Source organism: Apium graveolens, chromosome 4, assembly GCF_009905375.1.
Source record: "Apium graveolens cultivar Ventura chromosome 4, ASM990537v1, whole genome shotgun sequence".
NCBI lineage: Eukaryota > Viridiplantae > Streptophyta > Magnoliopsida > Apiales > Apiaceae > Apium > Apium graveolens.
The window spans coordinates 314,788,551-314,860,639 of NC_133650.1; the positions used below are offsets into that span (position 1 = coordinate 314,788,551).

Consider the following 72,089-nt stretch of genomic DNA (forward strand, 5'->3'; position numbering starts at 1 on the left):
CTTCTTCCACTTTCTTTGGCTCAGTCTGAGAGAGAAAAGAATTGTAAAGACACTCATTTGAAGTACATGTTCTAGTTCTGACACCTGCATCAGGATTTCCAATTATCAAATCAGGTGTATGTGATTTTGTCCACTTCCTTGCAGATGGAAGGTTTTCTCTAGAACTGGATGCTCCCCCATGATCCATGCTATCTTCATTTTCATTTTCTGATGCTCCCCCTGAAACTATGCTCTCTGAGTTGGATTCTTCAGTATTTAGATTTTCAGTACTATCAGAACTTGGCTTATCAGAACTTGACGAATCAGAACTTGAAGAGCCAGATGCATGTTCGGATATTTCTTGAGATGTGGTAGGATCTTGAGTATGCTCCCCCTGCATAGGGGCATCTTCCTTTAACGTAGTCACCACAATTTTAATAACATCAGAGTTTAATCCATCAGAGTTTGCAGTATCAGGACTTAGACTGTCAGGATTTTCAGTATCAGAATATGAGTCTTCATTTTCAAATCTCAGCTGATCATGGTCAACGAAATCTTTAAGACCAGTGATCTTCTTGTCATCAAAAGAGACATTGATAGATTCCATGACCACTTTTGTTCTCAAATTATAGACTCTGAAGGCTTTTATGGAAAATGGATATCCAACAAAGATTCCTTCATCAGCTTTTAGATCAAACTTTGATAGCTGTTCAGGATGAGTCTTGAGAACAAAACACTTGCATCCAAATATATGAAAATATTTCAGATTTGGCTTCTTTTTCTTCACCATCTCATATGGTGTTTTTCCATGCTTGTTAATGAGTGTTGCATTTTGAGTAAAACAAGCAGTCTGCACAGCTTCAGCCCAGAAATAGGTTGGAAGCTTTGCTTCTTCAAGCATTGTACGTGCAGCTTCAATGAGAGTTCTATTCTTCCTTTCAACAACTCCATTTTGCTGTGGAGTTCCAGGAGAAGAAAATTCCTGCTTTATTCCATGGCTTTTGCAGAACTCTTCCATTATCAAATTCTTGAACTCAGTGCCATTATCACTCCTTAAAATTTTCACAGAATCTTTGACCATTTTATCCAGCTGTTTGACATGATCAATCAAGATAGATGCAGTTTCACTTTTTGTGTGCAAGAAATACACCCATGTGTATCTGGTGAACTCATCTACTATGACCAACGCATACTTCTTCTTTGCAATAGACATGACATTTACTGGACCAAATAGATCAACATGTATAAGATGATAAGGCTCAAGAATTGATGAATCAGTCTTGCTCTTGAATGAAGATTTTCTTTGTTTGGCTTTCTGACATGAATCACAAAGACCATCAGGAGCAAATACTGTGTTTGGCAATCCTCTCACAAGATCTTTCTTGACCAGTTCATTTATATTGTTGAAATTTAAATGAGAGAGTTTCTTATGCCAATTCCAGCTTTCTTCAATTGATGCTCTACTTAACAGACAGATTGCAGAGCCATCAGTACTTGTTGAAAGCTTAGCTTCATAAATGTTACCACGTCTGTATCCTTTCAGAACAACTTTGCCTTTAGATTTACTCACAACTTCACAGTGTTCTTCAAAGAAATCAACATGATAACCTCTGTCACAGATTTGACTTATACTCAGTAGGTTGTGTTTAAGTCCTGAGACCAGAGCTACTTGTTTAATTATGACATTTCCAAGATTGATATTGCCATATCCCAATGTTTTTCCAATGTTGCCATCTCCATAAGAAACACTTGGGCCAGCTTTCTCCACAAAGTCTGATAGCAGGGCCTTATTTCCAGTCATATGTCCTGAACATCCACTGTCCAGAACTAGAATATTTTTCCTGTTGCCCTGCAATCACAAAGACCACTAATTATTAGTTTTAAGGACCCAGACTTGCTTGGATCCTTTGGCCTTATTAAGTTTGTTAACATTTGCAGCGGATTTAGCATCAGAGTTTATGTTAACATTTTTCTTATCAGAATTTACATTATCAGACTTTGAATCAGAATTTACACTAGAAGGAACAATGGAAACTTTCTTCAAAGAAGGTTTTATTTGATAATAATCATAGTACAAACTATGATATTCCTTACAAGTATAAATGGAATGCCATAAACTATCACAATGAAAACAAGGATTTTGTGGTTTGTATCTAACAGACTGACTCTTAACTCCTGATTTTGAAGGTAAGGAGTTAATATTCTTATTCTTCCTGCAAAAAGAAGCCAGATGGTTAGAACTTCCACAGTTATGACATGTTTTCCTAGGAGCATCAGGAACAGGTTTATAATCATTGCTTTTATTCACACCTTCCTTTCCATTCCTATTTTTCCTAGGTGATTTTACCTTGTTTGCATTCTTGACATCTTTCAACTTATGCTTAAGCTGCTTCTTCGTCATTAAGCCTATGTTTACTTCAGCTGTCTTTTCCTGTTTTAGTTTGTCAGAAGTTGATTCCTCTTTAACTTCTGATTTCTCATTATCAGACTTTACAGTTACAAACTTAACAGGTTTTAACTTTGGCTTTTGCTTAACAACAGGCTTAATTTCTTCAGTTCCTTTATCATTCTTATTCTCTCCATAACCTAAGCCCTCTTTCAAATTTTCACTACTTAGCAAATTTTGAGTTGTTCTGCCAGAGTTAGTCCAAGTCCTGATTATCTCTCTTTCCTTTTCTAACTCAGTTTTTAGAGATTCATTCATTTTTAGCACTTCATCCCTAACATAAAAAGCATCATCTCTATCCTTCTGAGTTTGATGGAATATAACTAACTCTTTTTCTAAGAAATCATTTCTTTTCTTAAAAGCAAGATTTTCAGAAGTTAATCTTTCACATGTTAAGGTTTGATCTCTGTAACTAACAAACATGGTTTTAAGATATCTTCTCAACTCATTAATATCATCAGTATGAAAAGCATAAGTAGTCTGAGGTACCTTTGTTTCAGCAGCTTCAGAACTGCTCTCAGCACTTTCTTTATCAGCATTTGCCATCAATGCATAGTTCTCTTCACTTTCAGAGTCTGAAGTGTCTGTCCAGCTTTTCTGCTTTGTGACAAGAGCCTTGCCTCTGTCACCCTTTACCTTCTTGCAGTCAGGAGATATGTGGCCTTTCTCACCACAGTTATAGCATTTAACATTGGTGTAATCTCCTCTGTCAGACTTTCCTCCTCTGCCTTCAGATCTTCTGAAATTCTTCTTATCAGAACTTATGCTTTTTCTGGAAAACTTCTTTCCCTTCCTGAACTTCCTGTATGCAATCTTGGTGATTCCTTTCACCATAAGAGCACACAGCTTCATCATCTCCTCATCAGCATCAGTCTCAGGCAAGCTTTCAGAATCTGAGTCATCATCACTCTCAGAACTTGATGACTCAGTATCAGACTTTATGAAAAGAGCTTTACCCTTATCTTTCTTTGAGGAAGCTGCTTTGGGGAATTCTTCTTCAGCCTTAAGAGCAACTGTCCTTGACTTTCCTCCTTTCCTCTTGCTTCTTTGTTCCATCTCCAGCTCATGAGTCTTGAGCATTCCATAGATTTCATCAAGAGTTGTTTCATCAAGATTGCAGTTGTCTCTTATTGTCGTTGCCTTCAAATCCCAGCATTCAGGAAGAGCTAACAGGAACTTAAGGTTTGAATCTTCAAGATCATACTCTTTATCAACCAATGACAAATCATTCAAAAGTTTGACAAATCTATCATATAAATCATTCAATGACTCATCAGTCTTTGAGTCAAAGTGTTCATACTTTTGAGTGAGTATTGTCTTCCTGTTCTTCTTAATTGTGTCAGTTCCCTGACATCTTGTTTTCAGAGCATCCCATATCTCCTTAGCAGTCTTGCAGTTGATTACCCTGTTTGACATTACATTATCAATGGCACTATGCAGTAAGTGTCGTACCTTAGCATCCTTAGCAATTGATGCTATGTCCTCAGCAGTATAATCACTCTTCTCCTTTGGTACGGTCATTGCTGCTTCACCTGCAACTGCAACAGCGAGTTTGGTTGGTTTGTGAGGACCTTCCTTGATTCTATCCAGGTATTCTGGATCTGTTGCTTCCAGGAACATGGTCATCCTTACCTTCCATATGGATATTCAGATGGTCTCAGTATGGGGACTCTGATGGTCTCATACTGACTCTGAATTTGTGTCTTTGGTGGTTCCTCAGTTGTGGTAGGCTTAGTTGGTGTTTCTGTGTCCGACATGATTGTGTTTGGATCTTTAACTGTATGTAAGTTAACAGATAGGCTCTGATACCAATTGTTAGGTCACACACACACTGTAGAGGGGGTGAATACAGTGTATAGTACACTCAAATCGAACTTTAAGAACTTAAGTAACAGAAAACAAACTTTATTGAAACAATAAACTCTGTTATAGTATGGAACTGTTACCTCTCAGTGATGAACAAATATCACGAGAGCTGCTAGGGTTACAATGAATAATCTTTTCTAATAATGATAACACTTCTAGTGTAAACCCTATGTCTGTGTTTATATACTACACAGTTACAAGATAATCGCTAATTGATATGGAATATAATTCTGCTTCCTAAAATATATCAATCAGATATCTTTTCTTCCAAGTATTCCATTCTTCACGGAATTCCTTCTTCATGCATATCTCTTCTTATGTTTATCTCGATCTTCTTTCCTTTAATCAGCTACTGTCCTTATCTGATTGTCCTTCAGCACTTAAGTTCTGATATCTATCTTCTGATGATTATCTCCTGATAATATAAGTACTGATATCCTTAAGTCCTGACTTCCAGTATAAGTACTGATCAACAGTTAAGTACTGATTTATCATGTTCACGTAAGATCTGAAAGCTAAACATAAAACATATTAGCCATGACATTATCAAATATATCTAACATCCACATTTGCTTCCAGAAAGCTACATATATCATCTTCATTGTCTGTACAATTAGTATTATGTTAATGTACCTAAATAAAACAGTATACTGACTAAAGGTCAAATTCTTACCTAAATCTGCTACATTCTTCGTTGTAGAATCTGATGCTCTCTTCATCTGTAATTACATAATAAATTTATTCCAATAAATATAAATTATGAAATTTACTTAAAACCAAGATGGATGAGATACAGAGCAGAAATTTTACAAGAACACTACATGCATAAGATACAAAAATATTATATTACATGAATCGAAACAAAACATGTTCTTAAATTCTATGCAGCATTAATAGATTAATTTAAGATATATATACATAAAACTCTATGAATCAAGCAATATAACTGTATACCAACAAATGATTCATAGCTCCATTCCATATATATATATATATATATAAACTGTATGTAACCAATATAACTATAAAATTAAAATTGATTCATACATCCTTTGTAGACAACGAGTTGATTGTACAGAGAATGCTATTGCCTTCTCTGTGAAAGGAAGTTAGACTTCTTGCTTAATGGAAGTTGAGAATCCCAAATTAACAGCAGTTTGCGTTATTTGGGTTTTTTTAAGACAAGTATGTTGTATTTTTTTGGGTTTATAAAATCTCAAAGTCAGCTTTATTTTTGGGTTTTTTTGTTTGCTTTTATTTTTCTTCTCTCTTTCTCCTTATATTAAACGACACATTCTGTAAATTACATTAATATATTATATTTCTATATAAGGATGATTTTGTATTTTTTTTATTTAAAAAACAATTCATGCAAAATATTGAACTATATATAGACTTTACTTTATGTCTTTTCAAATTATCAATTAAATTATACTATAAGTCGGTTTTACTGCGCTAACTTTATTCACATTGTCTTCTCAAAACTTGAGAAAATAATATGTTACGACACAAGAAGTAGGATACTCTTTCCAGATTGGTTAAATCTTGAGAACTAAAAAATTAAAATTAAATGTCAGTAATTGATGATTAAATATAATGTATATTTTGAATTTCATACATTAACGAAATTTAAAAAAATTCAGTAAACTTAAAAGATAAAAGTTTTCTAACTACCTAGGGTAGTACAAAGACAATGAGCTATATCTTGGTTGTAGCACTTTTTGTTATTGATTATATGTCTAGATACAATAAAACAGCATGATGGATGTACTTAATGCTCTACAAACTATAACGAGTCTTCCGATACAGTTTTAGCAATAGGTGTAAGGAGAACTGCTTTTGGAGATATTGTCATGATAAATATTGATTTTATCTTTTTTTTCACAAATATTTAAAAAATATTTTTAATAATCTTAGATTAAATCAAAATATATGTTGAAAAAAATGTAATTCCCAGAGAAGATACAAATAATTAGTATCTTCAAGATGATTTTTTTACAAATAAATTTATATTACTATGTCATGTAATTAGTTGACAGTTCAGAAAAATAAGTTAAGATTTTTTGTTCTGTGAAATTTAAATTTGGAAATTGAATTATGATGACGCCAAGATTTAATATTATTTTATTTTATTTTTGTTACGAAAATATTGATAAATATTAATATTACGGGAATAAGTAATTTGTAGAATAAATATTGAAAGACAAATATTGTATGTAATTACTTTCTTCCATCTTTAGATTAATTTATTATATGATTATTTTTAGTTTATATTCTTCAATGATTTATACGATCTTTTATAAGCAAAATATGTTTTTGGGAATAAGTACATAAAATCAATGTATTTATATTTTATTCCTCGGGATAAATAAATATTATTGAACATAAAAGGAAGATGAAAAGATAACAATCTTTTTTCCAAAACAACTGCAGATCATCATTGTTAATTAAGTCCATACGCATTCCCTTTCTCTTAAACTCAAAAGTAACAGTTAACTACATTTTCCAGCAAAGCTTTCTCAAATGGCTGATCCAACTATTTTTAATGTTTCACTAGAGTTGTCATACTTATTTTTTCTCACCTCATTTTCAAGACAGAAAGCTTCAGTTTGTTCGTGAAGCTTTTGTTGGTATGGGAGCGTAAACAACCAAAGAAACATATCAAGTATGTCCTTGAAGCTCTTGACTGGGATAAGCTATATGACTTTCATCAGCATCAGATGGAAGTTACACGTGACCAGTTCTACGGCTTCGTTTCTTATTGTGTTAGACACGATGTTCATCAGGCAAGCTTTTTTAACTCATCTCTCAGACTGTTGCAGAGGAATAATGTTGATTTTAATCTTGAGGTTTTATCAGTACTATCTTCTAAATATTTTCCATCCAGATTTGCTTACATTTTCTTTAAGGCATTATTTAGACCAGCTGAATTAGATAGTACTGCTGCTAAAATGTATATGATAGTCACCAATACTGACATGAGAGGAAGATTGAAAGAGATTATTACCCTGCTCTCTGACATGCACGATAATATTGTTGGAAATGATGTTCTGCTACCAGCAAACAAATTATGTCCAAATGCAAGGAGTGTTAAACCGTTCCACCTGGAAGATGGACCTCCGTTTGAGATAGACTTGTGGAATTCACTTTGCACTGGAGCTGTCCAAGGAAACTATCAGGAAGAAGGCGACTTATGGCCAGAGGGTTTGAAGATGGCTCATATTTGGAACTCAAAATGTCACAAATGCACTCTTCAACTGATGCTTTTCAAGATTTTACTTTATGCTATTAATTATTAAATTTAAGTAATGTACTCCCTCTGTCCCATCCATTTATTTACAGTTACTATTTTGGGCCGTCCCATCCATTTCTTTACATTCCAAAAATAGTAAACTTTTAATAATATAAAACACTATTACACCCACTAACTTCCTCCACTCTCTCAAATCTATTATTAAATATTGATAGGTCCCACTACTTTAACCACTTTTCATCACTTTTCATTACTTTACCTACTTATATATATATATATATATATTGGTCTCCGTGCCCACCAGAAATGTAAAGATCCTGGTGGGACGGAGGGAGTATTTGTGTAAACTTCAATTGTTCTTATGTAACTGGAATTTAAATCCATGATTCTACATGCGCCATCTTCTATAACCTTATTTTGTTTACAAGATTCTTGATGTGTTGTGCATTCATAGCTTATAGTTGGTTTTGGAGTTAATACATCTTTCACAAATTTATCAAATAATGATAATGCTATCAATGTCTGCATTGTTTAAAATTATAGGTTACAAAGGTTGATTTGGTTCTTCCTGAAAGGTGTCTTAAAGGGTACTTAATTGACAGCTATCCTCAAAACTAACTTTAGAAGGTGCTTTCAATAAAGAAGCTCTCTTAATTTAGGTTGTAAAAGATGAAGAAACAAATTCAGATTTGTAGTCATTTTTAATGGAATTAGACCTATGCCATACCCTCTATCTAACACATTTTCAGATGAACCAAATATAAGAGTTTCATTTGGTTTTAATTTTTCCCAATAATGTTTTTCAGTCGCATGACTGTTTTAATTCGTTTTCGTGTCTTGCAGGTGAATGTGTTTGACTCATGAAGAGGTTTACTAACTAATTCTAATTAACTTGCCTCAATCGACATAGTGAAGCAATATAGTGTTGGTAAGAAAGTTACTTCCGAGTACAAGGCGTGGTTAGAACTTAAACCGATGGTGCACATGGTAAACTAACAGCAATCCTGTGTTGTTGTAACATGTTGCATAGATTTTGAAACCAGAGATCTGAACTATGAGCCGCGACATCAGTTATAATGTAAGTTTTTTTTGAACATTGCCATTATTTTGCTTGAATTCATTACTTTGATAATTATATATAGTTGTTTGAATTTACATATTTTATGATCATAATTTACAATCACATAAACAACTGCATGTTTGAAATTTTGATAAATAAAGTTTGTGCTAAACTAATTATTTACTTTGTATTGAAGAAAGTTATTTAATTCCTGAAAAAGAAATTCAATCATAATTACTAATTCTTAAACTATTAAAACATGTTTTGTTTTATTTCTAATAAAAACAGCTAATTGATAAACATTTATTAGTACTAATAATAGATATTATTCTATTAAGCTTTTAATAGAAAAGTTTCAATGTAACTGTATATGTATCTGAATTTACCTTAACTTTCATCATATGTAGCTTTCATCATATGTAGTTGAATTGCCCATGAACAATGTATTTTAGAATTGTTTTTCTAATGGAATATTAAACGTTGAATTGATTAGATCATGTGTGAAGAAAATACTATTATTTTTATAATTTTTTCAACATAATAATTATCTTTAGGGCACATAATTATGATGACTATTGCGATCTAAACTTTTCCAATAAATTTAGTTATTTTAAATCCCACAACTTTTTGGAATAAACAAATCTCCTCAACTCTTCTATCCTTTTTTTTAGATAACTAAAACTCTTCAACTATTTGGAGTAGACACATCTATTGAATTCTTTTCTTTATATACTACAAACAATCATTTAATAATATCTCATATAATCAAATTAAACCCATAAACAGTTAACTTTTGTTTTATACATTTAGGTAGAATGGAACATGTTGAGAGTGTATGGCAATTTCCTCCTAATGGTTGGGTGAAGATCAATGTCCATAGTGAGTATATCCAGAATGCTCCTGAAGGCGATAATAGAAATGGTATTGGTGTTGTTGTAAGAGATGCAGGAGGTCATCTTCTCAGACTTACTTATGGCACAATTCTAGGACTCACAAATTTGAATAGTACATTATGGGCTATTTTATTAGGTATGCGCCGCGCATTCCAGGATTCTTACGAACGGGTTATCATTGAAACCGACAATATACAAGCATATCGAGAATGCAAATATTACAAAGAAGAAGGGATTACACCACATTCCAGACAGACTTTTAGACTTATTCTTTCAAGGCTTAGTGATAAGAACATCCGTTATGAACTTAATTTGGTTCATCCTAATAGGAATGCAGTTGCACGTCGTTTGGCAACACTTGAAAGACAGGAATCTCATGACCTTCGAACATTTGATAGGCCTGTTGCCGATATACAGAATTTCCTAAACATGGATTTAGGTATTGGGCCAGAGCAAGCAAGATTTCAGGACTTTGAAGTTAATGATCCCGAACCACCAATTGATGGTCAGGTTGTGCAAGTTTAAAATTCTTTCAATGTATGTGAATGTGATATATGTCTATCATGTAAGGAAGACATATTTGTATATAGAATAAACTGCATTTTTAATTATTGTTCAATGTATATATATGTTTTTAAACATCTACAGTAAACACAACATGACAGTAATCCAACATAAACAATCAATCATATTTGTAATTATTGCATAAAAACGTTTATTACTATCCTCCAAGTAGAGGAAGTAGAATACATCATCACAGCATATCGACTACAACATAATTTATATATTTCGAGCATAATCATCTAATAATATGCGAAGCTTTCCACTTTCTTCACTCAACATATCAGCACGAGCATTCAAAGTATTAAGATGTTCTTTCCATCCATCACCAAACTTTTTAAATGCACTTACCATTTCTTCTGTGTTCTGTTTGAATTTGTTCTCATGACCATGTAGAGATGTGGACGTATCACCTACGAATCTGCGTGAATCCACTGTATAAGAATGTGAAATTTCAGTACTACTTTGTGATGACTCTCCACGTTTTTTCCTTGATCCATTTTTCAGAGTACTCTCTATTTCGCTGTGAAAGATCGAAACTGAGTCCATTAAATTTGTAACATAAAGCAATATAAATCATAAAAACAGATAAACATTTGAATATTACTTGAATTGTTCTTCAAGGCCAATAGAACGAGCAAACAATTCAGATTGCCTATTTTCCATTGTAGCATACATCTCTGAGTAGAAAATCTATGTTTCTTCCATGTCATTATTGAATTCTGCGCACGCTATAGCCAAATTTTGCAACTCTTGCTCCGTGACATTCTTTATGCCTGACCATATCTTCCTCTTCTCACTTCTTGAAGTCATTTTGTAATCTGTAATATACATCTAAATTTTAAAAACACCCAAAGGTATATATACATATGAGTATTGCTGGTAGTTTTTGGCAGTTATTTTCTGATAAATTTTACAGTTACCATGATCTGTAGCAATCGAATGGTAGTTAACAATTTGAATTTTTTTTTCCTGTTTTCAACCGTCATGCTACTCTTAATTTTTGATGTGTCCTTAAGGAATGTGCTGATTAGGTCCTCATTTTGAGAAGATACTTTTAAAAAGGTTTACAAAAAACCATTTTACATGTGTTGGTGCATAATGTGCATATTCACATACTCATTCTTTTCCTCATGTTTGGAGATCATCACTTCTACTACAAGAGGAAGAGAATCAGGATCATTACATTGTTTTGGATTAATCATGCATCAGCCTATGAGTGCAACGTTCTGATATCCCTGAAGTCTATCCGCACTTAAGTTCTGATATAAGTTCTGACGCCTTAAGTTCTGATAACTTCCTGTCTTCAGTAAGTTTTGATTTCCAGTTAAGTTCTGATTTGTGATGTCATGTCTAATCTGATTTTTTTAGTTTCAGAACTTATTATCAGAATATCAGAACTTAACTGGAAATCAGAACTTACTGAAGACAGGAAGTTATCAGAACTTAAGGAGTCAGAACTAATATCAGAACTTAAGTGCGGATACACTTCAGGGATGAAAAATGGTTGTTTTACAGGAGATGATCTGGAATAAACTAAAGAAGATATGCTTTGAGAGTTGGACAGCTAAATGACTTATATCCATTAAACAAAAGAAGATGTTTATCTTGCTTACTCATGCATCAGCCTATGAATGCGGCTAAGTGTATGCATCAAAGTTTTTCAGAGTTAGGAATGTAATTAACATGTGAATATGCATCCTATTATATACATCCTATATAAAATTGATCCAACCATAATATAATAGTTATATTATACTCTTATATATTATTATTTACCGCTCCATGACATTTAGAGTTCAAGAGACTTCCAGCCAATAATTTAGAAAACTGGAGATTCATTCCAACTTGCGCATCATGTGGATTGTTGTTTTCCATCAACTGCATATTCTGTATTCCAGCATTGTCCTGTACAGGGTTATCATATCCTTCCACCTCCATCTCAGTTGACAAATCCATAATTTCAACATTTTGTTCTAAGTACGGATATAAGACAATGTTAATTTCAAGATCACTGCTTATGTAAAAGGACCCTGCAAAGTAAATAAGGAAACAAAACATATGGCATACTAATTCCAGGAGGTGAATCTGTAACATTATCTTCAAAAAGAAAAAAATTGGTACTAGGCTTTCTCCTCCGATTACTTTCTGCTGTGGAACATGTAATTTTCGTTCCTTCACATATAAAAATCCTTCCACAAAACTCACTATTCCCACCGAAACTGAATAATATCATATCATTCTCCACCAGACCAAAATACTTAATCAGTTGTTTTAGCCCATAAAGTATTCTTAATTTAGCATCGTATCTCACATCCCACAGAATCCCATTAATTATAATATGTTCAACACCAAGGAGATGCTTTTCAGTCTCCTGGCCTAAAAACCTTGGGATTGTCTGTTACAATGTTAAAACATAAAATAATTATTGATCATTTACTAAAAACATACAAGAATATGGGTAAAAAATAATAGGTTACTCACAATATATCCAAGCTTCAAAGGAGCCTAAAAAAAATCTTATAAAATGATCTTCTTCCATTTCTATCCCCTATTCGTTAATTATCAAATTTAAATTTATTACTAAATATATTTGAATCTTCCAGATATTAAAAGACTGATCTTTCAAATAAAGTGTTGCACCCTCATAGCAAAATTAAAAGAATTGTGAGATACCTTCTTTTTTCTCAGCTTCCACTTCTTTCTCATTAAAAATAAAAAGTAGAACAATCTCTGGTAGCTCATGAGCCATATTCATAGCTATTACATCACCTGCACAGATATCCAACTCCTTCAGAACTCTAGACCATCCTTTCCCAAACCAACACTTTTCTCCAACCCAATGGATGAGTACATCCCATAATCTGCAACCATGTTTCAAACAGATCTTGGACATTCCCTTCCATCGCTTATACAAATTTTTCAAATGAGTAGGCAGTTCCTGTTCAATTGAGCACATTGAATATTAGATTTAAGATAAGTAAACCAAATGTTTATACATATGAGGTAAATAATAAATTTATAGATAGAGAGAGTTGTTAACATATTATCCAAGTCTTCCATACTTGAGTATTGTCTGATCACCATCAGGGATTGTTCACAATCAAGTCTTACTGCATTGTAGTGAATACAAGCAAGGTACCTCTTAGTAACATCATGATTACGACAATATATAAACTCATCCATAATCCAATTGTTATAGTTCTCTTTATTGAAGAAAAACATTTGCTCAACTGATGGATGTGTAATCGAAACAGCCATATGGTTGAAACACTGGATAGTAAAGTTGCCATACCCATAATAATCAAAAACAACAACAAAATACATCTTTAAATCATAAAATCTCATAAATTCTTGAAGGCCGCAGATTTTTTTTCGATACTTATTACATTCCGCATTCCAAACAATTGTCTTGCACTTTAGGTGTAATTGGGAATGAAGTTTACTCCTGAATTTATCAATAAAACTAGACGGAACTCTCTGCAATTTTCGATAGATAATGCAGTGAGGTACAATATAAATTCAACTTCTTAATAACGTTCAAATACAATCAGTTAAAAACTTACAAATGCTCCATCCTCATCTTTCTCCACATTTGCAGAAACAAAACTGCCTAACGGTTTTCGTCCTCTACCTACATTTAACATTTATCAATCATGTATACCTAAGTTTTTAAATAAGCATCCAACAAGCAATTAAAAACATTGTTTGACATATTTACCCATATCCTAGTCAACATTCCATGAGTCGTGATTTCTCTTAAGTTCCTGAACATTGAAATTTAAAACTCAATCCAAAACAGTTCATGAAGAAATTTTCAAAAATTCGTGAATAATCTACTTTGAGAAATCTTATCAATCTGCTATACGGAAGTATATGCATCCAGCGGTGAACTAATTATATCAATTTGAATTCAAATCATTGTCTATATGACTCCGAACTAAAACATGCAATCAACATCAATACGAACCCCCGACGATACTCTATCTCGCACGCGAACTACTGACGGACACAATACATACTAAACTCGGCTAAGTAAAGTTCAGTATATGTTACTCTTATACATACAAATGGAGAATTACATATACAAATCTCATTAAACAAACTATTAGCCATGAACTTTACAACCAATTGATAAATAACTAAAACATGGATAGATGGGGATACTAACCTCCATAAATTGTTCATAATCTTCTGATTGAGAGAGTTGGTTTCCATGATTTGAAGTAGTAGCCATCGATTCTCCCTCGGCAGAGCTCTCTGTTCTATGTTTTGTTTGTAGTTAACTAGATTTTACCTAAATCCAACACTTTATGAACGATATGTTGGGTATGAATTACCTAATCTTTAAAATTTTAAATTCTTTTAAATTAAATATTACAATATACATACTATTGAAATTGTGTAAAGATTATTAAATTATATTTTACGTTTTATCATTAAAATCATATCAGAACAAAATATATTTTAATTTTTATCCTTATATACTTATAAATTAATAATTATCACATTTTATAAATTTATAATTATCACGTTCTATGTTTTGTTTGCCGTTAACAGTATTGTGCCTAAATTCAACACTTTGTTAAAGATATGTTGGGTATGAATTACCTAATCTTAAAATATAAATTTAAATTCTTTTAAATAAAATATTACAATATACATGCTATTGAAACTTTGTAAAGATTATTAAATTAAATCTTACATTTTATCATTAAAATAATATAAGAACAAATTATATTTTAATTTGAATCTTTATATGAGTATAAATTAATAATTATCACATTTTATAAATTAATCAACACAAATTTAAAAACACATGTTGAGATTATTTTATTTTATTATTAATTAAATAAATTATTCTTAAATCATTTCCTTAATAAAATTGTAATATACCTTAAAATTAATCTATATCATATGAAAAACGTGAAACATGCGCTGATTTTATTACAAACAAAAATTAAAATTAGTTAATTATTTTTTAAAATAAAAAATATGCAACACGACATATATTTTTCTAACATACGTGAAAAAGTATATCCGCGTACATTTTTTTCATTAACTGAAAAATTACGTAAATATTTCTCTCTATATTATTTAATATTTTTTAAAAAATTAAATATATTTAGAACGCGTAGCGCGGACAAAAATCCCTAGTTTATAAAAAATATGTTGTCTAACCCTAATCAACCCCTAAATTCGATTTATTTTAAAAAAATGATTAATAATTGGTAAGAAATGTAACTAGTTGGTAGGAAACGTAATGAGTCATTTTCTACCGCTTCTTGGTAGGAAAAATTATGTGGCATATGAACCAATCACAAGCCAACACATTAGTCTAGTAATGAGTAGACAAGCTCATTTCCTATTGCATCGAAGTCGTAGTAAATGAGTCCTATAAGACCCATTTGCTACCAACGTCCGTAGAAAATGAGATGCACAAAACCTACTGTGGTAGCGCGGTAGGAAATATTTTACTTAAAATGGCGTCGTTTTGTGAGTAACAAACTTGCTGAAAAAATGATTCATAATGGCCCTTAAGTCAATAAATTAAAAATAGTTCTAGGTCATTTTCTGTTAAATTTAAAAATATTGTATATTTGATTCTTGCAAAAGTTAAATATGCAATATTTTATTTTTAAGATGTATTTTTACAATTTAAAATATTTATTAAAATATTAATTTATTTGAACGCTTTCGTGTCATGTATCAAGAATAAAACTAAAAGAAAATATTAAATTTATCGATGTAATTTTATATTTGTATATTTTTATTTTGGTATACCGGAAAGGTAAATACAAATACAAAAATTTCGATTTTATTATTGTGTGGTGTAGCTCCAAATAAACTTCAAAATAGATTTGGGATTGGATTTGTTATTTGGGCTTCGGCCGAAAATAAAAACTAAATTCAAATAAAATTGGGATCGGTTATTTGGGTTTGGGGCCTTATAAAATGACTATGGAGATTGCGGTTGGGTATTAGGGATCCGATTCAGATTGCAGGTTGCGCCTTATTACAATTACAGGTTTGTAGATCTACGTTTATTTGATCTTTCTATTATTGTTAACTTTCTTCTGTTCCATGATACATTTTAATTGTTGTATGATTATGATTCCGATCGTTTCAGCTGTATCATATTAATTGGGGGAAGTTTTGTTTTTTTAATCTAGTTGTGCAATTAAATATTTATCACTCGTGTGTTCACATTAACAAGCGTTTGTATCTCACCAAAGTTAGGTGAGTACGTAATTAGGACCATCGAGCATGTTGTTTTTTTAGTTGTGAAATTGTTGACATGTTTTATTATCAGGTCTGACAAGTCTGGCAATCACGATTTGTTTTCCTTTGAAATTTGATTAAGTATTCGGTTAACTAACAACTAGTTAATTTAATTTCAGGCAATTTAGATAATGGATCCTTATGTGAACAGTGACCGTTTACAAAGGTTGCTGAGGACAACACCTTATTACTCGAGGGTATCACGAAGTTGTATGTACAGAAGCAAGCAGGAATGCCCTAGAGGTGTTGACTGCGGTCTTCATGGAAACCCTTGTAAAGCCCGAGAAAATTTACTCAACATCATCAAAAAGAAAGAAGATCATGTTTATTACAAGTATGTCAATCTATCTAACATCCTCTGTTATGCTAGTTCGGAACTAATTAACTAACATTCATTATTTTTTACGTATATTAATGATTTATGCAATATGTAATTATTGAAATTTTTATTTATATGGGGCCTTTTGTTTTATGAATTAGGAACTTGCATTGGCCGGTACTTATGAAGTCACCCTCATTAGGGCCTCCACATGATGACAGCATTAGAACCATCTATGTGAGTGGGATTGATCAAAGAATTAATGAGCAGGACCTAAGAGTTAACTTCTTTGCACATGGTGAAATTGAGAGTTTAAAATTGGTGATTGCGCGAAAGTTTGCTTTGGTAACGTACAAGACCAGAGAAGGTGCAGTAAAGGCAGGTGAAGAGCTCTCGAAAAACCTGGGCATAAAAGGTCTGCTGCTAGAGCTGATGCGGTATAGGCCTCCAGCACCAAAGCCTGAATGTGTGGCATCTGATGAAGCAATGCAGCAAGCAGTGGGCGGCCGGAGTGGATTACTGCCGGTACCTGTTATATTGCAACAGAAATATCATGTTCCGCAGCCATCAGGCTTTAAAGACCTAGCCCCCCTGGAACTGCAGCCTCCGCAGCAAAGGGATTATTATCCTTCTCTGGATCCTCAAAGAACGGGAGCAATTATTTCGTCCCCGGAATCTTCTTGTGGATCAAATGACAACTAGAGTGGTTGATTAGGGGGTTGGCTATGCACCCACCTGGGTCGCAACAGTAGAGTAACATGTGTGATGCAGTTAGAATTATTGTCAAAAACTGATTAAGTTCATTGTTTTCTTAACTTAATTTGGACTTACATATCAGTTCTATTAGATTTTGTAGATAGTATTTTGATTTAATCTATCATATAATCTGCGACAACATCTGTTTGTTGCTCCAAAACTAGATGATCAGGAACTTGGTTCAGCGTATTTGCTAAAAACTTATGGAGTTACTTATTGATCAAAATTATGTGGCCATTTGGTCCAGTAGTGACTTGAGAAACCTGAAAATCGGTGATTTAATTGATGATCTGTGTGAGAATAAAAAAGGGAATCGAATGTAAAACCGCAAAGTATTGGCAAGTATTTGGCATTGTTCCTCATGCATTAACAGTGATTTCTGTAAGAATTTAGTCATTTAGATGTCGAATATATAGATGTTGAGCAAAAAAGTATAGCATCGAAATATCAACCAATTTCGCGTAACGTAGACATGATAGTAGTTAACAAAACTCAACAAGATTCTGCAAAATCTTAATCTAGATATGATAAGCAAGCAATTAAGAGATTAAAGGAATCTGCAAAATCTTTTCGAGCCTCTACTGCTGACCAGTTTTTGTTTCCAGAAGATTATTTGATGCTGTTTATAAAGAACTCATGATGTATCAATTGCTCGGATGTTGGCCTCATGTCTGGGTCTTGATGCAGGCAATCCTTTAAGAAACTTTGAAAATCTGCATTGGCAAATAAACCATGTTCCCACACAGCTGTTGCGCCTATGATCAATGTATTCAATTCATCTCGATTTTGCACCCAGAGTTTTCCCAAGGCCAACTCCAATGCGGTGATGCCCACCTGCCAAATATCTGAAGCACTCGTATGCAGATTATTTTCATAATACACCTCAGGAGCAGCAGCCCATGTACACGTATAATTTGAAGGTAAAAAATTTGGTTCAGCTTTCAATGCCTCCAAATCCTCGTAAACAGTTGCTCCAAATCCCAGCTTATTATCAAAAGGATGGTTTGTTTGCATGTATATGTGACCTAGGTCCACTTGGCCATGAACCAATTTGTTCTGATGAATCGAAACCAAAGCGTCTACGGTAATATATAGAGCGTAAGCCAACACTGGGAGAGTAGCTCCCTGGAGGTACATACCACGTAAAGAAGGACCTACGTATTCAAACACAAGCCACATTCGGCCTCTATCATTAACCTCTTCCTTTAAAGCTACTAGGTGGGGATTTCTTATTCGACGTTGTTTTTTATTTTGTATCACAAAATTGTAGTAGTGTACTGGTTCAAGATTGACATGCCTATAAGCCACAGTAAGAACCTCAGAGCACCCGACTTGATGAAACTTACCCCTGTATATGTTGGTTCCTTCTGCTGAGCCAATGATTGTTTCCGTTTGATACATATCAAGCTGGTTTGCTCCATAAATATAAACAGGATCTTCATCTCCTTTGAAGTTAGCAGGGGTTGAACAAGAGGCTTGAGAAGTGTGTATTGACTCATCGGATTCATAGGAGCTCATCTTCCTGTCTTTCGAGAGTTGTTCAAGGTCATGTGTCCTCCTAACCTGCAGCAGGTATATATAGATTACTCTCAGCTTTGGTTTAAAAATAAATTTGGTTTGGGATTGTATTTGTTTACTCCTTTGCACTTGCTCAATTTCGATTCCAGTTACCATAATAATGTAGGCATTATGTTGTTCACAATCTTATAATTAAGGGAGCACTAGAATGTTTATTAATTCAAATCAGATTTTATTTGTTTTATACGTAGTATTTTAATGGATGATTATATGTAGTATTTTAATGGATGACATAAAAAAATATATTAAAATATAAAATATTTGAGATGAATGTACATGATGAATATTATGGTTTGCTTAGGTAAGTTACAACTTGCAAGACCAGAGAAGGTGCAGCAAAGGCAGGTAAAGAGCTCTCAAACTAGCTGTTTTAAAAGGCGTGAGGCTAAAGCTGATATGACATAGGCCTCCGGCACTAAAACCCTTAATGCGAGGCCTCTGATGAAGCAATGCAGCAAGCAGTGGGACGGAACGGATTGCTGCCAAGGCCTGTTATATTGCAACAGTAAGATATTATCCTTGACTGGATTCTCAAAGAATGGTTTTAGTGAAGCACCATGGTTTGACACGAAAAAGCGTTATCTGGATTGGTGGTAGTACCCAGTCCAGCTGATTTATTCAAGTCTTGGTGCTTGAGCCCTGTCCCAGATCAGATTAAGGCTCAAACCTTTTATAACCAGTTTGGTTGAGAGTTCTTGAACTGCCTTTCCTGCAACGTTTTTAGTCATATACGTAACAAAAGCACAAGCTCGCGAGTGAACCATTTTTATTGTCTCAATTTCACCTTGAACACTGAAGTTGTCTCTTAGATCCAGCTCATCTATTCTTTTATCAAACCACGTAGAGGGTTCTGATGCTCTCATCATCTGGAGGCAATTTAGATTATGGATCCTCCCGTTAAAAAGATTATGGATCCTTATGTGAACAGTGACCGACACCGTTTACTAAGGTTGCTGAGGACTACTTTGCAACTACTTGAGCTACTACTTTTGTTCCTGCACTAGATCGAGGCTTGGAAAAATTATTAGTAATAGGTCTGTTCCTTGCTGGAAAACCAATGATATGATAGCACCTCTCCCTGGTGTGATTAGTTCCATGACATGTTAAATATATGATCTTATTGGAGTCTTCCTCTAACACCTTAAGGTTTTAGATGAGCTGGTTACTCAACATAGTATCAGAGCTTAGGCTGGCGGGAGAACTAAAGTTCGATTCCCGGGCAATTAATACCCCAAAGATGGGCGCCGGTATTCCACTCTTCGACCCATAAATGGGCTTTCGAGTGAGGGGGAGTGTTAAATATATGATCTTATTGGGGCCTTCCTCTAACACCTTAAGGTTTTAAATGAGCTGGTTAGTCAACATGACAATGTGTGCATTCAAGATTACCTTTCTTTGACTGAAATCTGTTTCCTTTGTTGTCAGCATAAATGACATTTCTTAAATTCAGGCTTAGAAAACCTAGAGTTCTGATTTCCTGACAGATTTCGAGTCACGAGGGCAGCTGACTCAGGAACTGCATTATTAAGGTGAGAGTAATTTCTCTGTCTCTCATGTTACTGGAGCAGACTTAACACTTGAATGAGTTTGGATAGGACTCATCATGAGAAGCTGACCTCTTATATCAGTGAAATTGTCACACTGCACTTGTTGTCCCAAAAGAGAAACTAAGGTATTCTACACCAGGATTTGCATTGCAACATGCTCACTGCTCATTTCTTCAATAAGTTTCTCAATAAAGCCTGTATTGCTGAAGAGCCTGAAAGTTACTTAATTGCCGAAGGAGACATTATGGAGCCATACTGAAGGTGATCCCAATGTGGTCGACATGAATTTCAACATCTGTAACTCTAAGTCAGGGTAGTTTACAGCTAGTCCTAGCATTGTCCATGGATCGACACATATTAGTTTAGCCTAATATTCACACATGGTGCTGTTCTCTGAAGCTTCCAAATTGTATTATTTGAGCACAACTTTCCGAAGGCTTTCTCCCTTGCTTCATCGAAGACTATGGATTCAGGTTTTGGTGTTTGAGGTCTGGCCAACATCAGCTTCAGCTTCTGCCCTTTTAAAACAAGCATGTTTGACAGCACTTCAGCTGCTTCTTCTGCACCTTCTCTGCTCGTGCACAAAACAAAAGCACATTCTCGTGATGGAATCATTTTTATAGTCTCGATTGACCATGTGCAGAGAACTTATCCCTTGTATACTGCTCATCAATTCTTTTATCCAACATCCTATCATCATTTGGAGGTTCTGATGAGGGCATTTCACCTGCTTGTTCAATAGCTTTGTTGCTACCGGCCCTATAATCATTTAATCAGATTACATACTATACGACTCACTAAATATCCGATCAGTTTCAGGATTACTTTCTTTTATAAAAGAAACAGCACCAATAAATCTTTGAAATGAGAGAGAAAAAACACAAAACACACATATCAGCCTCCAGCATTGAGAAAATTATACTTCAACTGTGAGCCAAATGGTAATGTAAGTCACACAAATAGCCAAAAAACCAAAGTCTAGACTTTAATAACAAAAATTAAAGCAATTTTTATATATTCCACACAGTTAATTAATTCGAATCAAACAATTTCCCAGAGCATTGAAAGTAAGTATCTAGCAAGGCTAAATTAAAATTAACAGTAAGACATGCTATGATTGAAATCAAAATTATATATTCACAGCGTGTATAGAATTAAACTATTTATGCTAAATTTAACTAAATTACATAGCTTATGCTAAAAACTCTCCAACAAACTGGTTCTGAAAGGTTTGAGGCTGAAGTTAATGTAATTACATAGACTAATCTTCTAGTAGCTCATAGTGGATTATCTAACACCGCAGGCTGCTAACATAATTCATCAGAAACTATAGAAAGATTGAAGGTTTCCTCAACTCCTGTTACTAGTAGAGTCGGAGTGAATAAGATAGGACGGAGAGAAGAGTCCGAGTGAATAATACAGGAGGATGAGATGACTGTTTGGTTTGCAGTATATATACAGTTAAACCTAGATGAACTAATAATCGATTGATGAAATAATAAACTCATCCTAACATAATGAACACAGGGTATTTTTACTCCCGGTAAAGTAATAAACTCCCTAAAATAATATTTTTTCTTAGTTCCGACCCTGTGAAGTTTAACTGTAGTAGGCAAAGTCACTAAGCCATAGAATATACTATAATGAAGGAAAAATTAGGCTTAACACACAATTAACTATTTATATGAACATTTTGGATTATCAGATGTTTATAAATACACACGTTTTCAATGAAATAAATTTACGAAAGAAAGTTAAAAACAAAAAATAAGTAATTTCTATCTAAATCGTTCATGTTGTCAATTAAAACAATTTCAGAGGAGGAGGCAACTGTTACACAAGCCCTCTGGAAGTGATAACCCATTTTATAAGATCACGGCTACGTTCATCTTTTGCCTCCAGAAGAGCCCGGATTGGATCGCTCTGAACCGGTGTAGGACAACTGCAAAATATTCCGAGAAGCAAAATCTTAATTTGTTCAGGGACAAAACATGACAGGACTATATGTAAAATTTCATAGATCCATCATAAAAGTTAGCAAAAAATCTCGAAATAGATGGTACAAAAGAAAATGTAAATGTTTATGTAAAATCGGTTTTTCTTAGGGGTGTTCATGGGTTCGTCAACCCGATCAAACCGACCCAACCCAACCCTCTTTTAGGCCGATTAAACCGTTTTAAAAAAACCCGATCCATGGTTGGGTTAAAAAAATTTCAAACCGCATTAAATGGGTTGGGTACGGGTTCAAGTTTTTTTCGGCCAACCCAACCCAACCCGATTTAACTTAAGTCTCGTTCGATAATTTAAATATAATTTATATTTTATATGCAATTGTACATTATACAATATAATTATTTTCATTTATAGTTACATTTAGTGTATGTGTATATGATTTATGACATGATATACATTACTAAAATTTCAATTTAATCAGATTTAAAGAATAATGCTATAATCGTAAGTTCTACTATTCGAAATTATCAATTATATATGGTATTGAAACTTTTTTTTTATATAATCATTCAATCCGTTCAAACCAACCCAACCCGACCCAAACCGATGTACGACAGTAGGGTTGGGTTACGATTTTATATTTTACGGTTTGGGTCGAAAATTTTCAAACCGATTTAATTGGGTTGGGTCGTATAAACGCCTCCAACCCGACCCATGAACACCCCTAGTTTTTCTGCACATAGACTTTTTACTCATAAATAATGATCCTCCTTCTAGGACAACAATTCCAACAATTAAAATGGACCAAATTCGGAAAAGACACAAATTAGAATGACCCTCTAATATTACGGAGCACTGCCTGTCAACAAAGTGTCGTTGGAGTGATTGAGCTATTGTACTCCTTGTCAGCAGTTCGATCACTGGCGCGTGCTTGTGTAATTAATTAGCAAAAAAAATAATTACTTGGAGCACTTACCCGGGGCGCAGATTTAGAGTCCCGGGCTGTTCCTGGGCTCTGGTAGTCTTTTTAGATAGAAGCAGGAAGTATAGGCGCTTTGAGACTCCGCAAGCAGTCCACAGACCAAACAAGTCCTTCCACTTCAATCTGAAGTTGTTAGGAGGTAGTTTCCAAGATTCATCAGCGAAACACAAGTTTTTCCAAACCATATCCTCACTCGATATCAACAGGTGCCATTCATGATTGGTGCATGCCAGTTTCCCTAAATCAGTACCCGAAAGATAAATTATAATCTTTAATTTTAGATCAACTGGGAGTAGTTTCATGTAGCATGCTTCGAATTTTTGGTGCTTCTGCATCTTTTAAAGACTGAATACAACCGCTAAACTACTAAATTCTTAAACTATCAGTACTTATACTACTAAACTATGATCACATGTTATCCTATTATTTTTTTATATAAATTTTATAATTATTATATATTTATATAAATATTTTAAAATTATAATATGACAGGATAAATAAAAAAAATATTAACGGACCTGTACATTGCACGGTATTTAAGCTAATATATATAAGTTCCCTTGTGTATGTACTATTTGGGCGATCTTAAATGGTCTTATATTTTTTTTTTAATTAAAAATTGTACATGTTAGAGTAATTTTTACATGATTAAATGAACAATTTATCACATTTATTCTTATTTTAGTTTTAACAGTATATACATTATTCATAATAAAATAATATTAATTTAAAATTTTCATTTTTCATGTATCAGTTTAAGTAATTTTAAATGGAAAATTATTAAAAGAATCATGCTCATCATTAATATAACGGTTTGGGTGTAAGAGACCCGAACCAAACTATTCCCTCTGTTTTTTTTAATTTGTCATTTTAACTGTTATACATATTTCAATGTATTTTGACCAGTTAGTTAAAAATATAATTTTTAATTTTTTTTATAAATTAAAATATAAGTTGTCTACTTTTATTTACAAAAATAAAATTTTTATAAAGGATAATTATAAGTAACCGATCAAAACACATTTAAATGCGTGCAAAAGTCCAATGACAAATAAAAATAAATAAATGGTGAGATTTTGATACCTTAGCAGTGAGTGCAATATTAACACTTTGAATTTTGGACCGTTATCACCGAATTATAGTAATCATCATAGTTTACGCAGTGGGTTAAAAGTTTCTAAAATATGGTATCGAATATTGTTATTGTATCTGTATTGTAAATATCCCAAATTGTTTTAAAAATTATGTACTTTTCATAGGTATACAAATGTTACTTAACCTTATAAAATACTCTATATACTAGTTCAGAGAGGAATCTCCCATTGGAATTGTGATTTGGTTGGAGAGGAATCTCCCATTTATTCTTTAAGCAACCTCGAATTTGTTGATCTCCATATATAATTTCAATTCTCCCTGCGTCCACTAGATTCCACTACCACTACAAAAATTACAGTCACCATAAAATTATTTTTGTTTTTTATGCATTATATCTTCCATTATTCTATTGTGTGTGTATAGGCACATGATAAACGCGTAAAATTATAATTTTAAGCTAATTTGATTGCTGGAATTAGTGTGAATGTAAGAGGGTTCATCATTATTATAAAAAAGAAATCAAGATGTATTAAAATTATTTTGTGCTTGTGCGCTTATCATGTGTTCATGTGCACATAATAGAAAGCCTGTTTTATCTTTACATAAACTGAACTTTAGGTGAAGTTCATTTTCATGTGCAGTGTCTTTTAATTGGTTTCATAGTTTCTGACAAGAGTACAAGTCCACCGGAAGTAAAACAGGTGGTTACAAACGTCTGTAAGAAATATACTCACATGCAAGCCATATTTCAATAATGTTTCCCACTGTAGTCTTTTCAGATTCTAGTTGGGTAAATTATTTAAATTTACTACTGAAAGTAACGACATTCAATTTGTGGCTGGCTGGTTTTGTGCAGCTCTGCAATCAGACGTTCCGGCTTATTTGGCGGGAAGTGTATATTACAAATAAATTCTGTTGCTGCAGCTGCAGCTGCAGCTACCAAAAAAGTGCCTATTAATTTGTCTCATAATTTGTAAGTAATAATTAAACTGATCGTATGCATATACCGAATAACGGATAGGATTTTAATGCTCTCCTGAATGTGGAATTAATTTTTCCTGTTGAGATACGACACTGACACTTGCATTACTTTGTACTCCAGAAAGCAATGGCGCGCGAGAAATACGAGAACTGGAATTGCAAACTTGATTAATGTCATCAACGAGATCTGTATAACTAATCTGATAGTTTAAGTGAAAGCTACTAGGAAAATGTAGGGCTTGTTTAAATTTGTGAGTTAATGCATCAAGCGTTCGAGCTACCGGTGTAAAGATATACTCCCTCCGTCCCATTCATCTTCGTCCCATTCATCGGGGAAATAAACTAAAATGTCATTTCTGGGTGTTAAATGTCCCAAAATATTACTTTCGAGAATAATGATCCGGAATATTACTTCATAACGGCACTTCGTCTACTGTTTTGTATTTTTTTTCAAAAATGTAAAACAGTACATAGTGTACCGTTTCAATACTTTATTTTAATTTTTTTTTATAATGTGCAAAACGTTAGTTGAAGTAGTTTTTTGGCTCAAAACGGTATATCATATAATGTTTTGTACCAAAACATTACTTTATCTACCGTTTTGCGCATAAAAAATAAATTCAAAGTGCCAGAACGCTACACAAAGTATTGTTTTAGGTCTTTTGCATAAACGTTACACGATGTACCGTTTTGAAATGACATTTAGGATCATTATTTTCAGAAGTGATATTTTGGACCATTTTTAACCACAAATTGACATTTAGGGCCACCAACCTATTCATTGTGGCCACATTTCCTATTCTGTCTATTCCAAAACTATTGTCCACTTTGATTTGATAAGGTAACTTAAGTCTTAATTATATTAATGTTTTTCAAAAATAATATAACTTTTTGGTAACTATCAGTTTGTTTGATATGATTAAATAAAACGTGAAAATCTAATTGGTGACAAAATAAGCGGGACGGACGGAGTGTAAGTTTCTCTCTTATCAGATTTTCGTGTTTGTTATAGTTCATCATCAATGGTTTATCATTTAACACTTCCTAAATTATCGTAGAGTAGTTGCAAATATAAACCGATTTTAATGATTTCATGATTTGGAACGAAAAGCATTAGAGATGAGCCACAAACTTGCAAACAATGAACATCTTGAACATTAGCATCTAAGATAAGAAAAATACATCAGAACTATAGCCGTGTGCTACGTACCAATTTATTGAAAGATATGACAAGGTTGTGACTTAAAACAGACGAATGGTTCATTCAATAGAAGCAAGATCATGCACTTCTTTTAACTACCCTGACCTTTAAACCATATTTCATTTCGAGAATGACAGAAGCACTTGGGACTACCGGATGATTTTCGACCACCTGAATGGAGTAGGCATGTATGATGGTTGTTGCAATGATTTTTATCTGCGTGAGCGTCATATCCTTACCTATACAAAGTCTTGGCCCGGCATTAAAAGCAATAAACTTGTATGAAGGTTCGTGATTAAGGCCTCCGTGTTTAGTTATCCATCTCTCAGGCTTGAACTCCAGGCAATCTTTTCCCCATATGCTCTCCATTCTACCCATGGCATAATAGGACAACACGATTTTAGAGTCTTTCTCCACCCCATGGCCACTTGGAAGAATGTCTGCTTGTGCTGGAGACTTGTGATTGAAAGGAACTGAAGGGTAGAGTCTTAAAGCCTCGCAGAAAGCTGCATGCAGATAAACCAGTTTCTGCAACTCTTCCTTTTTGTTAAACAACATCCAACTTTTAACTTCGTTTGATTGCAAATTTGTATTGATCTCTTCTAAAATCTTGGATTCTACTGAAGGATTCTTTGAAAGAAGCCAAAAAAACCAAGAAAGGGCTACACTAGTTGAATCTTTCCCACCAACTATTAAACTAAGCAAAGTGTCCCTCAAAAATTTATCAGGATCTCCCGGCATTTCCCTGTCCGCAAATTCCATGAAAGCTGTTGAAAGTTTTAGTTTATCTTCCTCATCTGCTGCAGACGTATGCTCAAAATTTTTCAGTACGCCATGTTCGCGCTTCATAGCTATGCATTTATACATGAATTCATCAATAACCTCCCAAGCTTTGCTTAGCTTCTTTTCTTTACCAAATCCGATCCACCTTTGCAGCTTCCAAATGCTTTCAGGAAGTACGTATCGATAAAACACCGCCTCTTGAAAATCCACGAGAGCCTGATGGAAAGGAACATAAGGCAATTCAAGAGAAAGGCTTTCAGGGTCATGGTCTAAAAGCAGGGAACAAATGTTATCAAAATTAAGTCTCTGAAACATATCATTCAGATCCACCTCAATCTCATGTTCAGCCGCATGATCAAGCAGTGGGACTAACCCTTTCTCCATTTTTCTCCTCACATTCTTTTGTGTTGTGTGATAAAACTGTGCATGATTGAAGAGTGACATGGTAGTACTGCGATGAACTTCCCAAAGATTACCATCGACACTAAAGATCCCATCTCCAAGTACATCAAAAATCTTGGGAAACTCAGCGCCTTTGGGATAATTTGCGAAATTCTTGCTCAAGATATAGTTGATATTAGCAGGATCACAAGTAACAAGCAAATTCATGTTGGCTAGACTAGGCCCGATGAAGTTGAAAGTGTGGTGGCTTTTTCGCAGAAGGCACGTAGCAAAGTCGTGTATTCTATGAGCATTCATAAGCACGGAAGGCGTCATTCCCACCAGGGGCCAGTTGGTTAGCAAAGAAGTGTTGCGTCTGCACATACAATAGTAGAGACAGATAAACAAGGACAGAGGGAGAAGCACAAGCGCGATAGCTGTATTGATAGCCATTTTAGAATTTGTGTTTTTGGTGTATCTTGTTTGTGAACTTGAGCTATTGGCAGCAATTATATAAAGCAATGGGATTGGATCACTAGCATCTATTTACATTTTCTAATTACGAATGCAGTGCATGCATCTTGAATTAATTAATTATCGGCCTAATTTACCGGCACCTATATATAGCATAATGCTTGCCAAAACAATCTCTCACAAACTACGATAACAATTGGCTGGGACGGACGGAGTATTACTTAGTGTGTTGTCAAAAAAAAATGATACCTTACTGCATTATTCCAGGTTTTTTAACACATGCACTAGTCTGTCTAAAGTTTATCAGCTAAACAGCTAAACCTAGAAAGCTAAATCGCTAAACCTAGTATAATATAGTACCAGTCTGTCTACTGGAAGCTCGCATTGAAGTCATCTGGGCGTAGAAAAATTGGTCTCCATGCAAATACCTACTACATTCATGGATCATGCCTTGTTCTTCCCGAATTAATTTTCTGTATTATGGTAAGGCCGGCCACATTTATTTTCTAGATTAATCCCTATCGGCTGAATTCCTGGGAACTTCTGGTATAATTTTTAGTTACTCAACCTCGAATTCGTTGATCTCCTTACACAATTTCAGTGCTTCCACCAGATAACACTACTAAGATTACACTCACAAATTCGAATAAAGTTATACTTTTTCTCCAGAAATAGGTCTGAGCAGTGCATTATATTTTAAGCAAAATCATTTATTCTCCCCCATTTCAACCTCCTTGTAAAATCTTGTCCATCGAGAAAATAATATTATATGAAAATAATCTTAGGATAATCTTGGCCATGTATATGGATTCTAACAACTAATAACAACGGATTTCCTAGCTAGGCTCTTTAATGAAATTAGTTTAATTAAGTGGGTCTGGGATCCATGCTTTAGGTATAGTTCGGTTTCATGTGTAGTGTTTATATAGTTTAGTGCATGGTTAGATCATTTTGGTGCTTTTTATATTAACTAAATCTCGTACTAGGCGACCACTCATTTTATTTAAATGGATTAAATTCTTTTGATTCCTCCCATGCATGGATTTAAGGTTAAATATATGTGTACTCCTAAAATCATTAATTGATACCTATTTTTTTGGTTAAAAGTTACTATATGTAGATCAATTATATCGAAATAAAATATTACAATATTGTAATATTACAATATTACAATATGTAGATCAATTTTCCAGTCTCTTTAGATTTACCAGCTTCCTTGGACTGTTGAATCCTAACTTCTATCTCCCCCTTAGTCTTGTTGGCAGGAGTATTGGATTGGGAATTTCTGGCCTCACAGCTTCAGGAAGAGCAGGCAAAGGAACATTCAGGGTACCCATGATAGCTCCCAAATGAACTGAATTATGCGTTTGAAGATGTTTATGGGAGTCTACCAGGGTCCTGATGTCATTCTGTTGACTTGGCACTAGAGAGGTACACTAGTACAGAATGGATTTTCTGTGTTTGAACCTAAGCTGTCAGTAAATCATTAGAGGCTTGTAGAGTTGAAACTTGTTGTTGTAGAGATTGAAGTTGGAGATTTGATGATGTTGATAATGGTGGTTGAGAACTTGAAGAGATTGAAGTGTTAATGTAGCTTGCACAACTTCCTTGATTCCTTCCATCAAAAGAGCAGATGGCTCATCTTTAGCCTGATGGAGCTGATCCAGTTTGACCCTGATGTCATTGTTACTTGTGATTTGCTTCTGGACAACTTCATGCAGAGCTATCAATGACTCCCTGAGATTTTTAATGCTCTTGTCTACAGATGATAAATCAAACTCGGCCATTCGATCAGTAAATCTAGAGAATTTTTGCTTGATTTTCATCTGAGAATGAATGATCTCATCTAGCTTGTCCTTGACCAGTTTCCTTATAATTCTATCTTGATGATCAGTCAATTGCAGTTTTAGAGCTTTACCAAAGTGATGAAAAGCTTTAAGTTGAACTTTGTAGACCTCAGTGACCGCATCATAGACTTCTTGTGGAGTTGGAGATTTGGCATTACTCCCAAGACTGGTCAAGTACTCCTCCCTGAACCTTGTTAACACTACATCCATTTCTAAACTAAAGTCTTTGTCCATCCAGGCATCATAATTGCCATTTTTTTCAGCTTCATATATAATTTTGGCATGCTGTTCTTGAACCTCTATCTGATAGGAAAGCATGATAGCTTGGTAATCTTGGTTAGACATAGACCTGGAAATTCGTTCGTGTCGTATACTTTCATGTCATATATTTTCGTGTTTCGTATACTTGAACGTTAAACACAAAACCAACATGTTTAGCTGTTGTAAAATTTGAGCAAGTCCATATAATTGATCAACTAAAAGATCATTGATGGTTGTTGGTTGAGCTTCTGCCTCCTACAACCATTGTGAGATCAAATGAGGTTGTGATTGAGAAGGGTTAGAGGTGGATGGTTGGTCTGTTAGGTTTGAAGTGGAGGGTTGGGTCTCACTTAAACCACCTGTGACAGATGTCACAGTTTGACTCACAGGTTGAACTGTGGTTATGACAGTTTGTTGTTCTCCACTTATGGTGGGAACCTCCATTGGAATTGGAGGGGAGTTGACTAGGTTAGTGTCATGTACCTTAGCCTCAAACCCTTGTACTTCTTTCAAAGCACTGTCACTTGAATGTGATGTACTTGCTTCCCTCATAGTAGGATCATTGGCAATTAAACTCCTAGCTTTAATTGTGAGTGCAATTTCAACTAGGTTTTTTAGGAGAGTTGTTCCTGCAAGAGGAACCTCCAATTGAATTGGAGAGGAATTAGATAGCTCTCCATCAGGAGTACTACCCTCAAACCTTACAACCTGTGAAGGTTGATTTGTACATGAAGGTGCATTTGGAACCACCACAGGGTCTTCAGTAAAAACTGGTAAAACCCCTGTGTTTGTGTTGGTGTCATCAAGATCTATACCAGCATGTAGCCTCTCACCAACTAAATTTGGGTCCTGGGTGGTGAGCACAATTTCTTAAACTATGTCACATGATGTTGGCAACACTTGAGGATTAGATTCAAGTGTTTGATTAAATGAAGAAGAAATTTTAGAAATTAGATTTTGAATTTCAGAGTTGAGTGTTGGTATCTCCTCCTGAGTAGAAGAGAGAGCTTCAAAAGATGTGCTCTCTTTGCGTGTGTCATCCTTATTTCTTCTTTTATACACTTAAATTTGTTCAATGTTAGTGCAAACTCTGTACATGGTGCATTTGGGTGGATGCTTTGTTCAATAGAGACACCATGTTGAGATGATGCCTCTAGAGTCTGTTTAATTCCCTATTTTACAACTGTATCCTGTTGGAAGGGTGCAGAGGTGGCTTGAGTGGTCAGCTCGGTTTGTTTTTCCTTCTTTGGTTTTCTGACCAGGTGAGACTCAAGTTCTATATTATCCTCACCACTCTCACTAACTACTTTCAAGGGTGTCCGCCTTCTCTTCTTTTTACTCAATTTAGCCTTTTGAGAGGATGATGGGGTTGATTTCCTAGCTTCTAGTGGTACAGAAGGAAGGGTCTCAGCTTGGGAAGGCCCTTGTTGGTGTTCCTGTGTTTGTACTTCCACAGGGACAGGAGCCATTGCTGCATTAGATTCAATATTAGATCTCATGTCAGGAATAGGGTAAGGGTAAGTCTTGAATCTCTCCAACATAAATGGAGTGATTCTAAGACTTACAGGTACCTTATTTTTAGTAGTAAGTGAACCAAATAGAACTTTGGACACTTGCTTACAATTTTCTATTTGTGTTATGTCTATACTATTCAGCATATGAATGTCATGCACTTTATAATTTAAAGCAGACATTATGAATCTAGGAAGAAAAATTTCCTTACCTCTTGATGCCAAGGGCATTATGAGCCTAGTGCTCAACTCCTCCATGATGAGATGACCTACATTTATGTGTCTGTTGTGGGCTATTGAGAATACCAGCTTCTAGACAACACTTAAGATGTTGTCATACCCTTTCTTTCTTCAAGTGAATGCCCTCACAATGGAGTAAAATAGAAAGGACCATTCCCTTCTCAAGTTCTTCTTGTTCAGGCTTGCTAAGTTGATCTTCTCAATATAGTTGATGAAGTCCATGAACTCAGCTAACTCTTCTTGAGTTGGAACCTCCACCATCTTGTCAGTAGGGATGCCAAGGCCACATTGACATCATCCTCAGAAAATTCCACTTGTTGGCCTCTAATAGAGCAGTTAACCACAATAGATACAACCTAGTTTTCATGCACCATAGTCCTCACCACAACTGTGTTCTAAAAATCCCTGAGAACATCCAAGTACAGCACTGGGTTTGCAGTTAAAGCACCTGCAAATTATGTTTCAGAAAGAAACAACATAAAACTCTTAGAAAGTATCAAGAGCCTGATTTGCATCTATAAATGCAAGATAGTTCGTTCCTTCCTTTGGGATAAAGGGTATAACTGTGTTTGATGTCATTGTAAGTATTTAATTTTTGAGTGGGTAGGAAAAATTAGAGAGAAAGAGCTTGAAATGAGAGAAAACAGTTTGGATTTGGAAAATTTAGGTCAATTAGAGATCTCGAAGGCGTAAAGAGGTGTATGTCGAGATGTTTGGGTATTTATAGTAAAATAATGACTTATCGAGAATTCAAAATAAACGTTTGCAATTTACTTATCGAGAAGTCATATTGAGAGAATAGATACATATCGATATGTTATTTTCCTGACTCTTATCAAGAACTAGAGAATGGCTTTTCGAGATGTCAAATAAATACCCAGTTTGTCGAGAATGGACTGAGATATTCCAAATTTTTATTAATTAAATAAATATAAAATTAGAACGAATTTATTTCAAAAGTATCATACTGAAAAAAATCTTTTAAATAAAATTATTTCAGTCTGAGTTAAAGATAAGTTAAAATTATACTTGTAGAGAACTCAAAATAATTCACTCGAGATCTCTGCAATACTTATCGAAAAGTCATAGAGTGACTTATCGAGATGCCCATTCAAGAAGTCTGGTAATGACATTATTCGAGAAGTCATAATAACTTATCGAGATGTCCACGAGAAGTTTAACAAAGACTTATCGAGAACTCTATCGAGAAGTCAAAATAACTTATCAAGATGTCCACTCGAGAAGTCCAAAACTGACTTATCGAGAACTACTTTGAGAAATCTCAAAATGACTTGTCGAGAAGTCATTTATACTTATCGAGAACTCAGTCTCCATGTACTTTTGCTGCTTTTCAGGTCTATCTTCTATTAATTTAATATATTGAAGATATGAATTAACAAAGAGACAATTTACTTAAAATTTGAAAAATTCTAAGTTAACAAAGATAAAATGAAAAATAAATATGCAGAGAAATCTAAAATGTTTATAATTCATTATTCAGTTAATTTCCAATTAATCAAATAAATTTTGATTTATTAGGAATTAATCTGCTGCAAAACATTAGCTGAGTTCTTGCCTTTAGGATGAAGAATTTAGCAGACCAATTTTACCTACAAGTCTAGTGAAAGTAGCTTCATCTAAAGATTTAGTAAAAATGTCAGCTAAATAGTTTTCTGTTGGAACAAAAATGAGCTCAATGGTATTATTTGCAACATGTTCTCTAATAAAATGGTACCTTACATCAATGTGCATTGTTCTAGAAGGAATAACTGGATTAGATACAATAGATATAGCACTAGTACTGTCGCACATAATTGGAATTTTGTGTAACATTAGGTCATAATCCATTAGCTGATTTCTAATCCAAAGCACTTGAGCACAACAACTTCCAGCAGCTATGTATTCAGCCTCAGCTGTGGAAGTTGACACATATTGTTGTTTCTTGCTATACCAGGAAATTGACAGCTTCCACTAGTGCTTTTCCTATCAACCCTACATCTAGCAAACTCTGCATCTATGTATCCAACAGTTTCAAATCATGTTCCCTTAGGATATCATAATCCCAAGTTTGGAGTCCCTTTTAGGTAACTGAAAATTCTCTTCACAACCATCAAATATGATTTCTTTAGATTGGCTTGAAATCTTGCACATAGACATGTTGCAAACATAATGTCTGTTCTACTAGCAGTCAAATACAACAAAGATCCAATCATCCCTCTATAACCTGAAATGTTTACACTTTTCCCCTTTTATCTTCATCCAACTTCGTAGCTGTAGACATATGTGTTGATGCAGGTGAACAATCAACCATGCCAAACTTCTTCAATAAATCCTTGACATACTTAGTTTGACTGATGAAGATTCAAAAATAATATCATCCACATAGATCTGAACTAGAATCATATGATCACCATGCTGCTTGTAGAATAGAGTCTTGTCAACAGTACCTCTAGTGAATCCATTTTTGATCAAAAATTCTTACAATGTATTATACCATGCTCTAGGTGCTTGCTTTAGTCCATATAGAGCCTTGAGTAATTTGTATACAAAGTCTGGAAATTCTGGATCTTCAAAGCCAGGTGGCTGTTGCACATAAACTTCTTCTTCTAACTCACCATTAAGGAATGCACTCTTTACATCCATTTGATACACCTTGAGATTTGAGTGTGCAACAAATGTAAGAAAGATACTTATTACTTCAAGTCTTGCAACTGGAGCAAAAGTTTCATCATAATCAATTCCTTATTCCTGTGAGTATCCTTTTGCAACCAACCTTGCTTTATTTCTTGTTACAATCCCATTCTCATCCATTTTATTCCTGAACATCCACTTTGTTCCAATTACACTTTTTTCTTTGGTGCAAGAACCAAATCCTAAACTTTGTTTCTTTAAAACTGATTTAGCTCCTCTTAAATAGCAGATACCCAATCAGGATTAAGTAGAGCTTCCTCAGTTTTCTTAGGCTTAACTTGTGAAAGAAAACATGCATGAAGACATTCATTTGCAGTTGCACTTCTAGTCCTCACTCCAGTAGTTGGATCACCAATAATTGCTTCTCTTGTGTGACTCCTATCCAATTTCCTGTTGTGAGTTTGTTGACTTGAATTTTATGTATGTTCTTCATCATTGACATTACTTGCAGAACTTTCTCCTCTTTCTCCCCCTGAGTTTGTGCTATCAAATTCAGGCATTTGTGATGAGCTTCCATTCTCATGATTCACTTGTTCAGTTGACTCTTCATCCATTATGTGCATATTTCTTTCTTGAAATTGACATGACATTAACTGGTTCAAATCAGTCCATGTGAATAAGTTACAAAGGTGCAATTATGAAATTCACTGTTTTACTCCTGTGACTTGATTTCTTCATTTTTCCTTTTTGACAAGCCTCAAAGACCTCATTTTGAGTAAACTTCAGATTTGGCATGTCTCTCGCTAACTCTTTTTTAACTATGGTATTGATTGCCTTGTATTTCAGGTGAGAGAGCTTTTTATGCCACAACTTGCTTTGTTCTTCAGATGCCTTGGTGTAGAAGCAACAAATTCCATCCTCATTTGCTGAGTCCAAGTCTGTAACAAATAAGCTTCCCTTTCTTGCTCCTTTCAAAGCAGTTTCACCAGTCTTTTTGCTGATAATTAGGCATTCTCATTTGTCAAATAAAACATTGAATCCTCTATCTGTAAATTGGCTGACACTCAGGAGTATCACCTCAAGACCAGCTACTAGTGCTACATCTTCAATGACAATATTTCCAAAAATTATCTTGTCATATCCCATTGTAAAACCTTTGTTGTTGTCTCCAAAAGTCACTATTGGGCCATCCATCTCCTCAAATTGTGATAGCAGGGCCTTATCACCTGTCATATGTCTTGAGCATCCACTGTCTATGATCCATATGACCTTCTTTACTTTGCCCTACACACAATGAGGATTAAGTGTGTTTAGCAACCCAAGCAGTGTTGGGTACTTTCTTCTTGTTAACATATTCTGTAGAAGTAGAATTTGATGATTCAGAAAAAATAAAATTCATTGATTGATGTGCATTTTCCTTTTTAACCGAGGACTCAAAATTGACTTCCTTAAGGTCTACTCTCAGCTTGTGGTAACCTGTCATTACTTTCATGTTGTAAGGTATGCAATCAGACTTGTCACATAATGAGTAGGGATCATCATCCTTTGCTTCATTATACTTGCATGCTCCCACCCCTGGCCTTCTAACAACCTTTTTGTAAAGATGAGTTAGATGATTAACAAAGCCACATTTTTGACACTGTTTCCTGGGAGCATCTCCAACAAATGCAAAGTTATTGCTTTTATTTATTCTAACCTTCCCATTTCTGCTTTTCTTCTTCTTTCTTGCATTCTTAGTTGTTTATGTGCATTTCTTTTCTTTATCCTCATCAACAAGTTCTTGCTTTATGATCAACTCCTCTTCACTGAAATTTACTTCACATGCTTTGAACAATGGTGAACCAACCTTTCTTAGCATACCTGGGACATCTTCACTTACAGTTGATTTTCCTTTGTCACCTTTGTTGTGCATATGTTGTGTACTTGATGATTTCATAAACAAAACATCTAAGTAGATTTTACTTAGTGAAATAATGTAGCACTCGACGGATAAGAATTATAGTCTCGACGGATAACTCATTATAGTCCCGACGGATGTTAACTTATTATCCATCGAGTGAGTAGCTTATGTAATAATAAGTCTGTAGCACAGTTATGTATACATCTTTGTATAGATTCTGTAGTAGCCTATAGGTCATGTTGATTTTAACTAGATATGCAAAATAGGTTGATTAATTGTATATAAATGATATCTTGTAATTCTGCATAAGTGAAATGAAGTCAAGTGTCAAAATAGCTACCGACGGATGATTAATAAAGCCATCGACGGATGATCAAATGACTATCAACGGATGTTTAATATAGCAGTCGACGGATGATCAATGAAGCCATCAACGGATGTTCAGAAAGTCGACGGATGATCATATATCCAACGGATATTCATAAAGTCCAACGGATGATCATATAAAGAATTCAAACAGCAGTTGAACAGTGAATACTGAGCACAGCCGTCGAGATGTATACAAATCTACCGTGGAAGCCCATTAACTGGGTAATAGAGGACGAAAAGTAGCAAAGCTTAAGACTGATAGTTTTTATATTTATTTAGTCTTTTTGACTTTTTAATCTTGGTAATATATAAACCAAGAACGTAGCAAATAATAAGCAAGTGTTGAGATACACAAAAATAGAGAAATCTTTGTAAGCAGAATTGTTAGCATTTCCCTGTATTCTCAGTAGTTCAATTTGTAAGCATCTGTGAGCATTCTTGCACACAGAGTCCTCTCGGTATATAATATATATCTCTGGTGGAATTGTTTAAATCCACCAGAAAGTTTTTAAAGACTCTTGTTTTTAATTACTTATGTTTTGATTCAATTAAGTTTCTATTCCGCATTGTGCTAATCAAAACACTTATATCTATATTCGAGTTGAACAGTTTTATTTCGAGAAAAAGGTTCAAGAATTCCATTCAACCCCCATTCTGTAATTATTGCTATATTGTTAAGGGACTAACAATTGGTATCAGAGCAAGCTCTTAATCTACAAAGAGTTTAAAGATCAAAACAATTCAGCAAGATGAACAAGAAAGACGTTGGAGTCAAGATTCCTTTTCTAGATAAAGATAATTACCATCATTGGAAGGTAAAGATGCATCTTCATATGCTTTCTCAAGATGAGGCCTATGTGGACTGCATAGAAAGAGGTCCTCATGTTCCAATGAGAGCTGCAACAGGAAACGAGCCATCAGTTCCCAAGCCAAGGCACGAATGGTCTGATCCTGACATTGAACAAGTCAGGAAGGACAAAAAGGCCATGAACATTCTGTTCAATGGAGTTGATGCAGACATGTTTGACAACATTATTAACTACAAAACTGCCAAGGAAGTCTGGGATACTATATAGATAATCTGTGATGGCACCGAGCAAGTTAGAGAAAATAAAATGCAGCTCTTGATTCAGCAATATGAGCATTTTCACAATGAGGAAAGTGAGTCACTCACTGACATTTTTAGTAGATTCAAAAAACTACTAAATGCTCTTAAGTTGCATGGAAGAGTCTATCAGACTAAAGACTCTAATCTGAAATTCCTTAGATCTCTTCCAAAGGAATGGAAACCAATGACAGTCTCATTAAGAAACTCACAAGATTATAAAGAGTTTACTTTGGAGAGATTATATGGCATTCTGAAGACCTATGAGCTTGAGATAGAGCATGATGAAAGGATGGAGAAAGGATAGAAGAAAGGAGGATCCATTGCACTAGTTGCTGATTTGGAAAAGGAGAAGGAAGTGAAGATGAAAGCTATTGAGTCAACTTCTAAGGTCTGTGAAAGCAAGGGCAAGGGGATTGCAGTAGAAAGTGAAGACTCATTGAGTCAAGATGACATAGAGGACATTGATGAGCACCTAACATTTCTTTCCAGGAGATTTTCCAAGCTCAAGTTTAAGAAGAACTTTGGAGCAACCAAGCCAAATAGAAACATGGTGGATAAGTCAAAATTCAAATGTTTCAAATGTGGCTTGGCAGGGCATTTTGAAAATGAGTGTAGAAAGTTAGTTTCCAGTAAGAAAAGGTTTGAGTCTGTGGATTATAAGCAAAAATACTTTGATCTACTCAAACAAAAGGAAAGGGCTTTTATTACACAAGAGAATGACTGGGCAGCAGATGGTTTGGATGAAGATGAAGATGTCAGCTATGTCAATCTAGCCCTAATGGCCAAGTCTGATGAAACAGAGACAAGTTCCTCAAGCAATCAGGTAATTACTACAAACCTTGCACATTTATCTAAAGTTGAGTGTAATGATGCCATAAATGACATGTCTACAGAATTATATCATTTGCGTGTTACATTTAAGTCTCTTACTAAAGAAAATGCTAAAATCAAAGAAAACAACTTGTTTTTAAGTGAGAGGAATAATGTGCTTGAATCTCAGTTTGTTGATTTTGAGAAACTAAGGATTGAGTGTAAGATTGCCAAAAAGAAATTAACTGAGTCCTTGAAAAAGGAAGAGATTTTGAAGAAGCAGCTCGAGCGTGAACAAGAGGTGATTAAAGCATGGAAAACATACAGGGATGTTCATGCTCAAATCACCAAAGTTCAAAGAATTGAGTCTTTTTGTGATGAGGCCTGGAAAAAGAATAAAGAGAAACTAGAACCTAATTTGCTAGATGGTTTGCTGACAGATGTAGACTCGACGGATGATGAGGACTATCCGTCGGATAACAAAAAGTGTTATCCGTCGAAAGATGAAAATCCTCATCCGTCGGCTGTGAGCAAGCCCATTAGCAAACCCAAACTAATCAAGCTAAATGAGAAGTATGGGTCTGTTTCCAAGAACTTTGTTTCAGGAGAGTCAAGTCAAGTTAAGAAAGGAAAAAGAGGTAATGTTGGTCACATGACTGTCAAATAGCTAAGTGACAGACTTGAGAAAATTAAGATAAAAACAGAGACTAAAAGGAAAAACAACAGGAATGGTAAAGTAGGGATTAACAAACACAATAACTACACACCTGATAAATATGCTCCTAGAAAAATCAGTGTCAAGTGTGGTAGTGTAAATCATTTATCTGTTAATTGCAAATCTGCCATGCCTACTCCCATGTCTGTTCAGTCTCAATTTCCTAACATGAATGCAATGCCTCTCATGCATGTTAATGTTATGCCTACACAGAACATGAATGCACAGTTTTCCAATATGCCATTTGCACCTAATCCATATTATGCTGCATATAGTATGCCTCAAATGCCATTTAGCATGCCCTACTGGAATAACATGTTTACACCAAGCATGCCATTTCCTGGTAGCCATAATATGCATGATAATTCTGTTGCATTAAATGGTTTCAACGGCCCAACCCAAATGACTAAGGAAGAATCTGAAATTCCTAAGTCAAATGACTTAAGACCTAAGAAACAGAAGAAGAAAGCTAACAAGGCAGGACCCAAGGAAACTTGGGTACCAAAATCAACTTGATTTGATTTTGATGTGTGTAGGGAAACAAAAGGAATCTTTGGTACTTGGACAGTGGTTGTTCAAGACACATGACTGGTGATTCTACCCTGCTCACAGAGTTTAAGGAGAGAGCTGGCCCAAGTATTACTTTTGGAGATGACAGCAGGGGTTATACTGTGGGATATGGCTTGATTTCAAAAGACAATGTCATCATTGAGGAGGTTGCCTTAGTGGATGGTCTCAAACACAATCTGTTGAGTATCAGCCAGCTTTGTGACAAAGGCAATTCAGTATCCTTCAACAAAGAAGCCTGTGTTGTGACTAATAATCAAAGCAACAAAGTGGTTCTCACTAGTGTGAGAAGAGGAAATGTGTACCTAGCTAATTTCAACTCAACTAAGGCAGAATCTGTAACTTGTCTTCTCAGTAAAGCAAGTCAGGATGAAAGTTGGCTATGACACAAGAAGCTATCTCATTTAAACTTCAAGACCATGAATGAGCTGGTAAAGAAAGAATTGGTAAGAGGCATTCCTCTAGTGGAGTTTTCAAAAGATGGACTGTGTGATACCTGCCAAAAAGGGAAGCAGATCAAAGCATCATTCAGGAAGAAACTTGATTCAACAATTGAAGAGCCTTTGCAACTGCTTCACATGGACTTGTTTGGACCAGTCAATGTATTGTCAATCTCAAGGAAAAGATTTTGCCTAGTAATTGTAGATGATTTCTCAAAGTTCTCTTGTACATATTTTCTAAAGTCTAAAGATGAGGCTAGTGAAATCATCATCAATCACATAAGGCAAGTCAACAATCATCCTGATTTCAAAGTTAGAAGAATCAGGAGTGACAATGGAACTGAGTTTAAGAATTCTGTCATGAGAGCATTTTGTGAAGAAAATGGGATACTGCATGAGTTTTCAGCAGCAAGAACTCCACAACAGAATGGAGTAGTGGAAAGGAAGAACAGATCACTTATTGAAGCTGCAAGGACAATGCTTGAAGAATCTAAATTACCAACATATTTCTGGGCTGAAGCTTTAAATACTACATGCTACACTCAGAACATTTCTCTGATTAATCAAGCAAGATGCATGACTCCCTATCAATTGTTCAAGAACAAGAAGCCAACTCTAAACTTTCTTCATGTCTTTGGCTGCAAATGCTATATCCTGAGAAATCAAACTGATCAAAATGGGAAGTTTGATGCTAAAGCAGATGAAGGAATTTTATTGGATATGTTGTTGGTAAAGCATATAGAGTTTACAATCTAAGAACCAACATTGTTGTGGAATCTATACATGTATTGAAGGACTGGAAGATGGAGATTACCATGAGAGCCTCAAATTCGACAATGTTGAGATGGTTAGTGATGAAGAGAGTGATCAAGAAACAGTGTCTAAATATAATACAGACAAATCTATCACCAATGAAGCACAAAACTCAACATCCGTCGAGTTGCATAATGCTTCATCCGTCGGAAGATAATCTGTGTTATCCGTCGGAAGAAAACCTGCCTCATCCGTCGGTACTCAAAATTCACCATTCGTCGGGTTATCAAAAGGAGCAGGAGGTCAAGACAGATCACCTACAGAAAATTCTCCTTTCTCAAATCAAAGATCCACAAACTCAGGGGGAGTTTCTAGCAATCAAAACTCAATCACACATCAAGACAATCATGAGGCCTCTTCATCTAGAGCTAATCTACCTCAACAAAGGAAATGGACAAAAGATCACCCCTTTGAGCTTATCACTGGTGATGTTTCTTCTAGAGTTCAAACAAGAAGAGCAACTCAGGTAGAATGTCTATACAATAGCTTTCTGGCAAAGGAAGAACCAAAGAAGGTAGAAGAAGCTTTGTTGGATCCTGATTGGATTTTAGCTATGCAGGAGGAGCTAAACCAATTTTAAAGGAATAATGTATGAAAGCTGGTACCCAAGCCTAAAGGAAAGAATCCAATAGACACCAAGTGGGTATTTAGAAACAAGATGGATGAAAATGGCATAGTAATCAGGAATAAAGGTAGATTGGTTGTTAAGGGTTATTGTCAGCAAGAAGGAATAGATTTTGATGAAACTTTTGCTCCTGTTGCAAGACTTGAAGCCATTAGAATCTTCTTAGCCTATGCAGCCCATGCCAATTTCAAAGTCTATCAAATAGATGTCAAAAGTGTCTTTCTAAATGGAGATATGGAGGACGAAGTGTATGTTAGTCAACCTCCTGGTTTTGAAGATCCAAATTTTCGAGAATATGTCTATTATCTTCTGAAAGCACTTTATGGACTGAAGCAAGCACCTAGAGCCTGGTATGACACTTTATCAAAGTTCCTTTTGGAAAATCATTTCACAAGAGGTACTGTAGATAAAAATTTATTTTTCAAAAATGTTAATGGCTCTAGTATACTTGTTCAAATATATGTAGATGATTATTTTTGGCTCTACAGATGAGAAACTTTGCAAAAAAGTTTGCCAAATTGATGCAAAGTAAGTATGAAATGAGTATGATGGGAGAACTAACTTACTTTCTTGGTTTGCAAGTTAAGCAAGTTAGTGATGGAATATTCATTAGTCAAACTAAATATATTTTTGATCTTTTAAAGAAGTTTGATCTAATGGATTGCACATCTGCAAAAACTCCCATGGCCACTGCAACTAAGCTTGAACTAAACACTACTGAAAAGTCTGTGGATATTTCAAGTTATAGAGGCATGGTTGGCTCACTTCTGTACTTAACAGCTAGTAGGCCAGATATAATGTTTGCTACATGTTTATGTGCTAGATTTCAGGCTGATCCTAGAGAATCTCACTTGATAGCTATTAAGAGAATTTTCAGATATCTCAAGGGAACACCAAAACTTGGCATTTGGTACCCTAGAGATTCTGGTTTTGATCTAACTGGTTATTCAGATGCAGATTATGCAGGTTGTAGAATTGATAGAAAAAGCACAACTGGAACCTGTCAATTTCTAGGAAACAAGCTTGTGTCCTGGTTCAGTAAAAAAGCAAAATTCAGTTTCTACTTCTACAGCTGAAGCTGAATATATTGCTGCTGGCAGTTGCTGTGCACAGATTTTATGGATGAAAAATCAATTGCTAGATTATGGTTTGCAAGTTGAAAGGATTCCTATTTTCTGTGATAACACAAGTGCAATTGCCATCACTGAGAATCCAGTGCAACATTCAAGGACAAAGCACATAGATATCAAGTACCATTTCATAAGGGAACATGTAATGAATGGTATTATGGAATTACATATTGTTCCAAGTGAGAAGCAACTTGCAGATATCTTTACCAAGCCACTGGATGAATCCACCTTTTCAAGGTTGGTAAGTGAGCTAGGTATGCTTAATTACTCTTAAATTTATCTGAGTTATTTTTCAAGTTGGAATGTAGCCAGAAATTTAGTTGATTTTTAAGTCTTGGATGAAATTTTGGCTAAGAAAAAATTTGCATCTCGACGGATGACCCTTATCCATCGAGTTTAGTCATCCGTCGATATACTACTTGCTAATAAAAGTCAATTATTTTTCTGGAATACTTTATGACTCGACGGATATCAGTTTATCCTCATCTGTCGAATTGTATAAATCTCAGCCATTAATTCCCTGAACATTATCCATCGAGTATACTTACAGTTTGTAAGCATTACACGACGGATAATGGGTGGAATTTTTATAGTTTACTTTTAAATGGCTATTTTAGGCAATTTCGATTGGTTAATTCACTTTTCTTTATTATTTTTGTCAGTTATTTTTGAGATAGTATAAAAGCTTATTTCATTCCAATTATTTTATTTTATCATTCTCAAATTCAACTGCTTTTATCTCACTCTCTCTCAAGCAAATATTCTCTTTCTCTTCAAGCTTTCATTCTCTAACAATGGCACCTGTAGTAAAGATTATGTCACAAACTGGGTTCATTTATGAGAAGAACAACTTCACTGCTTTGGTCAATAAAGGTATTCATCAATCAGAGGACTATCACAAGATGATGGACTTTGTGAAGAATTGCAAGCTAAATTACGCCATGCTGGAATCACCCACAATCTTCTGTGAAGTTGTTGAAGAGATGTGGACCACTGCTATCTACAACTCTGCTGACAAGACCATCACTCTAACCATCAAAGGTAATGAGTTCTGTATCAATAGTGATGTGATGAAAGCATGTTTCAAAATTCCTGACAATAATGTGACTTCAACACACAATGAGACTGATATTATCAATATGCTTAATTCAATGCATTATGCACTTCCAACTACTAAACTGAGTGATATTAGGAGATTGGGTCTTAGGAAGGAGTGGAGTTTCTTGTGTGATGTGGTTACTAAAGTTTTCTCTAGAAAAGTCAACAATTTTGATTCTGTGAATATTTCCATGCTTAACATGCTATACATGCTAGTTACAGATAAATTTTATAATTTCAGTGACCTTGTCTTGATTGAGTTAGGTTTTAAACTAGGTGAGTTAGCTAAAAGAGGAAAGAATGTATACTATGCTAGATTTTTCATGTTATTGGCTAACCATCTATGTCAAGAGATTGTGCTTGAGAACCCAAACACCAAACTAGCTTGTTAGGTTCAAGAGAGAAGACTCATTGCAGCTTTGAACAGAGCCAACCATCACAGGGATGTGCCAATGTTCTATTTTCCTGTAATGCAGGCACATCAGGTAAGTGAGGTAAGTTCATCCATCCCTACAACTATTCCAACCTCCTCTATTTCTTTGATTTCAGGAGTAGCTATGACAACTGTGCCAATTACCAAACAGTTGCCTACCAAAGCCTCCAAACCTTCTACAATTTCCAAATCTAAATCAAAGAAAACCCCCTCTGGTATCTCTCAAAAGATACCAGTTGTAAAATCCACAAAAGCAAAAGAGGAGAATGTGAAGGAGGGAAGGGGTGAACATCAAAGAAACCCCAAGAATAAGGATGGAGAGTTGAGTGAATCCCAGCCTAGTCACACTGCAGTTTCCCAACAAACTGCAGTGCTTAAAAAGGATAAAAGCTCACTTCTAGCTACATCCTCCCAAAAGGATGCAGTTATTGAACAAAGATCTCAGCCAAGAGCCCAGGGCAAAAGGGTTAGGGACACAAGCTCACCCCAAACTTACACAAGAAAGAAGAAATCTAAAACCTTTGGGGATGCACAGGGCACACACACAGTGCAAACTGGTGCTAAAGACATAGTCCCTGCACTCTCTCAAATTCAGTTTGATGTGGCTCCAATAAATGTGGAGTCACAGCCAAAATCTCTATTTATAGAAGCATCTGAAACACCATACTCGCCAACAAACTCTCTGGAAGTGGATATGATAAACACTTCAATACCTGATTCCCCTTCTTTAACTCTGTTGGGGAAGCCAAAATCTAGTGCAAGTGAGCATCATCTTTTAGATGATTTGTTGGCTCACTTGCCAATTCTTTCAGATTCTATTGTGACATATGTGCCCCAAAAATCTTCAATCAACACAGAGTCAACAATAGTTTTTCATCCCACCTCATTCATTTCTACTCTCTCGATGGATATTGCTCATCCGTCGAGTAGTGATTGTATCCCGACGGATAAGCCTAACAACAGTTATCCGTCGGATAACATTACCACTCACTCGACGGATATCACTTATCCGTCGAGTATCTCTGCACAACTTCAAACTTCAATTATTTCAAGTGCAGAAGATTTAGTGGTTGTACAGTCACTCTTAGGACTGAGAGAGAAGAGTGTATTGAGTGAGAGGCTGGGTTGCTCCCAGGAAAAAGGAGAGGAAAAGAGTGAAAATCAGCAATCCATTTATTCAGGATTGGCAAAAGTGAGTGAGAGGAGTCCCACCTTAGTAGGTGAAGGTGAGGGTGTGAGAGTGGGGAGCCAGGGTGAGACCCTGATGCAACAAAAGAGAGACTATGAGAGAAAAGCAGGTACAGAAGCTATAAGGGTGGATCCAGCCATTGCTAGTGAGTCAATAATTGTGGATGATGCTGAAAAGGAAAGACAATTTCAGCAACATTACAAAGCTGTAATTGATAACATTTCCTTGGATGCTGACACTTTTACTCATCCTGTGTCAGCCTATCAATTATTGGCTGCTCAGGGAAATGAGGAGGCAGAAAAGACATTAAATCTGGTGCATACTTCAGAATCTCTGAAAAGGGAAAAAGCTGCTGTCAATTTAATGCCTCCTACAGCTGATGAGCCATCTAAAGAATTTGGAGTAAATTCTAATGATGATGACTCTATTTCTTTGGATGGAAGCATGAACTTAGGGGGAGATGAAGGCCCAAGTTCTGTTCCAAATTTACCTGAATGGGCATGGACAAAGGAATCTACACCAGGACAATTTGGTGTATCTTTGGTTAAACAGGTCATGGCTATTTAAAAGGCCATTCAGGAAACTTCAGATGCTGGTACCAAGGCTATTCTTCAAACTCACCTAGACTCTCTACATCTCATGAAGATCCAGTAATTAAGACAGAATTTGAGTGTGGATGAACTTAAAAAGGATATAGCTGACTTGAAGACCTACAATTCTGAGAAGCTGGATTCAGTCATGCCATATGGTACCATGCATGATCTATTACTAAGATTGAGGAGAGAATCAGATTCTGAAAAGAAGCTGGCCAAGCTGGAAGATAGAGTTCAAGTTATTGAGAATTCGGTGGCTACCCTTCTTCAAAATCAACAGACTCGGACAAATCTTCTCATGCAAATGGCTAAAGCACAAGGCCTAACCCCTCAACTTGATGATAATAAAAAGGGGGAGAGAGAACCAAGTGAGGGGGAGAAACTTCAAGTTCAAATCAACAAAGTAATTGTACCTTCAATTACTGTCTCCAAGCCACCAGTTGCAGATGGTATAGATCTAATTAAAGCAGCAACAGCAGCAAATTTGAAAGTTACTGAGAAAGGAAAGTTGAGTTTGATCAACTGGGATAAGATTGATGGGGAGATTCATAAAAAGTTTGAACTTGTCAAGGAGCCAGTTAAGTCAGCCATCCATCACTCTCAACTCAAGCAAATCAGTGTGAATGAGATGAGCATGAATTATCTGGAAAGAGGACAATCTTCCTGCATCAAGTCTACAAAGGCTGTACTAATTCTTAAACCAAGGGCAAACTATCCAAAATCATCTATGAAGAACCCCTTGGACACTGTGTATGAGACACCCAAGCCTGATGAGAAGAAGCTCCTATCAAGATCAATTGTCTTCTATAAAGATCCCGCTGATTCAGCTTTAAAAAGGAGAATTGCTAAAATATTCAGAAATGGAAAGGAAATTTGTGTGGTAGCTGGACATCCATAATTTGCTCAAGCAAAGAGAGAAGAAAAAGCCAGATTAAAGCAGAAAAAGAAGCAAGCTGCTCTAGATGCAAAGAAGACTAACCAAAAGAAAGAGCAGATTGCTATCTTGGCCAAGCTACAGGCTGTGAATTCATCTCAACAAATTCCCTCTCAACCATCTGAAGCTGCTGAATCAAAGAAGAAAATTGAAGAACAGAAGAAATCTCCAAGAAAGAAAGAATTGGCTAGAAGAACAAAAAGGAAACTGGATATTATTGACAAAGGATTGGAAGATCAATTTCCTAAGGTACCCACACCAGCTACAACTCAAGCATCAAGGCCCTTTGTGGCATTTGAAGATATAAAGGTGGTGGATCCCTACAGGAATATTCATGGTGGACCTGTTGTGCCCAAGGATGAGCCAATAGAGTGGGATAAAATACCAATTCCTGACTTCAATTTACCAATCCTTAGCAAGCCAAAAAGGACAAAGTCAAGGGCAGTCAAGAAAGTGAAGCTGTCACCACTCAAATCCAAGCCAGTAATTAAAGCTCAACCCAAAGTCAACAAGGGAGACTACTTGTATTTGTGTGACATCAAAGAATTTTCAGATCTAAACCTCTATCTGGATGAACTGGATGAAGTAAGGGGAATTGATGCATACAGGAACCTACCTGAAAGGTTAGTGTTCAAGTACAAAGGAGGAAAGGAGATTGTGTGGCCTCTTCATAGGATTCTTCAAGAAAGCCAAGCTGTACTGATTAAAGTTTATTCATCCTTCAAGAAGAACTTTAGGTTCAATGTAACTACAAGAAGACTAATATTGAAGAAGATTGAAGAACTAAGGAGTATTTGAGCTAAAGATGCACTCCCAAAGACTCTAATTATCCCATACACAGGGAGAAGAGTGCATCTAAGGCCCTACTGGCTGATGGAGTTCATAGATGACAAAGGTGTGAGAAGATTCTTCAGGTCAGAAGACCAATTGAGTATCTCTATCAATGAGACTCTCTTGGAAATGCAAGAAAAGCTAGATCTCTCAGTATCTGATGAACTGGAATTCCACAGGCTGCTCCAAAATCAGATTGATGAAAACAACCGAAAGCTTGGAAGAAGATCCAGACCTTCAAGAAACTAGAAAAATCTGCTCAGGCTAGAGGAGCATCTTGAAAATGACTGTGAGCCAAACCTTGTACATTTTGATTATTTGAAGCACTTTCAGTATTATCTGCTTATCTTTAAAGCTGTATGTTTAGGATGTTTTGTTATCATCAAGTATCTCTTAATTTATGGCTACAATTCCAGTAGACATAAATTGGGGGAGATTGTTGTGCATATGTTGTGTACTTGATGATTTCATAAACAAAACATCTAAGTAGATTTTACTTAGTGAAATAATGTAGCACTCGACGGATAAGAATTATAGTCCCGACGGATAACTCATTATAGTCTCGACGGATGTTAACTTATTATCCATCGAGTGAGTAGCTTATGTAATAATAAGTCTGTAGCACAGTTCTGTATACATCTTTGTATAGATTCTGTAGTAGCCTATAGGTCATGTTAATTTTAACTAGATATGCAGAATAGGTTGATTAATTGTATATAAATGATGTCTTGTAATTCTGCATAAGTGAAATGAAGTCAAGTGCCAAAATAGCTACCGACGGATGATTAACAAAGCCATCGACGGATGATCAAATGACTATCAACGGATGTTTAATATAGCAGTCGACGGATGATCAATGAAGTCATCAACGGATGTTCAGAAAGTTGACGGATGATCATATATCCAACGGATATTCATAAAGTCCAACGGATGATCATATAAAGAATTCAAACAACAGTTGAACAGTGAATAATGAGCACAACCGTCGAGATGTATACAAATCTATTGTGGAAGCCCATTAACTGGGTAATAGAGGACGAAAAGTAGCAAAGCTTAAGACTGATAGTTTTTATATTTATTTAGTCTTTTTGACTTTGTAATCTTGGTAATATATAAACCAAGAACGTAGCAAATAATAAGCAAGTGTTGAGATACACAAAAACAGAGAAATCTTTGTAAGCAGAATTGTTAGCATTTCCCTGTATTCTCAGCAGTTCAATTTGTAAGCAGCTGTGAGCATTCTTGCACACAGAGTCCTCTCGATATATAATATATATCTCTGGTGGAATTGTTTAAATCCACCAGAAAGTTTTTAAAGACGGGTTAAATATCAAGTAGGTCATTTATTGCGTCTAACTGTATCAAGTGAGTCACTGATTACAAAACTGACTCAAATAAGTCACTCATTTGAAAATTTGTATAAAAAATATCACTCTATCGTTAGTCGAATTTCTTAAATATATTATATATTGAGTTTCACACATTTTTTATGAATGATATTACATCCAAATGAAAGATTCTGAGTTCTAGTATTTTAGATAATATTTTTAAAATTTTTAAAATTTTATTTACTATTTATTTTTATTTAAATCAAATAAAACAATCAAAAAATTAAAAATAAATAGTTGATAAAATTTAAAAAAACTAGAAATATTATCTAAAATAGTAGAACTCGGAACCTTTCATTTGAATATAATATCATTCATAAAAAATGTGCGAAACTCAATATATAATACTTTTAAGAATTTTGACTAACGATAGAGTGATATTTTTTATACAAATTTTCAAATGAGTGACTCATTTGAGTCAGTTTTGTAATCAGTGACTCACTTGATATATTTGGACGCAGTAAGTGACCTACTTGATATTTAACCCTTTTAAAGACTCTTGTTTTTAATTACTTATGTTTTGATTCAATTAAATTTCTATTCCGCATTGTGCTAATCAAAACACTTATATCTATATTCGAGTTGAACAGTTTTATTTCGAGAAAAAAGGTTCAAGAATTCCATTCAACCCCCCTTCTGTAATTCTTGCTATATTGTTAAGGGACTAACAACCTTCAACTTTCTTGTTGTTGTTCAATGCATCATAGTCCAAGCCAATAGCTATGTTTACACATGGCTTGTTCTTCTCATGGTACTGAACAACTAGCTGAGATGCATTCTTGAATGACTTCGGTTTCACCTCATTCTTCTCTATCTTTTATCTTAACACAACTTCTATTTTACTAGCACACTTAACTTGTTCTTTAGATATTCATTCTCTTGCTTGACTGTCTCAAGCTCAACAAGTTGCAATTCTAGATTTTATTTCTCAATCTCAAGCTTCTCATTAGCTTTTGATAACCTATTGACCTCCTCAGAGCTGCTACCATGCTAGTATGGATGTGGAACATTTTTATGCTCATCTTTTCAACAGTCTCCTTATATTGACTTTCATTTAAATCAATAGTGGTAAGAGTTGGTACCTGTATTTTTTATGAGAATGACTCTCCTTGCTCCAAGGTCGTGAGTGCATAGTTTCCTACTTCCTCATCATCATCATCATTATCTGAATCATCCTACCTCTTTCCTTCTGTAATATAAGCTTTACCCTATTTTTTTCTTAGAAGAGCCTCATACTTTTCTTCCAATTCAAGATAGGCCTTGTCTTTTTTCACCTTCTTAGTATTCCTACATTCGGTAGCAAAATGGCCCAATTCATCACAATTGAATCACCTGATCTTTGACATGTCAACATATCCTATTTTGTAGCCATTTTTGCTGCCAGAGTTGTATTTTGCTTTTGCCTTCCAGCTGCTGTCCTTGTTGGATGTATGTCCCTTATTTTTGAAGAATTTTGGCTTCTTTACTCTAATGTTAGAGAATTTCCTTGCTAAGTAAGCCATGGACTGATCTAACACATCAAGTTCATCCAAGATATAAAATTCATCCTCTTCAAGTTCAAGAATAACTTGCTTCTGTGGTTCCTTGTTCTTTTGCTCAGTACTTGAAATAACTGAAGTCTAGATTTCGAGTTCATCATCAGATGACTGGATGTCATTAACAATTTGTGCACTTGATCCATCAACAATGTGCCCTTGACCAGCTTTTAAAAATTTTCTTTGAATCATTTCCAGTACATAGGTTTTTAGAATAGCATACAAAACCTCCAGTGTTATTATGCTTAAGTTTCCCCTTCTCTTATAGCTGAAATCTTTTGTTCTAGATGGTCAAAAAGGGTGAGCAAAAACTTCAAATTAACCTCCTCAGCTTTATAGTATTTGTCATGAAGTTGCAAGTCATTGATCAACTTATTGAATCTTTCAAAAATATCAGTTATACTTTCTTTTGGTTTAGTAATGAAACCCTCATATTGAGACACCAGTATTCTCCTTTGGTTGGATCTAACTTCCTCTGTCCTTTCACACAAAATTTCTATTTTCTCCCAGATCTTCTTACCTATGTCACAGTTGACAATATTGTTGTACATGACATTGTCAAGTGACTCTATTAGAATTAATTACAGGCCACTATCTAGAGAGACTTTTTCTTTCTCAGTCTCTGTGTATTTTGAGGGATCTTTAGGACCATAATGAGCTGGGATGACCATGTCTCCATCTGTAGATTCTTCAATCATTTCCATAGGATTGAAAGGTCCATTCTTCAGAATATTGATGTACAAGGGATTGGCCATCTTTAGAAATATCATCATTTTCTTTTTCCATAATGTGTAGTTAGTCTTATCAGAGGCTGGCATCTTAATACTGTTAATCTTCTATGTATCCATTCTTCCAAGATCTTTAATATGTTTACTTTCATATTTTGCTCTGATACCACTTGTTAGGTAATGAATACAACACAGAGGAGGGGGTGAATGTGTTTTGGATATTTTTAAGGCTTTTTGAATGTTTGTTGCTTGGATAACAAAGCAGATTAGAAATGCGGTAATATTATGTTAGTTGAAATAAAATAGTGCACACAATATTTCAAAACTCACTTAATTTTGTATTAAAATCAAGCTAGTGTTTTGCTACAAATCCTGGGTTCTTTGTAAGTAAAGAACTCTGCTTCTTCCGTGAGAGAGTTATAAGAAAAACTAGATATGTTTGATACAACTAAAATAAAGGACCAGTATTTACTTTATAGATTAGTAAACACAGGTTTACACAGCATGCAATAAGATGTACTAAATCCTAGTTTAAGTTATCTCTAAAGCTTTCCATTTCTGGCTTAGTGTATCTTTATAAATCATGTAGGTCTGTGACTTTCCTTTTCCAGTTTATCTTGACCTTTGATCTTGCACTCTTCAAGCTGTTTTTGTAGACTTTTCAATCTAAGTGATTAGATCGTTTGTTGATTGATAATTTTGGATCTTTAAATTTTCTACATTCTGTACTTGAAAAGCATGTCGAGATCTCTAGTTTGATCTATAAAGCTGTGACATCTCGATAAGTATAATGGCTATCGAGATCTCTTAGTTCTCTATAAGTGTCTTTGACTTGTCGAGGTCTCTGAGTTCTCTATAAGTGAATATGGCTTGTCGAGGTCTCCAAAACTCTGCATATAGATATGACTTATCGATATCTCTGAGATCTCTATAAGCATTTTGACTTGTCGATATCTCTGAGATCTCTAGTGAGAAAATTTGACTTGTCGATATCTCCAATCTTCATATCTTCATTTTGACTTGTCGATATCTCTGAGTTCTCTATATGCAAAATGACTTTTCGATATCTTCAATCTTCATATCTTCATTTTGACTTGTCGATATCTCTGGGACTTCTCTATAAGCCAATTTGGACTTCTCGATAAGTTATTCTGGAGTTCTCGAATGACTTCTCTATATGACTTGATCTGTGACTTATCGATATCTTGACTTAGAATATTTTCCATAAAACAGATTTATTCAACTCCAAGCTTCTGTATCGATTCTCTAAGGCATGATCTGTCTTGATCTTCTTCCAGAGTTTATTCCTTAGACTTGAACTGTTTACAAGAAAATACTCCAGTATAATCTTTAAACCATTTTACAGACTCAAGTAATATAATACAAGATACAAATTTAATTACCAATACAACTGAATCTTAGGGCTGTTAGTTTGACTTAATATTGTTATAGTACATGCATATCTTGCACAACACTATTCAACTCAAATCTTAGGCGAAATCTAAAATATAAAAAGAATGAGCAACGAAGCCCAGTAAGAAATTACCATCCAACGACTCAAAATAATATTCTATATCTTTTTCAAAAATCAATTTAGACATGTAACACATAAAGGTGATAACATTAAATCACACTTATATTCGATACTAATTATGCCAAAGATACACACAGTATAATTTACAACATTTATCAAAGTGAAGCATACGACACATTCTATAATCTATATAATCAAAATTCTTAATCAAACAATACATCTTAAAATTCAAAATATTTCCGGTCTTAGTCATGTACAATATAAGAATTAGAGCCCGATCACCGGGAAGTAAACACATTGACACTTCGCGAAATTGATTTAGTAAATATTACTCCTACTTAAGTATTTGCAACAATACTCATGCGTTTACCGAATTCTGTAACAAATACTCATGCAAGCCATGATTTACACTACAATAAAAATTACTAAAATCCACCACAAAATCTCGGTGGAATTTAACTATAATCGACCATATTCGGTGGATTTTAGTATAAAATCGACCGAAGCATGTTGGTGGCTTTTAAGAGGGTGGATTTTAAGTTTTGCAGTAGAATTTATATAAAATCGACCGAATCTTTGGTCGCTTTTATAAAATTTAAAATTTGAAGTTCAAAATTTTGTGAAAATTTGAATCTCCCGCCTTTGAATAAATTACACCACAATCGGTCGATTTTAATATAAAATGTTTCAAAAAAGAAAAAAGAGAACCACCCCCATCAATCGAGCAACCGCCGACCACCACTGAAAAGAATTCCGGCAACTCCATCTCTCACCATAAAATGGATATTTTAGCATAAAATATGTCCACACCAAGAGATCAGATAAGAAAGAAAGAAGAAATCTATCGACCATCGTACCACACACTGGAACATGCATAACACACACTGGAACCCACAAACGTGTGTTATGGCTTGTGAGAGATGTTATGGTGATTGTGTGTGTGTTGTGCAAATTTTGTGTGTGTGTGTGTTTCGGGTGTGTGAGTCTGTGTGTGTGTGTGTTCGGGTTGGGTGTGGTGACGGCCTGCTGCGAGTGAAGGACGAGAGAGAGGGAGGGAGGAAAGGAGGGAGGGAGGGATCACTGAGAAAAGGGGGGACATCTGGGAAAAATACAACACGATCATCACTATAAAAAGAATGGACACCACATGTTTGATAAAATGGCTTGCTGAATTGACAAAAGATGAATGCAAAACAACCAAAGGAAGTAGCATCCATTTTAAGAAATAATATGCGCATAGCACTGCCGAGTTCTGTACTAATAAGGGTGTCGAGATCGGAGAGAGAAGGGTTTCTTGGATGTCGGAGAGAATGGAATCATTAAGAAGTGATGCGAGAGTTGAAATGAGCTTAGCCCTCAACTGAGCAAATTTGCTTCTGCCAAAGTTTCATAATCTGTTACCCCTTGCTGTGTTTTATTTGCTTTTTTTTTATTGGGTTGAGTCTACAGCAGCGGGTGATATTGCTGGAGGACTAGAGGTAAGAAGGATCAGATCGTTCTTTGAGTAATATCGGAAACACAATCAAATATTTTCAGTTTTAAAAATTGAAAATTGCAACCAAACCATCAATTTCGATTTTGGTAGTTGGATTTTTAACAACTCTGTTTCGGTTAGAAATGCAGGGGGTGGGAATGCTGGTGGTGGGTGGGGAATTGTTAACATATTGTTAAAAAAATTTAAATATAGGTAAATTAAATTATTTTAAACTTATTATTAACATAAAAGTCACTGAATTCAGTTGCTTTTGTTGTTTCCAATATTTGTAATTTTTGGAGGGAAATTTCCCGCCTATTATACTTGAATTTAATAAAAATAAAAGTACTGCTAAGATTAAATTTCACCAATTAAAAGCAACCGATTATAAATTCCACCGATTAAAAATAACCGAACTTAAATTCCACGGTGGATTCTATTCATTCGTCAACGAAAATTCTAGTTGACTTTAAATTCCACCGAAATCGGTAAAATTTAATATCGGTGACTTTTAGTTGGTGGAATTTAGTTATTTTTGTTATAATGTTACTTGCCAGTCCAGAGTCCATTATACATGTTTCCAATTGTACTTAGTTTTCAGTCTTTTCAGTCTTTTCAGATTTCAGTTGGTTAAAAAATAATGAGAAACCATCTTATATACAATCTTGTGGTTAAGAAAACAATCTAAGTTGCAACCTTTTTGTGTTACTTGGAGAAAAGGAAGTTTCTTTCGACAAATTTGAGTTAGTTTATGGTTATAAATCATCCACACAAGTACATAACATTAATGTCACATGAACAAGTTTCTACGTCACTTTTCTTCATCAGCTAAAAATAAAAGCTTGGGTAAAAATTAAAGTGAAAATAGAGAGTGAAATGTGCATGGGTTACTCGTGAGAGTTATACTTAAGCAAAACAAATTATTTAATCAAGTATAAATGAAAAATTGTTTACAGAATTGATTCACTATTGAAATTTACGACGTTCGATTAAATTAATACTTCCTTTCCTGTTGAGATATGACACTCATATTTGCATTACTTATTTAATATTCTTGTATACACCAGAAATGGAAATGCGCAAACTTGATTCATGTTAGTGAGATCTATATATCTAGTCTGGTTGTTTAAAGGCTAAACGATCTTTTTTATCCTCGAAGTATATAGGGTTATACCGATCAGTCACCTATATTTGAACTCGCACTTTTAACCCTTGAGATTTGTATGAGATTTCGTCGTATCCTTTCGCCCTTTTTATCGTTATCGGTATAAATTATTGAGGCTAGAAAAGATATTTACCTTCCAAGTTATACTGTTATGGGTCAAAAGTACATTTCTCACCCCTCGAGGGTGAAAATGTACATTTCTTGCATATTTATTATAATAATTAGCCCTTAAATTATATTATGATGTATCTTTGAAGCCTCAAGGTATAAAAAAATATATTTTTAACCTTCACGGTATAAAAAATGTACCTTTTAACTCATAAGGGTATAACTCGGAGAGGGTAAAATATATTTTCTACCCCTCCGATTTATGTCGATAACGGTAAAAAGGGTAAGAAATCTCATACTTTGGGGTATAACGCTATATATTTTAAGGGTGAAAAGGTCATTAAGCCTTATAAATGAAAGTTACCGTTACACATTGATAAATAAATAAATCGGGGATCAGACAATTTCATTATTTGACGAGATTATTTATTTATCAGAATTCAAAAATACTTGGTCTCTAACTCTTTATTTTGTTGTGACAAGAAAAAATTATTCATTTAACAAGTTTATTCGTTTATCGAATATTTATTTATCAAAATTATTCTAAGAAAATATAGAGCTTTTTAAAATTGTCGATCATAATGCATGGACCATTCCAGCTACAGTTTGCAAAGATGTAATGAGTTACTCCTTGCGAGTTTTTCGTGTTTGCTAGTTATCATCATCAAATAACTTTTCCTGCATTATATTGTAGACTACATGTTATCATCATCAAATAACTTTTCCTGGGTTATATGGCAGACTAGATGTAAACATAGGAAAAATAGAAAAATGTTTGGTGTACAGAATGCTGTACAAAATTTTGTACATAATATATAGTGTGTTTTAATTGGAATGAACCTCTGTATTTTTATCAACAAAACTAATTAAAACACCTTATATCAAATATCATGTTATGTACAAATATTTTGTACAAAATTCTGTACACCTAGTAAAATGCATAAATCAAAATTTAATGATTAGGAAGGTTTATTTCACAGAATCGAAATGAAAAGCATTGGAGATGAAACAGCAACTAGCAAACAATAAACATCTTGAATGCAATTTATAAGATAAGAAAAATACATCAGAACTTGTAAAAAAGAGCTGAACTGGATTACAAATGAGAGGCACTATAGCCGTCTGCTAAGTACCAATTTATTGAAAGATATATATGATTCTTGGCTTAAAGCACACAAATGGTTCATTCCACAGAAACAGAATCATGCACTTCTTTTAGCTACCCTGATCTTCAAACCATATTTCATGTCGAGAATGAAAGAGTCACTTGGGACAATTGGATGACTTTTGACCACCTGAATGCAGTAACCATGTATGATACTTGTTGCAAGAATCTTCATCTGTGTAAACGTCATATCCTTACCTGTACAAAGTCTTGGCCCGGCATTAAAAGCAATAAACTTGTATGAGGGTTCATGCTTGATGCCTCCCTGTTTATTTATCCATCTCTCGGGCTTGAACTCCAAGCAATCTTTCCCCCATATGCTCTCCATTCTTCCCATGGCATAATAAGACAACACGATTTTAGAGTCTTTTTCCACGCGATGGCCACTTGGAAGAATATCTGATTCTATTGCAGTTTTGTGATTAAAAGGAACGGGAGGGTAGAGTCTTAAAGACTCACACAGAGCTCCATGCAGATAAACAAGTTTCTGCATCTCTTCCCTTTTGTTAAACAGCATCCAGCTTTTAACTTCTTTTGATTGCAAATTTGTGTTAATCTCGTCTAAAATCTTGGCTTCTACTAAAGGATTCTCCGAAAGAAGCCAAAAAAACCAAGAAAGGGCTACACTTGTTGAATCTCTCCCACCAACTATTAAACTCAACAAAGTGTCCCTCAAAAATTTATCAGCATTTCCTGGCATTTCCTTGTCCGCAAACTCCATATAAGCTGTTGACATGTCTAGTTTATCATCCTCTTCTGCTGCAGACGAGTGCTCAGAATTTTCCAGTGCCACTTTTTGGCGCTTCATAGATATGCATTTATAAATGAATTCATCAATAACTTCCCAAGCTTCGCTTAGCTTCTTTTCTTTACCCAATCCGATCCATCTTTGCAGCTTCCAAATGCTTTCAGGAAGTACATATCTGTACAACACCGCCTCTTGAACATCCATAAGACCCTGATGGAAAGGAACATGAGGCAATTCGAGAGAGAGGCTTTCAGGGTCATGATCCAAAAGCAAGGAACAAATATTATCAAAATTAAATCTCTGAAATAAGTCATGCAGATCCACCTCAACCCCACGTTCAGAAGCGCGATCAAGCAGTGGGACTAGCCTTTTCTCGATTTTTCTCCTCACAGTCTTTTGTATCATGGGATAAAACTGTGCATGAGTGAACAGTGACATTGTAATGCTTCGATGAACTTCCCAAAGATGACCATCGGCACTAAAGATCCCATCTCCAAGAATATCAAAAATCTTGTTAAACTCGACGCCTTTGGGATAATTTGCGAAATTCTTGCTCAAGATATAATTGATGTTAGCAGGATCACAAGTACCAAGCAAGTTCATGTTGGCTAGACTTGGCCCGATGAAGTTGAAAGTTTGGTTGCTTTTTTGGAGAATGTCCGTAGCAAAGTCGTGAATTCTATGAGCATGTATAAGCACTGAAGGCGTCATTCCCACTAGAGGCCAGTTAGTTAGCACAGTGGAGGTTTTGCGTCTGCACATATAGTAGTTGAAAACGAATAACAAGGACATGTAGAGAAGTGCAAGCTCAATAATGGTATTGAGAGCCATTTTAGGAATTGTGTTTTGTTTATTTTGTTACCCAACTTAAGCAATTTGCGGCACCTATATAAAGCAATTGGATACAAAGCACCAGCATTTCTGTACATCTTCAATTAATTATCCACCTAACAGAACTTAATGCACATATATTATTTCATGTATTTTTTACTGTTAATACCAGCAAACCATGTGATGATACCCGGATTTTGGTTTTAATTTATCACCGGTGACATTTTTTATTATTATTAATGGCTTATAGCCTGTGCAATGCATTGCTTTTTTTTTAATTTTTTTTAAATTTAACTTTAACATTTTTTAATATATATTGTCTCGTTCATTTCTATACACTTTTCTTTCGGATGTCTCATTCAATTTTATATATTTCAAAACTTACCTAAAAAAATTTATAATATAAAAATTAACTATATTCACTATTCCACTTTTTCTTTTTTCTTACCAAATCAAATGTATACTTATCGAACTAAGAGGGTATATTGTTTGTTGTTGCAATATTATTTTAAATTTTGATAGTTTGTTTTAATATTATTGCAATAAATATGCAAATATTAAGTAATATATGGATGTAAATATTTCATGATTGTTATATCAATATATCAAATTTTGGTGTTGTAATAGTAGTATCATTATATCATATTTTGGTATTTAAATAGTTGTAGAATAATATAATCTTTTCATTATTATAATTTGTTAAATCTCTAATTATATTTTATAATATTGTATTATAATTGGTGTTTGGATAGTAGTAGAATAAAAGTAACTATTTTCTTTTTATAATTGTATTAATAATAAACTTGTTTATAATCATAATCGTTTATTTCTAATTATACCAGATCAATGGCTGAGATTATTTTGGAGGTACATGACCAAAGTTTCGGATAAGAAATGAAAAGGATTATATTTATAAATAATTCAAATAAATATTACATGAAAATTATAAATAGTTTACATTATTTATTTCGCTAAGTTTTAGAAATCAGTTTTTGACGGTTATACAATCCTCCGAAATTATCTTTAATTTAATTATGAATTAAAAAAATATTATCTAACTAAAACATTCATAAATAAAGTGAGAAATTAATAAAATAATTTTATAATTTCGGTCACGTGTTTTTATTAATTTATCTAATTGTATAATATTATAACTAATGTAGAGTAAAAAATTGATATATATATATTCAAAGAATTATTTAATTTTCAAATCTATTATATCGATTTTATTATAATTATTATTATCTAGTTTTTCTGTTTATTTATGATGTCGACATATTAATTCCAATGAATGGCGTTATTTTTTATTGATACAAGAAAAAGATATATATATATATATATATATATATATAAGTAGCCTAAAAAATAAAGATCATATAAGTAGTTGAGTAGATTTAGTATTTAAGTAATTTAAAAATATCTTTAAAAATCATATTCAAGACATGTTATTAATGATTTTAAGAATTGTATATGTTGTGTTAATATATTTGTGGGGTATGTGAAAATAATTTTCTTCATCATGAGGTAATTATAGTTTCAATTCAAACTTAAAGTATTTATTTAATATTAATTTGCTTAGAAGGGTATATTGATAATTTACTAAATAAGTTAAAAAGTCATGTTCACCATAACAAAATATAATAGATTGTATGTTTTTTTTTTAATTTGCATTCCTATTTTAAATTATATTAAATAGGACCGTATAGTTATTAGAGAAATTACCAAAAATACTACATTTTATAAGTTTGTTTATGATTTTGATATTTTTTGAAAATAATTACAGAAATACGATTTACAACCGAAATAACCACATATACAACTTATTTTACATTTTCGGAAAAAGGTTCGTTTTTGTTACATCTTTTACATTTGAAGTTGCCTCTGGTGCACAATCTTATATTTTGCAAAAATAAGGTATAAAATCCTATTTTTACAACACAAAATTTAAAAAGATCGCATTTTTACAAAAAAAAAATCAAAGAAACTTATTTTTCAAAAAAAAAAACCTATAATTGTTATTATTATTCCTCTTATTTACTTCTTTTTGGGAAGTAAACCTTTCCTCCAATTATGTATAATATAAAGACAAAAATTAGGATTCAGTTTTATTAATATTAGTATTTTAATATAATTGTGAAAAAGGAATTGAGACCTTTCCTTTTTACGTCTTAAACAGGGCATTCATAGTCATAATCCTTTAGACGGCCCTGTCTAACATCTACACAGAAGATGAGAGCTAGTACACAAGTGGACATTAAAGTCATTTGCAGAAGCATATGTTGATGTATATGTTAAGGTTCATGGATATGTCTAAATTTATTAGCTAAGCCTAGTGCAGTAGAGGAAGCTCATATTAAAATCACTTGAACGATTCAAATTGGTCCCAAAGGTAAGAAGAAGTCTAGCTCCAAGTCCAGCTGGGAGTAGGGTACCTTGTCACGGGACTCCCCCGTAAAATATGATTATATGCATATTTTTTGTCATATCATTTATCAATTAAATATAATAAAATTTAAAACATAATTGTTATACTAATATACAGAAAATTTGAATATAAAATTAAAGTTAGTTGATAGTAACAATCGAATACCATCATAATACTCATATATATTAGTAATTTTTTAGATATTCAAATATATGTAAATATTTTAGAATTATATTTATTATTTTTGAATATTTCTAATATTAAAATAATTATTAAAAATATTAAAAAAATTAGTAAAAAAACATGTCAAATCATGAAAAAACATGTCTGGCTAATTGACGTCATGACATTCCCATCTTGACATATCCGTACGGCTGTGACATGCACCCTAGCTAGGAGTCATGGAAGACGTCTCTGGCTCCCTCGCGGCCATGTTCATTTCCTTGGTTTAATCCCTATCAACTTTAATTAATTGCGGCTAATGAATACAGCAAGTTGAGTTTTGCATGAATCTGAGGTGAGTTTAATTTTTTTTTGTTTCATGAGTTCGACTGAGCTTTCTAAGAATGAACTTGGCTCGCAAATAAAGGAGACAATACGAGATGGTTCGCGAACAAATCGAATCAAATCAAATTGGACCTGAATCTGTTCGGTGACATTTTGTAGGCTTTTTTATTTTGTTGTATGCCTACGTTTAAAATATCGTTTCATTTTATTCGGATTCTATTATCTAAAATGACAATGTTTGCTCTAATTGTATTAGCTTTCTCCGTATAAGAGTTTAATATTAGTCTGTTGCAATAATTTTTCTTTTACCAATTAATTATAAATACAAGTAATCGAACTTTTGACATTTCACCATGACATTAGAACTAAATCACTGCAGCAACGTTTTGTTGACGGTTTTTTGACTATTGCAATAATTTTCGATGTATACTTGGCGGATTTCTTCGTTTATCAACTTTCATTGCATCATTGCAATAATCTTTACGATCCAAATTCAAGTCATATCACCCTTTATGGGCCGGGTCGAGGTACTGAAACTCTAATTGAGGTACGTTGGGCAACATTGGTCTTGCAAGCTAAGGCCCAGTTTCACTTAATGGCATAAGTCGACGTTGCACATGAAATAATGAAAATGAAAATGGACGTGTAAGAGCATCTCAAATTTTTTAATTAATCAAAAATATACTCCCTCCATGCCTCCTAATTGTTATCGTTTCTAATATAATGTACGACACACATTTTAAAATGGAAAAAAAGTATAGTTCTTTGACATTTTTAAAAAAAAAAATCTTAATAAAAGTTTAAACATTATACTTTTATTCAGAAAAAAGAATTTTTTTTTAAAAAAATTATAAAACTATATTTTATATTTATCTTGAAATGTGTGTCGGACACTATCTCATAAACGATAAACCATTGGCCGAGACTCAGGGAGTAGTTTTTAATATTCTCTTTCTTCCACATTTTAAGAAAATATTTTTAGCACGCTCCTTCAAACAACACTCCAGTGATGGACATTCACTAGTTTAACAAAAAGTTATATATATAATATAAAGTAGTAGAGATATATAATATTTTATTTACTAGGGCTATAAACGAAATTGAAACCCTACTTGATATGATATCAAATTTTAGTATGCTAATTAACAACCGGTAACAACTCACTTCTCCCACTGATATCAAAAGAACTCCAATAGAGTATTTACAAGAATATCTCTTGACACCCCATTTGAGATGCTATGGTGCAGAAATTATATACACTGTGCAGCTGAGAAAGAGGTTAATGACTTCAGTAGTGGGTTGGTCTAGGTTAGTAAGTCGAATCACATTAACCAATATTATAATTGATAAGTTTCCAAATATGAATGAATACTTTTATTTTCTAACCTTCTTTTTATTATGTTATTTTTAAAATAAAAATTGCAATTAATAGAATTTCGCACTGTTCTAAAAATCGGAAAGGATTGTTCGGTGGAGGGCCTTTCAGTAATTAAATGGATGATCGGTGATTATTTGGACTTGATTAATCATAGCATTAATCGGAAACAATTTATTTAATAAATAATAATAAATAATTATGTTTAAATGTCACTAACCTTTCATAAGATTTACAAAAATAAAACCAAATATCATTGATGTTTAAATGGTAAGATTTACAAAAAAAATCTACCACTAATAGTCCATAATTGATATTTAAGTGATTTGTGCTAATTAATTACTAGTGATTACCCACTACTCACTACTTGATTGTTACAAAATTACTAACTACTTGTCTATTACTACTACCAACTTAAATCACAAAATTACTAACTACTTGTCTATTACTACTACCAACTTAAATCACGTGCGATTCACGGGTTCCCGTTAATATTTAAATCTTTTATTTATCCCGTCATATTATAATTTTAAAATTATTTATATAAATATATAATAATAATAATAATAATAATAGTAATAATAATAATAATAATAATAATAATAATAATAAATTTATAAAAAAATATACGATAAACTGTGGTCGTAGTTTAGTAGAATAAGTATAATATATCTAGTAGTTTAACAATTTAGTAGTTCAACGGATATATAACACTATTTTTTTTATTTTTTAATAATAGGATAAGTTGTGGTTATAGTTTATTAGGATAAGTCCATTATTGTGTAGTAGTTTAATAATTTAGTAGTTTAGCGGATATATAACACTATTTAATTATTTTTTAATAACCAAAATTAGGGAATAACCGTTGAACCAAATTATACCCCATTCCGGTTATTATAGTATATAGTATAGATATATTAATTATTAAATATTAAATATTAAATGTTAATTATTATTTTCAAAAAACTTCAATTTTTTTTTAAAAAAAAATACTTTTTTGTTAATTTCCAACTTTTACCGATTCGGCCGATTTTTTTACCCAAATCGACCGATTTTTTTCGAACTGTCCAACTTTTGACCGATTATTTAAAAAATCGTTTGACCCGATTAACGATTAATCGAAACGGAAACCGTCCGAACTCCGATTAATCAACCGATTAATCGGTTAATTGGCCGATTTTTAAAACACTAGAATTTCGAGACTTATCGTAGGTGGAAGCACATATAACAAAAAAGAAAATATAGAATTTTAATATTCTTCGGAGGGTGGAAGATGCACTCCCCGATCCCTGAAGAGAGGACAAATTAGAAATGTGGAAGATGCACTCTCCGAAGAGAGGACAAATTAGAAATGTTAAGTAAACAGTCGCTCTAAAATTTTAAACTAGCAGAAGAAGACAAGATCTTATACTTTTTAAGACTCCCCTCCATCCTACAATATTTTTCTTACTTGACAACAACAAATACAACCAATATCAATAAAAATACCAATAACAAACATTTAAATCAAATAAATGGACCGAGTCCTCCCTAAATCGAGCTCGGATGTCATGTTAATTAATCGGTCACTCCAAAATATTAAGGTGGTAGAGTAATCCCCGAATAAGATCTTATACTCTTCAATAAGAAAAAAGAGGTCATACATACGAAAGATAAAAATGCAAAATTGATCATGCCAATCAAATCTAAGAGCATCTCGAATATCTCCTTAATGAGTTCCTAAAGCTAAATTTCGAGGAGGATGAAACTAAACAAACTCCAACAAACTCCTAATTTTTTTTCAAATTTTTAAATATTTTATCGGATAGAATGGTATATAATGCGCGCCCAAACTTGTCTCAGTGTGCAACTATCAAAAATAGTAGATCAAAGTGACAATCTAAAGAATAAAGAGGATGGGAAATACAATATACCCTAAAATATAGAGCTTGTTTAAATTTCTGGAGTAAGGCATTCAGTATCAAGCTACAGCTGCAAAGATGTAATGAGTTTCTCTATATGAGGCTTCATCAATGGTTTATTTATAACCTTTTTCTACATAATGGTAGACTAGCTGCAGCAAATACGACATAAACCTCAGATGAGCAATTATTATTAATTTATAACTTATTTATAATTATTTTGAACGTTTTCATATAACCTATTTATGATTATTGTGAAGGTTTTTTCCTCAGTTTTCGAACGAAAAGCATTACAGATGAGCCAGCCACTAGCAAGCCATAAGCATCTTAAAGTTAAAGGCAATTAAGATAAAAAAACACTGCATCAGAATAGAAAGCAGTTCAACTGGATTACAAACGTGATGAACTACAGCAAACATCATCTAGAGAACACATCAATGGTCCATTCTAGAGACACAGGCAATGAAGCAGTTCTTTTGGCTACCCTGACCTTCAAACCGTATTTCATGTCAAGAACGACAGAATCAGTTGGGACTATGGGATGATTTCCGACCACCTGAATGCAGTAAGAATGTATGATGGCTGTTGCAAATATCTTTATCTGAGTGAATGCAATATCCTTGCCTAAACATAGTCTTGGCCCGGCATTAAAAGCAACAAACTTGTATGAAGGTTGGTGTTTAATCCCTCCTTGTTCAGTTATCCATCTCTCGGGTTTAAACTCCAGGCAATCTTTTCCCCATATGCTCTCCATTCTTCCCATGGCATAGTAAGACAACACGATTTTAGAGTCTTTCTCCACCCGATGGCCACTTGGAAGGATGTCCGGTTCTGCAGCTCTTCCTTGTTGTCGAAAAGCATCCAACTCTTGACTTCTTTTGAATGCAGATTTCTGTTGATCTCTTCAAAAATCTTCGATTCTACTGAGGGATTTCTTGAAAGAAGCCAGAAGAACCAGGAAAGAGCTACACTTGTTGTGTCTCTTCCACCAAGTATTATACCAAGCATAGTGTCCCTTAAAAGTTTATCAGGATTTCCTGGCATTTCCTTGTCTGCAAATTTCATGTAAGCGGCTGAAATGTCCAGTTTATCATCCACTTCTGCTGCAGACATGTGCTCAGAATTGTTTAGTACCACTTGTTGGCGATTCATAAATATACATCTATATATGAATTTATCAATAGACTCCCAGGCTTTGCTTAGTTTCTTTTCTTTTCCAAAGCCAATCCAACTTTGCAGCTTCCAAATGCTTTCAGGAAGTACATGTCTATACAACACAGCCTCTTGAGCATCCATGAGACCCTGATGGACAGGATCATAAGGTAAATCAAGAGAGAGGATTTGAGGGTCATGGTCTAAAAGCAAGGAACAAATATTATCAAAATTAAGCCTCTGAAATATGTCAAGCAGATCCACTTCAATCCCATGTGAGGATGCATGATCAAACAATGGAATTAGCCCTTTCTCGAGTTTTTCCCTTGCAATCTTTTGTAATGTCTGATAAAATTGTGCATGATTGAAGAGTGACATGGTGGTACTGCGACTTACTTCCCATAGATGACCTTCAGCACTTAAGATCCCCTCTCGAAGTATATCAAAAATCTTGCCAAACTCAGGGCCCTTGGGATAATTTGTGAAATTCTTGCTCAAGATGTAGTTGATGTTAGCGGGATCACAAGTAAGAAGCAAATTCAAGTTGGCTAGACTAGGCCCGATGAACTGGAAAGTCAGGTGGTTTTCTCGGAGAATGCATGTAACGAAGTCGTGTATTTTATGAATATTCATAAGCACTGAAGGTGTCATTCCCACCAGAGGCCAGTTGGTTAACACAGAGGTTTTGTGTCTCCACATCATAGAAATGTAGAGAAAGATTAACAAAGACAGAGCAAGAAGCGCGAGCTCAATACCTACATTGACAGCCATTTTACAATTTGTGTTTTGTTTATCTTGTTCAAGAAAGTAAGCTATTGCAGAACTTATATAGAGCAAAATAACCTTGCCAAAATTCTCTTTCGGGACATTTTATTAAAATTTCATGTACTACTATTTTAAAGTTTTTAAAACATATCCAAATTTCAGTTAAATATAGTGATCATGAACAAGATTCGTTATAATTTGATTCTCATGAACAGCTATCGATCTTTTTAGAATGCAAGTGAAATTTGTTACATGAAGATCTCTGATTAATTTCGGTTCGGTAATAAGTGGCTCAAATATTCATAATTCCAGTACTGGAAACTCGCATTTAAGACATTTGTAGGAGGAAGAATTAGTCCAGAAGCAAATTATGAACCCTAGCTTGCTAGAGATTAAGGTTGAATCTTAAGGTATCGTTCTTTGCTGCAATGAAATATCCCTTTCGCGACGTTTTTCCTTGCAGTCTGGTGTATTATCTGATCAAACTTCTTTGTGCATGATAGAAGAACATCCCAAAGATGACCCTAGTATATCAAAAATCTTGCAAATTCAGGGCCTTTGGACTGAATGTGATCATCTCAAAGGGAAGAATCACTATCTTAAAGAGACTGAATGATATCTCATTGAGATCGATGATCAAAGTGATAACCTTCATTTGAGTGATCAATTTGATATTTAGCCTTCCAGCAAAATGTATTAGCTTCTCATGCATTCGTCTGGAAAGCAAGTGAAGTTTTGTACACCGATATCTGATTATTTACGGATCAATTAGCTTCCGAAGCTGGAAATAAATATCAAAGAATTTTTATTTTGAATTAACACACAAACACCACACACGGCTTACTTTTCCGACAAAGAACTATCGTAAATCATGATTCCGACATAGAACCTCAAACTTTGTTATTACCGGATTCTTCCGTCAACAATTCTTTACATATCACTAGATTCAAATCTGATTTTGCTAATACCTTGTATTGCATGTCTGCCTATATTGTGTGGTCGGGCTAGTAGCACAGCACTGAAATCTTACATTTAAGTCATTTGAACGAGAAAAACTAGTCCCCATCCATATATATCTACCTCGTGAAAGAGTCACTATCCCCCATAAGTATCTACCTCGTGCAAGACCCATGTCTCAATAAATTTTGCCATATTGTTTTTTCTAATTAAGCCCCATCCTACACATTCAATTTTACTATACTTTTTGTTATATAAGCCATGCTCGTGCATTCAGTCCTCGTTCACGTAGACCAAATATTAAATCTAACATATGATAAGTCAATCTATCGATTCTTTCCTAATAAGGAAATGCTATTTTGATTTTTTTTGGTGCTAAGGAAATGCTATTTGATGAAATATTATAGTAACACTCTTCGAATAGAATATAATTGTACTTCACATTGCTGAAAACTGCAGCTCAATCCATACCCAACTTTTGGATGAGCTTGTTATTGGTGCCAGTAGAAATTTGCACCAAGATTGAAAACATAATGAATGGGTATTGGTGGGGTGGTGATGGTGAGAATAAGGGAATTAGATGAATTAAATGGGAGAAATTATGTGACGTCAAGGATGTGGGGGGATTAGGATTTCGTAAGTTACGGGAGTTTAACGTGGCCATGTTAGCTAAACAAGCGTGCCGGTTGATTAATAAGACTAATCCTCTGGTCACAAATTCGATGAAGGCTCGTTATTATGCAGACACTGATTTTCTGGATGCTGGTTTGGGTGCGAACCCAAGTTTTATGTGGCGGAGCATTATGGCAGCGCAAGGAGTTGTTAAGCAAAACTGTAGAAGAAAGATTGGCGATGGTAGGAGTACTAGAGTCTGGCAGATCCCCTGGTTACCATGCTGTGATAATGGATTTCCTACAACTGTACCTCATGAGGAATTAAAAGATATTTTGGTTCATAATTTGATGACTGAAGATCAGAAAGCATGGGATGTAGATGTGTTGAATGATTTGTTTAACGACCGTGACAGAGCTTTGATCCAGCAAATTCCAATTCCTAGTCGTAGTAGGCCTGATCCATGGTACTGGCCTTTGGATGATAAAGGCGTGTTTACTGCTCCGAGGAGAGTGTACAGATACTGAAGGTGGATTCTGGAAGCAGTTGTGGAGTCTTCAGTTGCCTGCAAAAATTATAAATGTAGGGCTTGTAAAAACGTGTTACCTACGGCTTCAGAGTTAATTAAAAAACATGTCAACATCGACTTGATGTGTCCATGGTGTCGTTCACAACCGGAAACTCCAGTACATACGTTGTTTTTGTGTACATTTTGTTAGAAAATTAGGATTTTAGAGCTTAATTTAATTATGTTCTTGATGTTAATCCTAAAATCTAATGATTGGAAATTGTTCAATGATATTTGAACTTAAATTTTCATGTATGGTTTTAAGAATTTTCTTAATGAAATCCATATGAAATGAGAGATGAAAGTAGTTTGGAAAAGCTTGGAAAATTTGAGAATGTTTGTCCCACATTGATATAAATAAAGGGGGTTGTGTGCTTTATATGGTATTACCCACATGAGTAGTATACAACTACTAAGGTGTGTGATGGTCCATTGTGTTGTTGTGTGCTTCACGCGCACACACACGCGCGCCCCGCCCCGCACCGCACCAGTCTAAATATATTGAACCTGCAAATAATCTGATCTGTTTACAAATAATTAAAATTCAAAAGCTGTTCAGTTTTGATTTTTTCATTTATGAATTCAAAATCTGATCAGTTTTGATTTTTTCATTAATGGAGCAGTTTAATTCAGACATTAAGTGTGTGGACAGTTTCATTTTTCCTCTCCTATAAATAGAGGCTAAACTGAATGAATACAACACACTACATTCTCATCTCTTCTCTTCAATCTCTCTGCATTTCTCTCCCATAAGTCCTGAAGTGCTGATATTTTCCGGCGACTGAGGTGCTGGTCGAAGTGGAGGTTTTGTTGCTGCTGTTAACATAAACTCCGAGCTGTTTTATCCTGGTGGAGATATTGCGCACATCCCAAACGCAGCAGGTAGGGGGCAATAATCTCTTCAAGAGCAGCCAGGACTTCGAGCAAGGCCTGGTGACTCAGCTGTAATCATTTTCTTGGCGTTTTGTATCTGTAAACCTTTATTTCAGTCACTGTTGAAAGCTATGGTTTCGGGTACATCTTTCTTTCTCTCTACGTTATTTCAGTTACTGATTTTGTTTACCTGCATGTTTTGTTTTGTTAACTGTGGTCTTGGCCTAAACTTGTTAAATTCTTTATACACTTGCCTCTATGTTGCTTTACTTGTTAGTGAGTTTCTCAACACATTTGCTACGGAGCTGTGGAAAAAGATAGGCCTACAAGATATTATTCCTGGAGATGAAAGTGTAACGGTTCTACAAATTTTACTTAATGCTTTCAGGACTAATAATCGGGATAAACGTGCTCTCGTTGGATTGTTTTGTTGGGGTATCTGGTTTAGACGCAATACGTGGGTGTGGGATAAGCGTTCCATATCAGTGTTTGGGGTGCAATCTATGGCTATGCAATTGTTACAGGATTGGAGACGTAATCAGGAGCAGAATGAAGACAGTGATCATCGAAACCAACGTGCGAGAACTTCACGCTGGTGTAAACCTCAGGAGGGGTGGATTAAAGTGAATATAGATGCTGCTTGTCATCACCAGTTGGAGTTTATAGGCATGGGTTGTGTTGCTAGAGATGACAGTGGCCGTTTTCTGCGTGCTCGAAGTGAGAGAATGCAAGGAGGGATGTCTCCACGGGAGGCAGAGGCATGGAGCTTTAGAGCAGCGTTATCATGGATGAAACTATGGAAGACCCAAAGGTAGTAGATGCGCTGCATGGTATTCGAGGGTATTCCAATTTTCACACTATAATTGAAGAGTGTGAAGAAATTCTTAAACACTTTCATGAAGTGTCGTTGTGTTTGCAAATAGATCTGCGAATCAAGTTGCCCATGAGTTAGCACAGACGCTTATTCCATGACAGATCCTATGGAGTGGGTAGATAGAGCTCCAGATTTCCTCATGTGTAACCTTATTTCTGATGATTATTAATGTAAGTACAATGTTTTCAAAAATAAAAAAATAAAAATTAGAGCTATATAAATTATTTAAGAGAAAAATGCGCCTATCTACGAGGAGTTATAATTTTAATAATAATTTTTTAATTTTTTAATCAAGTTATGTAATTACATATATACCCCTCGTATTTTTTACTCGGCTAAATTAGGTGAGTATATCGATCTCGTCAATCAATTAATTTCACTAAATAATTATACAATAATTATTTATTTAATTTAACTTCTTTGGTATCACCTGTTAGATAATATATTTCTTTTTCAATAAGCACTTTCAAGTGAATGCATTGTACTGAAATACAATGCTCTCCGCGAACAGGATTCTTTCATTCGAGAAAGTTTATTATCTAACCGAATATCATGTAAAATGCCCCGGACATTTAGATAATAAAACATTCATGTCCGAACGTAGAACGAGTGAAAACCTACAAAAACAACAACATTAATATCTATGCTAACTTTTGTAATAAATGTACATATATAAAATGCAGAAAATAGCTAATAATAGCAAAAAATATGATTAAAGGAAAGGAAAAAAAATCTAACCAAAGGTTATTCCTTTGGTTAGATACTAGTTTAACAAATTAATATTAATGTAACATCATTAATAAATTATCAATATAATAATAATAATAATAATAATAATAATAATAAATTGATCGATATGGTAATATATATCTATATATCAATATGGTAATAAATTTGATAATATTTAATATATTTAACACATTTAGACAAAAAAAGGTTCATATAATTGTGTTTCTTTACCTAACTTAA

At 34.3% G+C, this 72,089-nt stretch overlaps 6 protein-coding genes across 7 annotated transcripts; 2 read left to right on the plus strand and 4 right to left on the minus strand.

The window, feature by feature from the left end:
• The first annotated feature begins 15,929 nt into the window (after positions 1-15,929).
• Positions 15,930-17,556, plus strand: LOC141721842 (zinc finger CCCH domain-containing protein 40-like). Of its 2 annotated transcripts, none has more exons than XM_074524970.1 (3): positions 15,930-16,086; positions 16,460-16,674; positions 16,821-17,556. In XM_074524970.1, exons 2-3 carry the CDS (start codon positions 16,472-16,474, stop codon positions 17,359-17,361), a joined length of 744 nt encoding a protein of 247 aa, XP_074381071.1. In that variant the 5' UTR covers positions 15,930-16,086; positions 16,460-16,471; the 3' UTR covers positions 17,362-17,556. The 2 variants fall into 2 exon arrangements, with proteins under 2 accessions (XP_074381071.1, XP_074381072.1); XM_074524971.1 differs by lacking the exon at positions 15,930-16,086 and adding an exon at positions 16,147-16,298.
• Positions 17,557-18,024: 468 nt separating this feature from the next.
• Positions 18,025-18,933, minus strand: LOC141720245 (uncharacterized). The gene has a single exon (XM_074522593.1). The coding sequence runs from the start codon at positions 18,931-18,933 to the stop codon at positions 18,025-18,027; it is 909 nt and encodes a 302-aa protein (XP_074378694.1).
• A 7,788-nt stretch (positions 18,934-26,721) lies between these two features.
• LOC141717372 (alkane hydroxylase MAH1-like) lies at positions 26,722-28,302 on the minus strand. Its single transcript, XM_074519437.1, has one exon. It carries the CDS (start codon positions 28,298-28,300, stop codon positions 26,831-26,833), a length of 1,470 nt encoding a protein of 489 aa, XP_074375538.1. The 5' UTR covers positions 28,301-28,302; the 3' UTR covers positions 26,722-26,830.
• A 29,081-nt stretch (positions 28,303-57,383) lies between these two features.
• On the minus strand, positions 57,384-59,138 carry LOC141721843 (alkane hydroxylase MAH1-like). The gene has a single exon (XM_074524972.1). It carries the CDS (start codon positions 59,109-59,111, stop codon positions 57,570-57,572), a length of 1,542 nt encoding a protein of 513 aa, XP_074381073.1. The 5' UTR covers positions 59,112-59,138; the 3' UTR covers positions 57,384-57,569.
• A 6,599-nt stretch (positions 59,139-65,737) lies between these two features.
• On the minus strand, positions 65,738-67,242 carry LOC141720246 (alkane hydroxylase MAH1-like). Its single transcript, XM_074522594.1, has 2 exons — positions 66,206-67,242; positions 65,738-66,158 (listed from the first exon to the last, which is right to left on the minus strand). The coding sequence occupies exons 1-2, from the start codon at positions 67,240-67,242 to the stop codon at positions 65,738-65,740; spliced, it is 1,458 nt and encodes a 485-aa protein (XP_074378695.1).
• Positions 67,243-68,855: 1,613 nt separating this feature from the next.
• LOC141720247 (uncharacterized) lies at positions 68,856-71,061 on the plus strand. The gene is made up of 2 exons (XM_074522595.1): positions 68,856-69,319; positions 70,524-71,061. The coding sequence occupies exons 1-2, from the start codon at positions 68,856-68,858 to the stop codon at positions 71,059-71,061; spliced, it is 1,002 nt and encodes a 333-aa protein (XP_074378696.1).
• The last annotated feature ends 1,028 nt before the right edge of the window (positions 71,062-72,089 follow it).

What these genes read in the sequence shown, in the direction of transcription:
- LOC141721842 (XM_074524970.1), top strand. Translation starts at nt 16,472, where the DNA reads ATGGATCCTTATGTGAACAGTGACCGTTTACAAAGGTTGCTGAGGACA. An exon ending in GAAGATCATGTTTATTACAA is followed by an intron (nt 16,675 to 16,820) that starts GTATGTCAATCT and finishes TTTATGAATTAG; the next exon opens with GAACTTGCATTGGCCGGTAC.
- LOC141720245 (XM_074522593.1), bottom strand. Translation starts at nt 18,933, where the DNA reads ATGAGCTCCTATGAATCCGATGAGTCAATACACACTTCTCAAGCCTCT.
- LOC141717372 (XM_074519437.1), bottom strand. Translation starts at nt 28,300, where the DNA reads ATGTGCAGACGCAACACTTCTTTGCTAACCAACTGGCCCCTGGTGGGA.
- LOC141721843 (XM_074524972.1), bottom strand. Translation starts at nt 59,111, where the DNA reads ATGGCTCTCAATACCATTATTGAGCTTGCACTTCTCTACATGTCCTTG.
- LOC141720246 (XM_074522594.1), bottom strand. Translation starts at nt 67,242, where the DNA reads ATGGCTGTCAATGTAGGTATTGAGCTCGCGCTTCTTGCTCTGTCTTTG. An exon ending in GAAGAGATCAACAGAAATCT is followed by an intron (nt 66,159 to 66,205) that starts GCATTCAAAAGA and finishes ACAACAAGGAAG; the next exon opens with AGCTGCAGAACCGGACATCC.
- LOC141720247 (XM_074522595.1), top strand. Translation starts at nt 68,856, where the DNA reads ATGTTAGCTAAACAAGCGTGCCGGTTGATTAATAAGACTAATCCTCTG. An exon ending in TTTACTGCTCCGAGGAGAGT is followed by an intron (nt 69,320 to 70,523) that starts GTACAGATACTG and finishes TTTACTTGTTAG; the next exon opens with TGAGTTTCTCAACACATTTG.